We start from the raw sequence: 72,089 nt of genomic DNA, 5'->3' as shown, positions 1-72,089 counted from the left end.
TTCCTGCACCCAGGAGCCTCAGGCTGTCTGTTACACAATAGTACACAGTTAATCCAGGTGATTTGCACTTGGGTCTTCAAGCCTAGTTGTGAGTAATTGTTGCAAAGCTCCACATTACTGTATCCCCATTGCTTCTTGACTAGTCATTTGTGTCTCTATATCTGTTGCCTCTTTCTGCTGTGGTTTTCTGAGATTTTATCCCAAGCAATTTTGAGAGATCTTGTCTATTCTTTGCGGGTAGTTTGGGGGGGAAAGCACTTAAGTAATTTAGGCTGCATCTTCACAGAAAATTGATAGCAGAACTGGGTGCTATCCCACACCAGCCAGGTAAGCAAGGCTGGACTTGAAGCCTACTTCTGTGCCCACCTCAGAAGTCTTTCTATGAGGAGAGTAGGAACAATCTAAGGCTCAAACTCAGGAGGCTGGGGTAACTATGCAGAGTAAATACACCCTCAAGGGCCAACCAAGTCAGGTTGCTTAACTTACATTAAATAAATATGATGGATAAGTATTCCAAAAAAAGTTTGCATAATATTGAATATGAAAGATGGGGAGTGAGAATATGGGACCAAGGAAAATAAATCATGTGGCTCCTTGGAGCTCTGAGAGAGGCTAGCAGGAATCTGCCTGGCAGGGAGGCACATCCAAGAAGGACAAATAACGCAGAGTAACTGTGGAGGGTCAGATGGTCACTCCACCCTGTTTGGAAACCTGCTTTCTGCAGCATTTCATACCCTACATTTGAGAGGATTCCAAGCAGCAAGAATGATGTTTCATACAAACCCATCCTGTCCATCCATATTGTTATTGTTACCTGGTTACAATTTTTGAGAGAGGATCCAAGATGCCTTTTTCTTGTCCTGGCATTCTGCCCCTTATGGCTAGTTGTGTGGCCATTCTTCCACATGCCAGTTGCCTTAGCTCATGCTGCTGATCCCAATCCAAAGGCAGCCTTAGCCAGAAAGACATTTTGAAGCAAAATCCTCTTGGCTACTACTGCTCCTGCCCAGCACACAATTGACTGTACTGTGACATCACTGTAATCCACAGGCTCACAACAGATGCTGCAAATCTCAGAAGCAACTGAAGGGCTGAGGAAAGCTGCACTATACAAGGAGCTGCTGAATTCTGTCTTTTCTCCATCCCTCACCCCACCCCCCCAAAGAACATCAAGTGACAGGACACTGACAGCACCTTCTCCCCCCTGCTTTACCTGTGGCAGGGCTAAAGGGTGTTGTGATGTTTCAGGCATTATGCCTGGTAGTCATGCATTAAGGTTATTCCTAAAGTTTTTAGGAACAGGTTAGACAAACAATTCTCTAGGATGGCTTAGATGAGGATATTCCTGCCCCGAGCAGGGGTTGTACTAGATGACCACTTATAGACCTTCTAGCTCTATTTGTCTATGCTTGTACAATCATTGTGTTAGGAAAGCAAACTTGTGCTAAGTTGTCCTGATATATGAGAAGTCATTTCCAGCAGGAGTGTCCTCACTGAAATGGGATTTAACTGAAATCTGTTTCAATCCTAACTATACTATATTCAGTTCTGGGAATTCCTCTCAGTTATTCCTTTCTTTTCTTACATCTGTATTAGGGATGGGACTCTGCCAACATTGGAAAATCAATATGATATGTCTATAGGACCATATCTTATTCTATCTATCAGTCTTTCTAGTCCCCCATCTGCTTTATACTGCTGCCCCTCACTGTAGTAAGCAAGTACTTCCCACCAGAAATTTATAGCAAAGTTTGAATTTCATGTAGTCTGACATTTTTTTCCTTTCTGAGCTAAAAACCCTGCTTAGGGTGGGATTTGAGGGGGTTGGAGTTAATGTTATTGATTTACTTGTATAGTTTGGGATCAAGATTTACTTGTGGGTTTTTTGGAGCTGGTTGTGGTTTATTGGAGTTTTTTAGCTAGCAGTGTGAGGATGTCATTCTCTAACTTCTATTAGCAATGTAACAAACGGATATAACCCTTACATAGGAAACAAAGCTGCAAGAGTAGATAAGTATATCTGATGCCGGTAGTAGGAATAAGTGTGGCCACTGGGCATCATATGGCAAAGATGGTAATGAGGATAAACAGGGTGCCAGTGACTTAGTTTGGTACTAGTAAGGATGCGGAATGTATTTAGGATGAAGAGGAAACATGAGATGGTGATAATGACAATACTGCTCCTAAGGCAAAGTAATGACGTGACAGAAAAGTTACTGCCAAAGCTGAATGTGATGATGGTAAGTATGAAAGAGTGATAGTAAGGAGAAAGAGGGGGTTGAGGATATACTTGATGGTGGTAAAGGTAACAACAAGGAAGAAGATACAGATATCTGACACATTCGACATGCTTTTCTTGAACCTAGCACCTAACTCCCTTCATGCTGACACATCAGTGAACCAGGTCTTGGCAATGAAGATATACTAGCATTGGGGAGAGGAGGACCTGGTCTTGCATCTTAAATACATCAGCATAAGAGAATGCCAGAACCCAAAAGTTCAGCTCTTACAGTGACCATATACCATGACCTTCTGGTTTATGATAGTGGAAATTGAGCTGAATGTTGGAGAAATGATCCCCCAGCTTTAGATTAATTTAGTTACTGGCTGCAGGTTGTTTGGGTAATTTCCCTCTTTTGGCCTTTCCTATTTTATTTGAATTGCTACATATGCTTCTTGTTTGATAGTCCTTCTTTAAGTCATATGTCTACATAGGCACAAAATAACACATGGATTGGCTACACATATGCACACACTAGCTTACTGTGTATTGGAAGGAAAATCAGTTACATGCACAACTGTTTGGTCTATCTACTGAGCAAAATGAAGGTATGATTGTAGCATATGCCAGTGTACCCATGCCAGATCAATCTGCTATTTCTGTTTCATGAGAACATATGGCATGTATTTTAGGGTGTGCTAGCAATCAGAATTCAAACTCTCTGGCGGCCCTGAGTGTGATAACATGTACTAGTCCTGGATTTGTCATGTTTTGACTGCTATTGTTACCACTGGTAGCTAAATGAAGCGTGCATGGGTATGTTAACATATGCTGCAATCACATCTTCATTTCACTCTGTAGGCATCCCTATTTCAGTATCTTCACATACAGAAGCATACTATATAGATACTTACACTCATTCATAGTGAAACACACTTATGCATGCTCATATGTGCACACACACAAGAAAACTAGTGTTTGATTTACTAGCATGATGCATCTTTGGGTCTCAAGTTTAAGAGACAACACAGGAATACTCTCCTTGGATTACCCAGCTCATCCTAAGTATTGCAAAGCATGTGATATATAGGGTTTCCCAAGAGTCTCAAGGGCATATGAGAGACACAAGAGGTGAGCTAATGATTGTGTTCCATGTTTTCCTTGGGATTGTAAAGCTCTGTAAAATTGTTAGGCACCTTCTAAAATAACCAATCTAGGAATGTTTCCTTCCACATCTTTTCCTTAATTTTTCTCATACATATTATGCTGTCTCATTGCCAGTGTCCAAAATCTCTGAAGTTTTTCATAGATTCATAGATTCTAGGGTCGGAAGGGACCTCAGTGGGCCATCTAGTCTGACCCCCTGCCCCTGGCAGGCAAGAAAAGAGTCACCAAACCTGGGATCATGTGATCCCAGCCAGGTGCTTGTCCAGTCTCCTCTTGAAGACCCCCAAGGATGGGGCAAGCACCACCTCCCTTGGAAGCCCATTCCAGATCCTGGCAACCCTGACCATGAAGAACTTTTTTCTAATGTCCAGCCTAAACCTACTCTCCAATAGCTTGTGGCCATTGTTCCTTGTTGTTCCAGGGGGTGTCCTGGCAAACAGATCATTGCCTACTTCATATTGCTCTCCCCTTATGAATTTGGACGCCACTATAAGGTCCCCTCTCAGCCTTTTCTTGGAGAGGCTGAAGAGGCTAAGATCCCTTAGCTTTTCCTTGTAGGGCCTTCCCTGAAGGCCTCCAATCAGATGAGTAAAATTCCTGGACCCACAGGTCCAGCTGAGAGCCTGGGCACACACCCAGGCTTGAACTTGCAAATCTAAGGCCTTGGAGTCAGCACACCCCCCTCTAGGCCAGACAACTATGCTGAACATTAAAAACAGTGTTCATTAAAGAAATGATAGAATGAGGCATTAAAGAAGGAAAAGCATTTCTCATAAAACGATTTGGGGACTAGTCAGTGTCAAAAGGAGACAAGAGTCTTAAAAAGCATTACAGTTGAATTGGTGTTATTACCAAATGAACCAAATGATTAATTAATTACCAAGTTGCTTGAAGAGAGAGAAGTATTATTTTATGAATAATGATGTCTTCGGTTTACAAACCTTAACAGATCTCCTTTTCAGTAAGCACCTCTTTAATATTATCATTTAATAATAGGAAAACCCCTTAAGTTAAAGTTTGTCTCATACAAATGTCACTTGCTAGCTTTCCTGCTAATCCAGAGGAAATATTATCTTAGTGGTCCCCGTGGTCCAATGTCTAGGTGTTGGATACATGATAAACTTACATGAAACCTTCTTAGTGAGATATAGTCCTCTGGAGACATCTGGGGATTTAATTTTTCAAGGCTTACTACAACCTAACTCTTTAAAAATAAGATTTAAATTTCCCATGTCAGGTCACTTAAGTTCTTCTTCTGTTTTCTTTCTCTCCCCTTTTTTCTTTTTTCTTTTTTTTATTTGTTACTTGCCTAGACTTCTAATCTCCAGCCTCTGGAAGAAAACTTTAACCATCTCAAACTTTTCATGTCTTGATTATTTTATAGTTCCAGAGGACAACTTGAACAGGTTCTGTATTTTAACAGTTTTAGTCTTGGGGCAGGGATGGAATGCATTCACGCAAAACAAATGGTTTCTAGTATTTTACCTGTTATATTCTACTAAAATTTTGAACCAAGGTGTTTTCCAGATACTGTGTCAGTCCTCTGGAACTATATTTCACAAGAAGAGGTATGTGGATTCCTTAGAATACATGTTCCCATGAGTTACACTGTTCATAAACAGGTCTTCTTATCTGGTATTCTTACCCCTGGATAGCCAGTACTTAAATTTCCCAAACACTGATTTAAGGATCCAAGACATGTACAGGATGTAACCACAAAGTTCCTAAGGTAACTAAATCCTCCACAATACATAGGAAAATGTAGCAATGAAGACTGTCCAACCTTGGATACAGTAAAATGTATGCAGTACCAGTTCATCTGTAAAGTGTGTAAGCTATTAGCGTAATAATTTCTGATCCTTTCTCCAGTTGTGACCCCATGCTTCTCATAGTGTCTCCCCACTTCCAGAAAATGGAGGGCATGGGCATATATATTTACACCAGCATAATTTACATGTATCTTGTGCACCATTGTAAATTACTTGAGTGTTTGGAGTGGACAGATGACCAGCTCTTTGAGGACAGCGGCTTGCAGTAGGCACTCTTACTGTGCCCATTGCTAGGTCAGGACAGAATGGTTAATATCCTCTTTGCCTACACCAAATGGCCACCAAGGAATGGAAGTGGGCACAGGACACAATGATGTAATTTATACCAGTGTTATTTTACCATGATTTTCCCTAAATTAACTCTATGCTGCCTTAAAGTAAGTGACATTCTAATAGGGTGTATGTCATATGTCCACTTCTTGTTTAGAAGTTATAAAGGCAAACTACACTGGTATAAATGGGCTGTGTATTGCCAAGCCCTAATTCTTCCTACTTTCATGTAACCATAGCAGTTAAAGACGGGAAAAGCATCTTGGGTTGACTCATTGAGATTTGACCGGAAAAAAGAAGACAACTGCCAGGAACAGTTTTAAATGTCCATAATAAAAAGGCATTCCCTACTGTCCTTAGAGTATACATGGCAGTACTATGCATCCTATAACACCATGGAAACTGCAGCTGTGATGACTACCATCTGATCCAGCACCAAAAGCCACCCCAAAAATTTCTAGGACTGAAAACATGAGTTGATACAGCTTGACCTATTTGATAACCATAACCTCTACCTCCAGTCCATACCAAATGCAGCTGCCCTAAATGATTTTTCCAGCCCACAGACTTGAGCACACTCTCTTTAGATCCACCCACTGCTCCCCCTTCTTTATCTTGTCAGACTTGTTTTTTTTCTCTTTGCCTTCAAACACTACTCAACTCTGTCTCTACCCTACCCTACATACACAAATTAGTTTCCCATTATATCAATGCCCTACATACTTTGTTGTGCCATGGTGTTAGCTGTGATGCCCCATTCATCTGATTCTCTCCCATGTGCTTCTGTAATTTTTCATGCCATTCCCTAACCAAGCAACACCATCTTTACTCTGGCCCCCCAACCCATTACTCAGATAATTTCTGGCAGCTTACTTCATATATATGGCCCTCATAGAATCATAGAAGTAGGGTCGGAAGGGACCTTGTAGATCTTCAAGTCCGACCCCCTGCCTGGGCAGGAGGGAAACTGGGCTCAAGTGACCCCAGCCAGGTAGGCATTGAGCCGCTTCTTAAAGACCCCCAGGGTAGGAGCCAGCACCACTTCCTTTGGAAGTTGGTTCCAGATCCTAGCCGCCCTGACTGTGAAGTAGTTCTTACGGATGTCTAATCTAAACCTACTCTCCAACAACTCGTGGTCGTTATTCCTTGTTGTCCCAGGGGGCGCTAGGGGAAACAAGGTCTCCCCCAAACCCTTCTGGTCCCCCCTAGTGAGTTTATAGATGGTCACAAGGTCCCCCCTCAGCCTTCTTTTGTGAAGGCTGAACAGGTTCAGTCCCGTAGTCTCTCATTGTAGGGTCTGCCCTGCTGTCCCTGGATCATGCGGGTGGCCCTCCTCTGGACCCTCTCAATGTTGTCCACATCCCTCTTGAAGTGGGGTGCCCAGAACTGGACACAGTACTCCAGCTGTGGCCTGACCAGTGTCGTGTAGAGGGGGAGGATCACTTCCTTGGCCCTACTCGAGATGCACCTGTGGATGCACGATAAGGTCCGGTTAGCCCTGCCGACCGTGACCTTGCATTGTCAGCCCATGTTCATCTTGGAGTCAATGATGACTCCAAGATCCCTTTCTGCCTCCATGCTCTCAAGAAGGGAGTTTCCCATCTTATAAGCGTGCTGCTGGTTACTACTGCCCAAGTGCAGCACCCTGCACTTATCCGAATTGAAATGCATCCTGTTTTTGTTAGCCCACCCTTGCAACCTATCCAGGTCTTGCTGCAGTCTTTCCCTCCCTACTAGCGTGCCCACCTCACCCCAAATTTTGGTATCATCAGCAAATTTGAACAGGTTGCTTTTCACCCCGTCGTCCAAATCGCTGATAAAGAAATTGAACAGTGCGGGCCCAAGGACCGAGCCCTGGGGGACTCCGCTGCCCACTTCCCCCCAGGTCGAATATGACCCATCCACCACCACCCTCTGAATACGACCCTTCAGCCAATTAGCAATCCATTTGACCGTGTAGGCATCGATGCCACAGTCACCTAGTTTTTTAATGAGGATGGGGTGGGAGACAGTGTCAAAGGCCTTGCTGAAGTCCAGAAAGACTACATCCATCCTCAATAAGCAAGTCAGTTTAAAAACTTCCTTTCCAATAAAAGACCCATGCTCACACTCTTAAATAGGAAGGTGTAATAAAATATGTACACACACACTTGCAGAGTTGGAGTTGGAATCTTTATCTAGAGATATGGTGCAAGCAGCATATGCCTCTGTGCCACTTGAGCTAAAATAGAATTTCTTTTAAGTATCACCTACAGAAGGACCCTACGATGCTATCAGCTAAGAGAAGGCAACATAAATAGAACAGTTTGGATTATTATGGTGACAGGCACATTTGATATACATAGAAAGACATTATTCACTAGAATTCTTACCTAAGTCCATATTCGGAAATGAAAAATCCACAGTAAAAACTTGGCAGTTATTCTATATGGCTTAGTTCAGCAAAGCATTGGGCAGAATTTTCAAAAGCTTCTGAGGAGTTAGGAACACTAGGCTCAATGACTGAGGAGCTTTGACAACCCCCACATGTTGACCTTAGTGGGACTTAAGTACATGCTTTAAAGTTAAGCAAATCCTTAAGTGTTTTGTCAAAGCAGGGCCTATAGAAAACATACAGTAAGGGCAGATTTTACTCCAAACCCTCTTTTCTGCATATGTGGAACCATATCTGTCAATACGTCTCTGTTTGGGGTAAGGTGTACAAACCATGATAGTTAGACTGCTAGTTGCTAATTTCCCCTTTTTGAAGAGAAGTGCTTCAAAGGCCCAACCTATATTTTATGTGGAGTCATATATCACAGTGAAAAGAGACTTTTCATGCTGGACCTGAAAACCTTCTCAGACTCCATTAATTAAATTGCCACATACAGGGGAGGAAGAGTGGAGGCAGAGTGAGTGAGGGACTCTCACTAGGACTCAATGAAAACCAGATGTTGCTGGCAGAGCCATCATGCTTTTTATCAAGAGCAATACAGTGACTTCAGATGGAACCACCCCCTAAACCACCGAGACCTAAAAATCACCAACCAGACCAAGCAAAATACTTACAGTTAAGGCACAAACATATCTTCCCCAAGTATTGCTATTTATATTATGGTAGCTCCTACCAATATCAAGGCCTCATTGGACAAGCACACTGTAACAGACAGTTTCCACTAGAAGGAACTTACTATCTAGAAGTAGCTTTGCTTATTTCCCTGGCATAAATGTAATTAGTGAGCTTCAACCCCAGACATAGAGCAATCAGAGGAAAAATAGGACCAACAGAGTTCATAAAAAATTAGGATTGGAAGGGACCTCAGGAGGTCATCTAGTCCAACCCCTGCTCAAAGCAGGACCATTCCCAGCTATGTCATCTCAGCCAAGGCTTTGTCTAGACAGGTCTTAAAAATGTCCAAGGACTGAGATTCCACCACCTCTCTGGATAACCTGTTCCAGTGCTTTACTATCCTCCTTGTAAGAAAGTTTTTCCTGCTATCTAACCTAAATTTCCCTTGCTGCAACTTGAGACCGTTGCACCTTGTTCTGTCATCCGCCCCCACTGAGAACAGTCTAGCTCCATCCTCTTTAGGAACACCACTTCAGGTAGTTGAAGCCTGTTATTAAATCCCCTCTCAGTCCTCTCTTCTCCAGACTAAATAAGCCCAGTTTCCTTAGCCTCTCAATTCATGTTTCCCAGCCCACTATCCATAAGTCATGTGTCCCAGCCCCCTAAACTTTTTTGTTTCCCTCCAGTGGACTGTCTCCAATTTGTCCACATCCTTTCTGTAGTAGAGGGCCCAAAACTGGACACAGGACTCCAGATATGGCCTCACCAGGGCTGAATAGAAGGGAAAAATCATTTCCATCAATCTGCTTGCAATACTCCTACTAATGCAGCCCAGTATGCTGTTAGCCTTCTTCACAGCAAGGGCACAAGTCCTTGTGAGGTTCCTCAGTACTTGAGGTACTTTTAAAAATCCTACTCAAGTAATCCCATGACCAAACTCCTATAATAATCCACTTCCCCACAGAAATGCAAGCTGCAAGGGATGTCCAGTCAGTAGAGCTCTGGTGACCAGCAAGAGCAATGACCCTGTCATATAGCCACATTTATTTTTCTTAGCTAAAAAATTAGATGCAAACATATACCAATATTATTCAAAATATACCACTATCTCATGAGTCAAACCATTCCAAAAGGCGACGGCTCCATTTTACCCAGGTTTATGTAAATCTTGTACTCTCTAGAATCAGTACCCCTGTATTGTTGATGAAGGCTGTCTGGAGAATTTTCCAACAATTTTCTTGCAGTGAAAAATCCTGTAAAAAGCCTCAAGCTTATCAAAAACATTCACAGTCATCTTCCAGCTAAAAGCGGTATGCTAAAAAAAGGTAAACAACACAGCACTCAAAAAGACAGGGAACTTCCCCACCTCCCCTTGCTGCTTCCTTGTGCCTATGCAGTCCGGTATCAGGTCAACACCACAGCTCCTCTAATTCAGTGTTGTCCCATGGAAATCACAAAACTAGGATAAAAAATAGAACATTTTCAGAGAAAGTGTCTTCTTCACTCAAAAAAAAAAAGGTATTTTGTCTAAAACCTGAAAAATTTTGGCAGAAAACTAAAATAATTTTGGTTTCTGGTAGTGTTCAGCCAACATTTTTTAGATTGCTAAAACAATTCTTTCCATTTAAAAAAAATAAAAAGTGCAACTTTTCTATAGAAAACTCCCCTTGGGGCTCAACTAGGCCTACCCCTGGTTTTGGGAATGGGGATGGTAGGATAAGAATTCACACAGAGCTTATTTTAAAATAAGGAGACTGCTAAAATAATTCTGATTGCCTCTCCTTCTGGAAATCACATCACCTACCAGGCATGCTGGATACAGAGCACAGTAACATATGGGGAATGGGGGTGGGGAGGAGAGGGTGATATGGAAATTAACTCTTTATGGCCTGAGTGAAAAAAGAGGTTACGCCTCACGCTTTTCATCTTCATTCATTATTTTTACTTACTGTGGGCACATGGGGGCACTATTGTGCTCCAGAAGAAGGAGACCCAGCACTGCAGCCCCATGTAAATAGGTAGGTATTTAATATTGTGAGAGTAACACCAGTTGCTGAGTTGTGTTTAAATTCATTGGTACCCAGCCCAGAGGTACTGCATGAAAAATGTCCATGACACCTCAAGATATATCTAATATCTTCATTTAAACCTGTAATTCTCAGCTGTCAGTAGTTTAGCAAGAGCCTCCTCCAGTTTTTTCACCAGCTTCATCTGTCATACACCTTGTGTTCCGGGACCACGTTGTCTTAAAAAGAAGAGGGAGAAGGAAGATGAAAAGAGCTCCTGCTTTGTTTACCCATTTAAATGCATGCAGAATCTCATATTGGACTGTGTTTTTCATCCTTTGCAAGCAAAGATGACCGCAGCTGGTGGGGGGAGGAGGGGAAGAGAGAAAGGAAGTGGGAAAGAAAAAGGGAGGGAGAAAAGAGAATGGGAGAAAGAGAGGAAAAAGGAGAAAGAAGAGAGAGGAGTGGGGTGGAGGTTAGGTCGCATGGGTACGCAGGTGACTTATAAGCCAAATCTTTGCCCTGAAAAACCTGCTGCAGCAGGGGCAGGAGAGCAACAAGGTCTGGACATGAGAGGTCCTCATTTTCTTGGCCACATGCTTCCTCACTGCCTCTGGCATGTGCTGCTGCTTGAAGGCCAGTGCTCTGCTATGGACCGATGACCTCCAGGATGGAGTCACGAGCGATGGCTCATGATGGTCATGAGCAATGGCTCTTGACTCCATACTGCCAAATGGAGTATTGGACTGTAGGTTGTTTGAAACATTTACTACATGCTTGTACAGTGCCTAGAACATTGGAAACATGTGCCCATTTGAGGCCATTTTAAGCTGCAAGGTGTACTGATAGTAATAATAGTCAAGACAAGGACCCGGGGGGCACCATCAGGCAATGGAAATTTTATATTTTAGTTACATTTTACAGGATATGTTTAGTTTTTGTTTCTGCAAAGAATACAGGGAACATAGCACCTTCTGTCTCTACAAGGAAATAATAGTCACCAGCAGCAGTTCCTTCTCAATTCACATTCACTTCTAATCTTCAGCAGTAATAGTAAGAATAGATTTGAAATCCCTGGTTCTGTTATATCACCCACTTCATATATTATTCAGTGGTTTGATGTATCATCAATGTGAATGGAGCAAAGTGGCAAAACTTAGGTTGTAAGCACTTTGAGGCAGGGAGCAGTTCTTGATGTCTGTAAAATGGGTTTCTGGCCTGTAAGTACTACTATAAAGCAGATAAATGAATAATGATAATAATTACTTACACAACATGAATCCTCAACATTTCTGTGATGGGCAGGGCTGTTTTGAATCACAACAGTAATATGGTAATGACCTCCACGAAAGCCACTGTCTCCCAGAAACATTCATAGCCAACTTTTTGCTCAAAAAGTGTGTTAAAAGAATGTTAAGAATACTGTATAGCATAGCACTCAAAAGACAACAATTGCCTTTATGACCTCTGCTCTCTTTGGCCTGACTATATCCTCAGAGAGTGTAAACTAGATAGAAGGGAAGGTAGAGATGCACCTTAAAGACTAACTGAATTAGAGATGCATAAGCTTTCATGAGCCACAGCTGCTTTCATCAGATGCTGTGAAAGGACATCCATAGAGTAGGCTATCAAAAACAAATAGTGATTTAAATCCAAAAGATAGGGGTGGAAGGGGTGAGACATGACAGTGTGGAGAGAGGCACAGGGGGTTGAAGAGAACAATAAAGTAGCAAACCTACAGCAAAACTATAGAATGTAATCCAGGTAAAGGGATAAGGATCTGTAGTTCCTGTTTAGACCATACTTAAACCAATCCAGTCTATTTATGATTTTGTGTTCTGCAATTTTGCATTCAAGTCAATTTTTAAAATTCCATTGTTTAAGAACAGCTATTCTGAGGTCAGTGATGGAAAGTCCAGGAAGTATAAAGCGTGTTGCCACAGATTTTGTGCATTTTGGACTTGATGTCAGCTTGGTGTCCACTCATTCTGTCATGTAGGGATTGCTTTGTCTGCTGTAGAAAGCAGAGTGGTGCTATGAACATATGATGCCATATATGACATCGGTAGAGGAGCAAATGAATGAACCTCAGGCATTATAATCCATGTTATTTGGTCCACTAATGATGTGGTCTGAGTTGATGAGGGGCTCATCTGGCATCTGGGGGCATTGCAAGGCCTCGTGCCTCAGTGAGAATAGGAGTTAGATAAGCTGGAGAGACATGCTGTTTATTGTTAGGGGCTATGTGTAACCCAGGACATGTTTATCCTTCAAGGCTAGATTGAGTATGTCATTCTTTTCCAGGAGGGTTTGAGGAGGAGTCATTAATAATGACATCCCTTGCAGGTTTCCAGGAGGAGTCATTAATAATGACTCATTAATGATGTGCACAAGGTGTTCAAGCTGGGGGTTTTAGATGACACCAGTATAGTTTCATTGGAGTCACAGACCTTGGACCATATGAAGATGCCTTCATAAGACCAGAAGAGCATATAATAAGAATGCCACAGAAGTGACTGAGATCCACTCCTATACAGAAAATGGGAGCTCAATGCATATTCTTACTTATGAGTTCAACATCATAATATAATATTTAAAGTTTAAAATGTCCAGGAATTCCTAGATTTGGATTCCCACAGAGCTAGTGTTCCACTAAGGATTGTATAGCATTCTGCCCCAGTGCCATCCCAGATATTGACTCAGATGGAAAACCCAACCAGTTGGGTTTCAGTACTAAATATCTGGAAGTACCATTATCTTTAGTAAGAGAGGTCACCTTGCTGCACAGTGTGTATTGCCATGGGGGAGCTTAAACAGAAGTGTCAAGTACATAACAGGTGGGTTCTGAGTTAAGTAACTTCCTTTGTCAGCTGCAAAGTCATCCTATCTAACATCTCTCCAAAGCAGAGGAAATAATGCTGTCTGGGACACTGTCAAGTATATGTCCCAAAATAGACAAAAGAAATATAGAGGGCCAAATTCTCCCTTGGTGTGGGTTCAAGAAAGTGAAATGAGTTATAACAGGGGTGATTCCGGCCCAAGATCTTCAAGGCTAAGTTAGAGAGGGCCCAATTCTGCTTTGAGTAACATCAGTCTGCTTCCCCTAACTGGAGGCAGGATTTGGGTTGGATTATTCCATGCAGTGGTTGACATTAGAAACCTGTGGCCATGTCCAGATGAGCATGGCCATTTGTTTCCTTGGGGACAAGTGTGTGCTGCTGCTATTTGTCCCTGTGGAAAGCCTGTGCCATGCATGCTCGGACATGCAGCAGGTTATCTTGGGTGGGGTAGAGGAAGTTGAGGCCAACAACTGTGCTGGCCCCGGAAGCCTTACCTGGGATCCTGGGGGCCTTGGGGAGTTGCAGCCATGGCATTCCTGCAGCTGTGAACCTGGCTGGCAGCTGGAGCATGGCTCTGGCAGGCCAGACTTTGGTTTTGGGCAGCACATGCTGCCACCACATGTGCCACCCCACTTTTTTAAGGCACAGGTTTTTTTGACCCCGGGATATCCCAGGGTCTACCCTCCTCTCCCCCCCCCCTTCACCCCCACTTGATGCAAGGTAGCTGTATGGGGAACTCCTGCATGTGTGGTGTGTGGCACTGCAGATGGGTCTGTGGTGCCACATACTGCATGTCCACGCTTGTCTGGACGCAGCCTGTGAGATTAACTCAGCTGGAGAAAGCACTCTGTGGGTAAGCTGGAAAGAGGCTTCGTCACAAATGTCTGGCAAGGTGCAGAGAAAGAAATGTGTACTCCTGGTATGTCCAGCCTTAGGCTTTGACTACCCCTTGGGAAATCATTCACATTTGAAAGAATGCTTTTGTCTAACACATTATTAGATATTGCTTATGTAGTGCAGACAAAGACAGTCATGTTCAGAAATAGACTTGCTGTCTATACATACCAAGTGTTAAATATGCTTCACTGTCATCTGAGCACAGCAAACTAATGCAACACATTTGAAGAGATTTTCACTAGTGCAGATACATTTGTGTAATTATTGCAGTCTGAAAATGCAACAATTTTGAAATCATTCAAGTTGCATGTACTTATTTTGGGTATCAATTTGGCCTATTTTGTTAAACTGAAGACACAGTTACATACTTGCTATGATCAATCTCTTTCACCTGCAGATGTTAAAGCACTTTACAGATGTTAAAGAATGAAGCTCAGCAGTGTTCCTGTGAGGTTCATACTGTTGCTCAATGGCAAATGAAGCATGTAGCAAAGCGACTCACCCAAGGTTATGAAATAAGTTAGTGGCAGAATCAGGAATGAAATCCACATCTCCCTTCCATTAACATCTACACAACAGGATCATGTCAATTTTATTGCATAATATCCCCTTCCTTTTTTCTTTAAAACAAGCAACTCACATCATGTGAGTGCGCTAATGACTTAGCAGTGTGATGGATTTTGAGGCATTACCTGTCCCTTTCTGCTATATCCACAATACATAACTTTTAACTTTCATTTCACTGTTGAGCAATGAATTCACAGCAAATCCCCATTCACAGGCCCTGATCCTGCAGTCAATATATGCAATGCTCCCCATTGGTGGGAAGAGTTAATGTTTCCATGTAGGCTCCTACAGGCCAAAGAAACAGACTTGGATACCTCCTTCCATGTTTGCAAGTGTAAATTCTCACCTTTAAATTTGTGTAAACAATCTCCATTCCTTTAAATTAGCTTGGGCCCTTTACCAGGTATCTGAACTTCTTCTCATTTTTCAGGTAAGTTTAATTCCCAGTGGAGTAACTCCTGATTTACACCAGTATAGGTGAAAACACATTATTATTTAGATTACAGTAGACTCCAGAGGCTCCAACGGAAATCAAGGCCACAATGCAGTTGCACACATACATCATGTGAGATGGTCCGTGCACACAGACATCATGTGAGACTGTCCTTAGGATCACAGCACAGGAAGTGTCTAAATCTCTTAGGTCACTGAGTCCAGAATTGCGTTTTTGCAGGCAACCTTGTCATCTAATCTCTTGGATAAGGGATGATCAAGGATCTCCCAAAACTAATTAGTGTTTTGTCCCCACTACTTCTCATTGCTCTGAAGGATAGGGACTTTCCTCTAATATACAGTCTCAATATATCTGTGGACAGATTATACCAGTGGTGCTCAGCCTGTGGCTTGCAGGCTGGATCCAGCCCATGGAACCATGTTAGCCACCCTGTGGGGCTGGAAAGTTGGCAACAGAGGATTAATTAACATTGCCACTGCCCGCCCCACTACCAAATTTCTGGACTTGTGGGGAGTCCAGATGACATGGCTCTTTGTACCAGATTGTGCCAGTTCATAGTCACTCCATGGCTGGATCTAGTAATCAGGGTTGGTTGGTATGTGGGGCTGTGCTGCAGCTAGATCCAGCATGTAGGGTCATGCTGTCATGCTGGATGGCATGCACAGACTGGCTCTGTTTGCCCATCCTGGGGTGGATTAGGCCTGTGATGGACCCTGCATGCAGGGTCCTGCCCAAGGACTGGCTGCAGGGGGCTGTAGAAGTTAAGAACCACTGTTTTATACCATAGTTTCTCAACCTGTGGTACACGTACCCCTGGGGGTACGTGAGACAGGCAGGGGGCACATGGATACTCTAACACTCTCTCTCTCTCGCCCTCTTTGCCTCTCAAAACTATGGCAAAACATTTTGTGCACCACACATTGCACAGTGCTTTAAATTCCCCAGTAATAATTTGGTGTGCCATGTTTTGTGCGGCACTGGGTTCAGCCCTCCTAGCTTTGGGCAACATCACCTCTAGCCCAGGTACATACTTGAGTTGTGCACCCCTGGTGTAAAAGGTGGCAACTCTATCCATACCAGATCAGACATCTGTCATATCACGGCCTTATATATGCAGTCCTTCTTCCAACATATGGCATACATTAGTCTGTAAATATAAAATCCCCTGGAAAATTGAGTGTTGGGGTACTTATTAAAATTTTCAGAACTGAGAAGGTACTTGCTACTTAAAAGGTTGAGAAACACTGGTTTATACTGATTTGTTCTTGAGCTAACCCCCAAATGGATCTATGGACAACAATCCCATTCTCTCTCAGCCTTCATTTTCTAAGTCAAAAAACCCCATTATTTTAGGACACATCTATACCATCTCCAGAAACACTGCTATGAAGCAATACCTGCCTGCTTGCTCTTGCTTAAAGGACAATGTCTGTGGCGCTTTGAAGTAGAAGCTAAATAGATTAAAAAAAACTAATTGGATTAAAGCAACCCTTTTGGAAGCAGATATACTTTTACCCTAGCTAAGCAGTATCCTGCTTTGGGTTTTTATCACTTCCCAGCACCTGCTAGCTAGGAGCATGACACTCCAGAGATTATTCTCAGCAAGTGCCAGAAGAGAGCACTTCTCCCTCCTCCATTCCCCTACACAAACCCCAATATAGAATGACAGAGGGCTGCTGCCGTTTAAATTACACACTCTCAGCCTCTTTTGAAGGACAGTTCCTGCTCAGAGCACCATCCAGCCAACTCCCCTCCTGCAAAACTTATTATCATGGAGTATATGGGAGCACATTTAGCTTTTAAGTCACGCTGGCACAAGACAGATGAAGAACTCTGTCGACACAGCATGTCTTTTATCTTGCACAAGGCTATTCAGATTGACTTCTTCCAGAGTTACCTCTATCTGCTGGAGAAGCTTTCCCTGGGTGAGTAACATGAGTGAGCATGTCCAGTTCTGAAGGCATTGTGCAAGATGCCAGAATACAAACAAATTATAGTAAATAATTGCTTTGTGAAGTCCTATCAGAGATACTGAAGAGCTATATAAATCCCAGAGTCAGTTTTATTCTTCAGCATCCATTGACGTGGCACAGTTTATTATACATCAGTGCCATAATGGCAGCACAGAGTGGTCAGATGGATGGAGGAGATAAATTTAGGTTTCAGGTTCTACCTTTTTTTGCTACCCTTAAAAATGTATTGAGCTGCTTGCTAGGAGTTCAATGGTGAACAGCTGTATTAGGAGCATGAGGCCTTGCTTTCTGGCTCTCTGATGTCCCAATTTGTTGTCTTTCAATAAATCAATAGCTTGTACATAAGTGATTCTTCTGAGGGTGCAAAAGTGCTGAAGAAAGATGCAGGTAATTTTTTCACCTACATTCTGTAATCACAAATCTCTTCAGTAAGTCATGTAGTACAGTTATTGACTTAATCTGAAAATACTTATGAAAGTGTTCATTTGTGGCCAAATTCCAGTGGGGAGCTGCTGGATACTGAGTCATGTAGGCAGAGAAATAGGATTTAAAGGCCTATTGAAAACCTGGTTCTGACTTCTCACAAGCCACAAATCTTCCCAGAACAAAACATCAAAAAGAAACCAGGTATTGTTTTGGACAGTCACTTTCCTGATTGCATTCTGCTGAGTATACTGAATGTTAGAACCATAGGACCTAGAGATGGAAAGAAGCTGTTAGGTCACATCTTGTCTGCCATGCTGGCCAGATTGTTCAATACAGGATAATTTTGAAGGCTTTGTTCACATTCAGAGAAACTTTTAGGGCAGTAGATCACATTAGCAATTGCTATTGGTACCAGTGCAAATTTTGCTGAAGATCCAGGGATTTAAATATCTCTTACAGAATGGAACAAATTTTGTGCTTTGCAGCATTTCAATAAAAATGCAAAGAACATTTGACGCTATCTGAAGGCTACCATGGAAGGTAAATTCTCTCCAACCCAGTTACTGTGAAAAGGGGGTCAAAAGAAGGAAAGAAAGAAAGATTTTCTTAGTTATTGACTTCCATAATCCCCAGAAGTTCATGAAAATGTTAGCACCTTAATTTTAAGGCTCAACAAGGCTTTTAGGATTATCTTGTCTGACCTCTTGCATAACACAGGGCAGAGAATTCCACAACAAGTTGCTGCATCAAGCCTGTAACTTGGGGTCAGACAACAATGTATCTTTGGACAGGCAAAAGTGTATCAAATCCTGATGTAAGAGCTCCAAATGACTATGAATCCACCAGGCTGAGTGTCTCAAACAACAACATGGTAAGTTGTTCCAAGGGTTCACCCACTATCTCTGTTAAAAAAACGGAGATAGTGTTTAAGGGTATTTTTGGTCCAAATCTATCCAAGCTTTAACTTCTAGGCACTGGGTCTTGTTATGTCTTGGTCTGATAGATAGCTTGACCTCGCCTACATACTTAAAGGCTATAAACAAGTTATGTCTTTTTTCTTTTACATCTTATTCTCTCATTCTCAGGCAGATCCTGAATCATTCCTTCTCTACAACCTTTGCACTGCATGAGTGTCTTGTCAGCATGTCCAGTTTAGTAACTGCCCCTTGTTATGGTCTCTTATGTGTGGGGAGAAAGGGCAGTGATGTCAGTAAAATGGGGCAAGTCTAAATGTCCAGACAGCATTATCATTTCAAGTTTGGTTTCACTGGTGACACATAGGGGCACCCCCTGAGATTGGTGGTACACCCCCTGCAAAAACTGCCTCTGGCACTGCTGGCAGCACCTATGGGCAGTCACTGCTTGCCACCCCCCTCTTGCGCTGACACCGCCTTGATCACCACTGGCCGCCACTGCCACTGCTGGCGGCGTCTGTGGGTGGTTTTCGACCTCTGGTCAGTGCTTGCCACCCCTGCCCCTCCCACCCACCACTGACAGTGCTGAGGCTGCCTTTGGGAACTCACCTCTCACTGCTGCCATGCTCCCACTGCCAACAGCATTGCTGCAGCCTGTGAGAGTTTCCCGTACCCCCCCAGCCTCCAGGAGCATGCAGCATTCATGTTTAGTTTAGTGGGGAGCAGAAATGAATGAATTGGCAGGAAAGTAACAGTATCATATGTAGATTTTAGAAGGCTGAGTCACAACACCTGCAAAGGTTCGTTTCTTGGTGTATCCTCTTAATCCGTATAGTCACATAACAGAGCTAGGATCTTGATTCAGCAAGGCCATTATGATTGTATTTAAATCTAATCACAAGAAGATTCCATTAAGATCCAGGCTCAACCCAACATTGTTAAACTCCAAGGCTGTCATCCAGATATACTAGCCCCGCTAGCACTGAGCTATGAGTTCTATGCTAAGCTTCTCAGAAGTTACAGATGAGCTATGCACATCTGGTATCAAGGCCATTGAAATAAACATATCATTTTACAGACAAAGTAACATATTTTTCTTTATAAATACAATATGTGAGTGAATAAAAGCTTCAGTCTAGCAATGCATTTGTAAGTAAATGCTAACTTTAATTCCAAGAACAGTCTCATGGATTTCAGTGTAACTACTCAGATGCTGAAAATTATGCCTGTAGTGTACTTAAGTGTGTACTTCGTAACCGATGATGAAGTGAGATCTTTTGTAAAAAAACCCCCCAAAAAGTCCAGTCAATTTATATGGCTAAATATTTGGCTCCTGAGCTCCAGTATCAAATCCTGGGTTTGAATTATGGGGAAGCTTATGGGGGCTGAGCCCCCCCCATAAGAGACGAGAGCCCCCCTGTAAGATTTGAAAATCATAACCTGAGGGCTCTCTGATTTTATTAGGGCATCATGATGGGCAGCCCAATTTTTTTTTGTAGACCTCCACCAAGTCTCAAAGTGTAATTCAAACCCATGTCCATATCTAAACTCTTGTTCAATAGGGACAAAGTTCACCTTTATGTAAAACATGCCTTAAGTGTGAATTAACTGGTCCGTATGCCTTAGGCTGGCCCTGGATGTGGGATGAATTCTACCTTAGGGCTGCATCTACACAAGGCATTTACTGTGGAGTTGACTAATTAGCTCCATAGTAAATGTCTCTCATCTACATATGCAGTGTTATTAGGCAGTAGTAAACTAATTCACTCTGCAGCAAGATAGTACTTACAAATACAAGTACTATCCTGCTGCAGAGTTTTTTACTCTACAGAAACACATGTGTAGATGCTGGAGGAGCTGGCTGTGGCATGAGGGTGCTTCAGCGGTGGGGCTGCCTGCTGGCTAGCTCTGCACTGACATACTCCTGTGCTCCAGCCAGCCACTCTACAGCATGTTGTGCTGGGATGGAGCAGTGCCAGGCTGGCAGGTTGACTCCCAGAGCCCCCTGCCAGCTAGGGCTACCACAACCTGGTTCAACATGCTGTGTTCCTGGACACCTGTGTAAATGCAGCACCTGGGAATCAATGAACTCTAGTACAATAAGCGTCAGAGTTTATTGTTTCATGTCCTCAGTTGAAAAATGTGGTTTTAAATTGATGCATAAGGAATCAGCCAGAGGCTGCTTTCTATATGGGGTACTCAGCGGTATGGAACCCAATCAGTGCCTTGCAAAGTCACCTGGAGTGACAAAAACAAGTTCAAAATTGAACTCTTAAAATTATTTGCAACTTCCATTCCCACAAGCAATTTTGGATGAGTGAACCCCACAAATAAGAAATATGAGATATTATAACTGAGAACAAGGCTGAATTTGATCACCCTCATCGGGTGTTACCATTTCTCTAGTGGCTTTGATCAGGAGAAGGTTGCTTTGGAAACCTGAGAAACAAAACCCTGAGTTGACACACAAGAAAATCGTAGGGCTGACATTTTGGACTTTGCAGAGGAAAAGGGTTTAGGTAAGTGTTCATTGTCTGGCCCAGGGGACTGGCATTTGCCTCTAGGTCACTGCTTTGCATCCAAACCAAGTTTGTAGTGACTGAAAATTACTACCATCTGATGACTGTTCAGTAACCTTTACAAAATTAATTTCTGGTCTCAGTCTGCTTTCTAGTGGGTCCATCCTAAGTATTGCCTCTTAGAGTTCTTGCCAGCAGGTTCAACTAAAAGACCAAGAATGTACAGAAACATGCTATTTCTTGCTTTATTAAAAACATCTCTTAAAAGCAACTGCATGGCTTCATGGGAAGCCATTTACTTTTGAAAACTCTACGTGTGAGTAACTGCCATTAAAATCTGTCTGCAGCTATGGGGCATTGCATTCTAGCTTGGATACTGCGACCCATTTTATAAATACATTGCGATTAAAATTTGGATCAATAAATACGTTTCTTTTTTTCCTTTCCAGTCGGTAGTGAATAACAATGTGGCCTGATTGGAAACATGAGACTCTGTGTTTTCATATGTGGTTAGAGACTGAGGACTTATGTGAAATCATCCATGATTGAACTGGATGTTTTAACAGGACAGCCTGGTCCTTTAAGAGGTGGCAGAAAGCCTGAGTAGAGGCCCAGCTGTGGGTGAATAGCTACTCAAGGAGTACCTACAGGCAGTTAAAAACCCCAGAGGGAAAGCAGGGAGCTTGAGCTAGGGGAAAGGAACAGTCCACAAGCAGGAGAGGGACTGAAAGATAAGCATCATGCTAAGAAGGACCAGGGAGAGGGCCCTGCTTACTACCTGGAGAAGGGTCATCGGTTTGGTGTGTTAGTTTGTTTGTGTGAGCAAGAACTTTGTCTGCATTTCAAAAGGGCTGGAAGAGGCTTGGGCCGAAGTCAGGCTGCCAGGGGCAGCAGGCTCATTTACAGATGTATAAACCAACCCGCCAAATCCTACCATCTTGTTTATGGTGAGATAAACCAACAGGTGGCATGTAGCTGAGGACTCATGAAAAAACTAGGTCCTGACCACAGATCCCAGATTCCAAGTAGCATTGCTCTCTTGTGATATCTTGACAGGGGTGAAGTTTGAGTAGGGGAAGTTATTGCTGCTCTGAACAACAGTAATTTATACCACCTATGGCCCACAGCTCCCATTACTACAACACAAGCAGTCTGTTCACTTCACTCCCTTCCATCCAGCAGAACAGCATGAAATGCCATCTCTTGACAAGCCCAATAAAGCTCCCTGAGCAGATGTCAATAGAATCTTGTAAGCTGGCATCCAAGAGTCTGGAGGCTAGCCTCATACACGGGCTAGTCTACAGCATACAGAGACAGACAATGAAGCTTCTCAGGGCAAAAGGATATCACTTATAGAAGAAAAGAACAATGACCAATGGGTCCTTTTATTTCTCAGGGCCTGACAGTCACTGAAGTCAGGGTTTAAGACAGGACTGGTTGCTACTTCCTTGTTTTTCTTTCTTCAGTCAAATGTTTCTTTTGAGTATGTGAAAATAATCAGTGGAGTGTGTAAAACCCCTGGGTTTGACCCTTGCTGGGCTTAATGCTTGCTTGTGGTATATATTTCTCAGGCATAACATAAATGTGTAATGGATTAAAGCTTTAATAGTATCCTTTCAGCAGTTGACTTAAGCAGGTGATGACAAGAGGGGCTGGTAATGCTGCTTTTGTTGGATGAAGGAGATCCTTGGCATGTTGCTTATATGTAACCCAATAGCACTATTCTGTTCAGTGTGGTCTTTGGTGGTAATTATTTCCCATCCTACTTCCTCTGTCCCTCTCTCATTTACTGCTGTAATGTCACTCCTACGCTGAGGCTGGGCAGGCACTCATTCTGCATTCCCTGCTGAGCCTGCTGCCCTCAATAAATACATTCCATGTTTATGTTCAGGGCTTGTGGCCTGACTCTGCTCCTGTCTTTGGAGAGCATATGAGAGTGCCTGTTCACTAGCTGGTCAGGGGAAAGTATGGTACCTGGATAAAAATTACAGACAATAATTCCTTAGAAATGTAAAGGTGCAATAGAAGGCAAGGTCATAACAGTTACAAGCTGAACACATCATGTTTCTACCCTGTCATTTTATTTATTTATTCTATGGGGAGGTCTCTGTTTTCATTGTTGCCTATAATCCCTTACTGGAAAGGGATTTGGCACTTGTTCATTTCCACTTCCTCATTTGCACTAGAGATCTGCAGTGGAGCAGGTCACATACTGTAAAACAATGTCTGCAGATATTTCTTCCACAGCTGTTCCAGTGTTAGGTTTAGCTTTCCCTCCTTCTTGCTTGCTATTCATAGTCAGTCTTGTGATTTGGGTTTTTGATTACAGCAACATTCAAGAATGGCTGGTTGTCATTCAAGAACATGAACAAGAGCATGTGAGCATGAACAAGAGCATTTTCCATTGCTGTTTTCCAAACAAGCCTTTTTGGTGAATTTTTAGTAACTACTAAAAATATTCAGAAAGGCCAACAAACAAAGACTCAGGACATTTAATGAAAGAAAAGGGGAAATTAATCAGATACCAAATTGAGAATTCAAATTTCAGAAACAGCTGTGAACACATTATTCCTGTCATCAGCAAACCATGTAGCAACAATATAAAATGCTTCAAAATTGAACAAGGAAATCTAAAGTTCAAACCTGGGTGCATGAGAACTTTTAATTAGTCACTGACACTGATTACACCTTTTTTGATCTATGGCAGATAAAGGTTTACATCCTGATGCCCTCCAGCAGTGGTTCCTAATCATCACTGATCAATGAGTAAGGCTACAATTTTGGTACAGTAAGTTTTAGTGAATTTCATGGCAGAGGTCTGGAAAAAAGGTCACAGAATCATGTTTCCTGCATGCTTACAAGAGCTGGACAGTAGTTTCACTGATTGCATTTCTCTGCTACAATGCATTGCTTTATGGGCATGGTAGTTTGAAGAGCTAATGACTCCATTCTTTCTTATAGGCCAACATCTTTGACTGAACTGCCTCGCCCCTGATCCTATATGTTCTTCCATCTGACTGAGTGGCAAGGTGCATCATGCAAGTCAGAGGGCTTCTTCATTTTCACAGTCCCATTGATCCATGATTGCTTTGACATAATCATAGCCTTACCCATGAACAACAATACTGAGCCAGTTGTACTTTGCTCTCTGTCAACCTGAAGAAGTGTATATCTGTAGAAGCAAAATTTCTTATGTCCATAACCAGTATCAGGGGGTCTCAGGGGCCACTGATTGGGGTCACTGCTTTATTAATCACTTCTCTTGTGTCACACATGCTCACTAGGCATGGGCGACTGGTGCTGCCTTAGTCAGGGGGGGCACATGATGGGGATCTCCCCCTTGGCCAATCTTGCCAACCCCCCTCGGCCAATCTTGCCAACCCTGTGGCCGATTGTAAGATGGCTGATCATTGCAGCCACTTCTGAAAGTGGCTGCAGCCACTTCTGGGAGTGCCACAGTGCTCCACTCCTTGGTTGGCGCTTGCAGGGGGGGCACTGGTGCTCCTGCCTGCCCTGCCTACCTATCGCCTAAGTGGCAAGTGCGGCCAGTCAGGGGCTACACCGGCGCTCTCAGGGGTGCACGTGCACCCCCATGCATCCCCTACATGTTGCCACCACCACTAGGACCTAATCTTACAATTCACTCTGCAATTAACCTTTGCACCTATGCCAAACAGAAATACAATATTACAGAACAGTCATAGAATTCTTTACTTCAGGGGTGCTCAGCCTTCAGCCAAAGTGATTGTATCTGGCCCACAGGGCTCTCCCCAGGGCCAGGAATTTGGTGGTGGGGGAGTGTGGCCATTAATACAGCCACCCTGCCCCCTGCCAAATTCCTGAACCCCAGGCCCCATGCACTCTTTCCCCCCTGTGGGGTCAGGCCATGCTCCATCTCCTCCTCCTGCTCTGAGGCTGGGCCATGCCCCCTTTCCCCTGTGGGGCCAGGTTGGAGCCTGACCATGGCCCCTTTCCCCCAGGGGGCTGTGTTGGGGCTAGGTCATGCCCCTTTCCCCTCCCCCTGCGGCCAGGTTACAACCTGCCCCTAGATAGAGCTGCAGAGCTGGGCTCAGGCTGGACTGCTCCCTGCCAGGCTCCTTGTGGCTGGATGGTGGCCACTATGCTGGCCCTGGACACAGGATCAGAATTACTATCTGGCCCGCAGTTGGACCAGGCCAAGACTGCCAGAGAAAAAGGGCGAGCACAGTTGCTTTACTTAAATGTATCGATGGGACCATTTTACTCCTCTTCAGCTCACTCTTCACACATCTTTAAATGTTACATAACATCCAAGGCAGGAAGGAATGAAGCCCCCAGACTCTAAGACCTGAGCCTCATTATAGTTTAAAAAGTTACACGGCACACCCTTTAATACTACCCACAGCTTTACTGTGTAGCAGAGACTTCAGTGCTCAAATCTGCATAAATGCTTGCTCTAAAATATGAAACATGCATCTATAATGAAACCATCTGGGAATGTATTTCTGCAATTACCCAAACAAGGCCTACATCTGGACAGCATGAACATTCCCAAGAGATGCTGAGTTCCCTCAGCTTGAAATAACTGAAATATAGGTTAAGAGCTCTCATACCTTGCAGGAGTGAACCCCCAAGAAATATTCTCCTTTTTGTGAATCAGGATTTTACTAATTTCAGTATTACTGTAAATTCAAAGATCTTACAATCTTCCTTCCCCCCAGATAAAATAATCTAGTCATACAATGATGTGTATAATAATAATAATACTCATATTTTTTTCTATATGCAGTGAAACTTTATGCTTTAACCAGTAAAGTGATCAATGGGGAGATGCAGTTCTATGCCAGAGCCAAACATTTCTACCGAGATGTGCCAGCAACAGAAGAGGGCATGATGGGAGATTACATCGAGCTGTCCAATATAGACATTGAATCCTCCAGGGAATTTCTTAGAAAGTTTGTTGGGGTGAGTCATCCAATCCTATCTTTTGCAAGAAGCAATCCATGTCACAATTTACATGGATTGCCCCATGTCTTTCTTAGGACTTGATCCTGCCAAGATGACCACGTGGTTTCCTGCCCTTGCACAGAGCCCCAGACTTCCATATGGAGGTGCAGGCTTACTTCTCCTTGTAGGATTAGCTTGTGGTATACAGAAAATACCACTGGCTTTGGTGGGAGTTTTGCTTCCGTACATACTATGGTATCAGGCCCATTCTGATTGGGAAAGCAGAAAATGATAGGCCTGATCAAGCTAATGGTCCTTCTAGACTCATGTCATGCCTGCTTTTTGCGATCCCATTTCTAAACATTTCTGAGGAAGGTGTAAGAAACCCTAAGTTAGGCAAATACAGAGTAACCTGCTCAGAATTAAACTTTCCTAACCTTAATCATTTAGAACCCATTTGTACTGGTATTTAGACAATGTGGATAAGTACCTAGTATGGTTTTAAACAGAAGTCAATTTAGTACTTTTAAATCATTATAGTTTTGGTGAGAAGCTGTATGATCTATATGATTGCTCATAACCTTGTAAGACAGAAACTCCTATGCTGTAATTCCTGCTTTACCAAGGATTTGCTGAATGGATTCGGAGGAATCACACGATCTCAATGGGCCAAATGCTAGATTTTACTTCACCCTATGCAAACTTGTTGAAATCAGGCATTATTGAGAGCACTGTCTCTTTGTTCCTGCATCTGTAATAAAAAGGTAACATCATATTCATTCTTATCTCCAAGGATGTCATGGAAAAAATTAGTCAATGTCTGTACAATGCTTGAAAAAAGTGCCAACATGATTGCTTTTTCTTCAAAGAGACTAGAAGCGCTGCCAAGAAGGGGATGTTCACAAGAGCTTAAATTTATTCATGTGCCTAGAGCCAGCCGAAAGCTTGCCCATCACTGAAATCCCAATTAAGCCCTGCTATAAGGATGTAAGTGAGACTCAAGTAGTACATAATCCTATGCTGGTCCTTTCTGGACACAGTACAGATTCACAGGTTTCTGAGCAGCAAGCTGATATCACACTGTTAATTGCTGTTCTCTCTGAAACTTGAAACAGAAAGTAAGGTCTGTGTCAGTGCTTCTACATGGCAAAGAGAAATCATATCCAATGCATGAGACAAATTGACAGCTACAAAATATTGAAGATCAGAGTTCTTATTTCTATTTTTAACCCAGTCTCTTTGACACACTTTTCCCACAGAACATTATGTGATTATCAGAACATTGATTATCATCAGTGACATCCTGATAGAACCAAGACAAAAAGAAATGGGAACATTCAGGGTTTGTTAATTCTGATCAGGTCTGGATGAACCTATTCTCTGTTCATGTGCGGTTCACTAATTATGTTGGTTATTGCATGCAGGTTTATACTTTTTTTCTAATTACTGCAAAGTGAATTGAACCCACACAGATACAAAATCATTTATTTGGTATGTATATGCCTTTAATGCAGAGTTTCGGGGGGTTTTTCAACAGAATTTGAAGTTGAAAAGTTTTGTTTTGGGTCAACCTCAAATATTTTCTTTAATCTAAGATAAAGTATCTTAAGGATGTCCCATTTCCTCCACCCACCCCCCATTTAAATGAAGAGTTAAAAAGTTAAGTTGAAAGAGTTAAAAATGAAATATCTGGCAGCAGGGCAGGGTGGCAGTGTTAACTGTCACTGCTCCCCCACCTACCATTTGGGCATTTGGCATTTGGGCATTTAAACATTTTTTTCCTACTTTTTAGTCAACATTTTTCACCAAATTCAACCTGATTTGACACACAGGTTTGATCTCCAGCAAACTCAATTTTTTGGCAAAATTTGCAATCACAAAAATAATCTAACCTTGGCTCTACTGAAGTTATTCTTCTGAACTTAGCCTATATCAACTGAGGGCTGCCACACTTGGAAATAAACCTCAAGCGATTGTGTCCACAGCAACATTGCATTCCCCTGAATGTGGCACTGAGACTTATGGGGGAACATTCCATGATTTCTAATGCAATAAGAACCATGATTCTTTCCCAGTGAACTATAGCAGAACATGTCCTGTCCAGGCACATGGAGGAAATTATGGGGAAGTGCTGGAAGACAACCAACTCATTTATGTTTTAGCCTATAACTTCCTTGTCAGACCAGCCCACTCAAATTAAAAGCATTTCTATGCTTGAATTAAGGAGTTTTGTATGTGAACTGTGCTCAAATTAGGGGAAACGCTTGAGTTAAGATATCAGTTAACTTTGAAGTGAGGACAAGCTCCAAGTTGTCCTTGGTTTGACTTGCTCTTAAAAGTATTATTGGCATAACCATATCAGGAAGGGGTATTTTTGGCTATATCAGTAAAAACCATAATGTAGTTGCAATTATATTGGGGGTAACACTTTTGTCAGAATTTGTTGGCAGTAAAAAAAATTATTTCATTTCAGTGTCCTTGATGAGCAACATTTCCTCACCCACAAATACTGAGACCAAGGATTTAAAAGGGTGGTCACCAACCAGTGGATCTTGATCCACCGATAGATCTTGGAACCTCTTGCGGTAGAACTCAGAGCCTCTTGGAGTCAATCCTAGGCTGGGGTGGGGGGGTTGAGTGCCTGCATGCATGCATGCATGCGCCCCAGCCCAGGAGGTCAGTCTGTTGGGGAGGGAGGGGGTGGGGCTAGATTGAGGCCCCTGTGATGAGGGACAGTGCTGCAGAGGCAGGGGTAACTTGAGTGGGGCCTTTGCTGGGTGGAACTTACCTGCTGGGGAGGTGAACCCCAAATAATGTTTTCTCCCTCCATCCCTCGATCTGCCCCTGCCTTCCTTCCCCACAGACTTACCTGCGGCCGGGGGGGGGGGGGGGGAGGGGTTGACGGGGGTGGCAGCAGCAGCACACGGTAGATCTTAGGTTGCTTTTAAATGCCAAAGGTGATCTCTCACTTAAAAAGGGTGGAGACCACTGATTTAAAACAATGGGAACATTATTTGGAAAAAAGAAAGAGAGAGAGAGAGAAAGGACATGCATAATTAGCTAAGGAAAACCAACACTCTATAAGTTAACTATATTAGGTGACACTTCTTCCCTGCCCCAGGGTATCTTGGCAAAACTCCTAACCTAAGTCCTCCCCTTACAGTTGTGAGTGACAGATGAGTCAGTGAGCCAACCCTCCCTTCCTCTCCTTGCTTAAGTCCTACTCACAGTTCATTGTCCACAGTTGGCAGAGTCCAGCATTTTGGCAGGTCCATTTCTCACCTGCCAGGGCTGTGTGCTCCAGTGCTTCTACCACTTACTCTTACTGAAGTGACTGCATCGCTGGAGCGGGTAGAGAGGTCCTTAGTTTCCCTCAATTAGGCTGCTGCACTTTGCAGCTTCAGCCCAAGAAATCTCAATTTTGTTTGCCACTTCAACACTGCCTTCATGCCATTTCACCTCTGAAGCTGCCTCTGTACTATCTCAGTCTTCAAAGATTGAGAAAAACCTCACAGTCCTTGCCAGACAGAATAAGGTTCAGGAGGTATGCACTGCCCCCCCTCCCCCACGGCTCTTCTGCCCCACTATTCTGCAGTGCAGCCACATTCATCCAATTGCAGACATAGCATTTTACTATTCCTGGATTCAAAACAATGGTATTTTAACAGAAACACTCCAAACTACCATGTAACAGAAGTGCAAATGGGACCTGGCCCACAGCCCTTTTTCCTCCTTCGCATGTGGCTATAAAAAAGAGGCCCTCAGCTGTGTCCATTTAGACTTCTCAGGTAGCTCTGAGCCTTGTTTTCTCATGTTCAATGGTATCATCAGTGAGCTTCCTTCTTTTTTATGGCTTCAGGCCCTACAGCCTGTACTGACCTAATTGGTATATGATTTATCCTTGTCTTGCTTATTTTACTACCTTGGCCTGGGACAAACTATCCTGGTAAAAGTTCTTTTATGTCAGGATAACTGGATAAATTGTGCCTCTTCAATTATTCCTGCATAGTTAAACCAGCAAAACTTTAAAGTGTAGATAGGTCTTAACTGCAGGGCAGGATGGCTGTATACATGGGATATATTAATCCTCAATGTTAGAAAGTTCAGAGCATCTTGAATTGGAGCAGTGAAAAACAATGTAGTGAAAGACCTACTAGGTCACCTAGCACATTCTCCAAGGATGAATGAAAGAAGCTCAAATCCAGAAGAGACAACAGGTCTTGAACAGTTTTGCAATAGATTTTGCTTGGCCAGCCTGAACATCTTGAAGCCACAGTATGTACGCCCCTCCAGGCTTTCTGCATCTGGAATGTCTGAATACACTGTTAATGTGCATTCATAGGCTCATTTGTAAGGTATCTGTGATGCCTAATTTGTGGGCTCAGGTGTGCATGAGATGTGAATAGGAGGAGCTAATTTCTTGGCAGTAGGCCCGAGCTTGTCTCAGAGACCATATGAACATAGTCATAGCTGTTATATTGGTTATAATTGCAGCATAGCTTAGGAAACACTTCAAATAGGGCTAGCTAAACCAGCCATTACAAATATTGGTAATAACATTCTTCCTTTTACGTTACAGGTAAGATTATCTCTTACCAGACACCTGTAGCCTCTAGTGTTTGCATTTTTGTGTTGATTTGCTCTTATGTATAACACAGCCTTCTTTTAATACCCTAAGAGGGCAAGGGGGAAGGATACTTTGTGTCCAAAAGCTTGTCTAATACTTCTCCAAACTATACAAATAAAACCCGTGGGTGACTGTAGATGTGCAGGAACACTGCTCCAAAGTGCTGTAATTACAGCGTGTCAGAGCAGCCTCCATGTTTCATGTATTCAGCATCCCTGCACTTCAAAACAGTGGCAGGGGCACTTTAACTAAAGTTTGTCAAATGAGCTTTAGTTAAAGTGCCTCTGCTGCCATTTTGAAGCGTGGGACCCTGAATACACAAGACACTGTGGGTGCTTTAATTAGAGCAGATCTAAGAGATGCTTTAATTAAAACACCCCACCCCCAGAGCGTGTGTAAAGATGCCCCTTGTTTGAGGCTAAGATGTGAGATCTGTTGGGTGGGGGGTTGTAGCATTTGACTGCTGTGCTGCTGTGCCCTACACAAGGGCATACGGCACCTGAAGTCTCATGAGGTACTAGGGTGCTATTTTGATTTGATTGAAATGTTTTCCTTTAAAAATATGCTATTTTCCAACCAGCTCTACCTCCAGCTTTTCACTGTTGCCCCCAAGGCAGTTCTAACCTCTTCCTTCTGCTGAATTGCCATGGAAATTCATCTCAGAGTGGACTGAGTCAGCTCCTTGCCTGGGTTGGCAAGGATGATTCCGCCTCACAAATGATTCCTTATAAAAGCACAAACTTGTCCTGAGTCGATACTACGAGCTCCTAGTAGATAGCATATGAATGAATAATAATGGTTAATGTTCTTGGCTAATTAGGACTGTTTTTGAACAGGCACTCTCCAGAGGCAGCTGGAGATGGGGACTCATGCACTTTTGGAAACAAGGAGAGATTAATCTCCCTAGTTGTACAGACTGAAACCAGTAGAGTGGCTAGTGGCAAGTGAGATCTTTCTGTGCCCTTGTATACATTCAGCAGTTACTACACATAACTAGAAGCATGCCAGGATATTTATAGCAATGATCTATCATTTGACTATCATTTGACCTTAATAATTTGCTGAATTAATCATCGAAGAAGTGCCAAGGAAGCAATGATATACAGACCTCTGACATGATCTATTTTCAGCTATGTTGGAGTGGGTTATCTAATAAGTAGAAAAAGCCAAATTCTTCCTGAATGTATCTCCTCCACAAGCAGTGATTTTGCAGCAAAGAAGGTAGCCCATAGCTTTCATATCAACCCTCAGTTAAATGGAACAGAGAAGGTGTTTATATTTGCCCTTAATGTGTTTTCTTTAACAGATAAATTAGGCTGGGGAAGCTCCAAACACACAGTTGATGCCTGTACAATGTTAAAATTCCTGTTTTACAACTGAGCAGCAGGCTCCTAAGAGCCTTTTTATAGCTAGATTAGAAGTTCCTGCTAAAGTTAAGGGTGAGATATAACTTCCATTATAAAGATCCTTTTTCAGTGGCTCATTATTTTCTCATAAAATTTCCTTAGGGGCTGCAATTTTTCATGCCTGATCTCTGTACTGAGAATTATTTTTTTAATGCCTGGAAAAATAATCCATTTGGCTTCGATCTAAATTTTAGTTCTGTTGAGCTCAAGCATGCCTATATTGACTTCATTCAGACACAGCTCCTTTGGAACATCTCACTGAGATCTAAAGAGCATGGTCTTTTGGAATACCAGCTCTTCAAAGACAGTTCTCAGGTTGGGGACTCAGTGCATGCTGTTTTCTTCGTTAAGACTTAGTTGTATTTAGTCAGTGGGGCATTAGTCTAGCTTTGTGACTAGTTGGTTTGGGTTGATGTGCAGAGGTGAACAGCTGGCAACTGAATTTACAAGGATTCTACAAGATAGGTGAACTTTCTAGGAAGACGAGGAACTTGGAAGAAGATTATGCTGATCTTTGTGTTGGGCAAAAGGCTGCTATTAAGAGTGTTTTGGGCATACATTTTTAAATTGTCATGTTTATATGGGTATATTCTAGAAATTTGGAGGGAAATCCAGTAGAAATCATATAAAGGACTTTTCTAGTTTAAAATGTATTTCATAGATAATAGTAAACATTTATAGAGCACCTTTCAATCCAAAACACTGTAAACTACATACAGTGCTAGCTCTGGACTTTACAGGGACCTTGTCGGAGGCTAAGGCCAGGGTCTTTCCTCTTGTCCATTCACGTGCTGAATGACTTTCACTGGTATTCTGTAGATATGACCCAATTTAATGCAGTGGGGCCCTGTATAGGCCCCAGAAAACTGCCCTGGTTGCTTTCTCCGGTATCTTCTCTGCATGTATATTGGAGTTACTTTCCTCACTATTGACATGGGTCCACTCTGGAATGGAATTTGGCAGCTGCTAAGAGATGAGCACAGGTCTATGACTCAGGAGGTTCTGAGCTCCATACATTTCTTAGTAACTGTTGTAATATTTTTCACTTTTCACATATTAATGTCTCACTGTATTTCTATGATAAGCCAGGGGTGCTCAATCTCTGGTCCACAGGCCAGATGCAGTCCTCAGGGCCATTGCTGTGGGGCTCCTCACAGGCTGTGAAATTTGGTGGTGTGGGAGCAGTGACAGTTAACACTGCCACCCTGCTCTGCTGCCAAATCTCCAAACCCCAAGCCCCATGGGGCCAACTGGAGTCAAGCAGCTCTCCCTTCCCCCTGCGTCTGGATCTGGGATGGGCCATATCCCTTTACCCTCTCCTTCCCTATGACCCCTAGCTAGATTGGGGGTGAGCCATGCCCCCTTCCCTCCCCTTCTCCTGCCAGGCCAGATTGGGGTGGGGCCATGGCCTCTACCCCAGCATGGTGCTGGGCTGGGGCTGGGTCATGCCCTCCCCCTCATGCAGCTAAATGGTGCCTACTGCACCCATCCTGTGGTGCCAGATCAGGACCATGGGATCTGACCCATGTATGCACTAGGCATTGTCCATCTGGACCAGTGGGGAAAAAGGCTGAAAGGTTCAGCCAAACTGGAGAATGTGGGAGACAATAGGTACCCCACCCTGAATATTTTACTATCCTGTCAATGGTCTTTGCAGTCAGAATTGTGTTAGCTAACTCAGTTCTTCACAATCATGCCTGGATTAAATAAAATGTTGTTAGCCAAAGCTTTATTGTTAGTTCAGGGCCTCTTCCCCCAAAATGCTTTGAACTCACAGTAAATTCTATCCAGGAAATTTAACAGTAGTTGAACTATTGAGACCCTTGTATTAATTGCTGTGTCATGACCTCAGCACTAAGGGCAAGTCATAGCAAAAAGACTGAAGGATGATATACAAGCATTACTGAAGCTTGTTCAGAATAAGATAAGAAAGATGTGTGGATGGCTCCAGAGTTTGCCCACCATTTGGGATGCTCGATAAGATAAGGAGAGAAATGCATAGAATACAAGAAGGTTCCAGACTCAGTAAACAAATGAAGTGTAAATATGGGTATGTTAGAGCACACACTGAGCTTGCCCCCCTCCACCATTTTGCTGCAGCTGTACAGCACACCATTCCTTGGACAGATAATGTATAACTCCATGCCTTGCTGATTGGCTGTGGTCCTTACATGGTCCTAACTAATGAACTAATTGAGCTGGGTTGGCTGGTCTCCAGAGCTTGTCTTAAAAGCATCAAAGAGTCAGCAATGCTATAATGGAAACAAGTACCTTAAAGAGCCATTCCAAATTAAGAAAATTGAGTTTAGTACAAATTGAATAAGTCCTTTCTTTTTACCCTTTAACCTTTCTATAATATCTTACATGCCAAATCATCTAAATTTGGACAATCTATGAAGCTCACTGCTTTTGGAGATCAGAGTTAAAAATGTGGATGGATGATCTGATGGTTGGTAATACTGTTTTTAGTTTTACACATGAAATGTAATCCAATCTTGCGCATCAGACTCCAATCTTGTGTATCCTGTCATAGGATTTCAGAAAGAGATAGGAGAGACTGCCTATCACTGCTGATGCTGACTATGTTGATCCCATAGGGCATTGCCAAACTGACAACGTGCATAAGGAGGAGTTTCCTTGTCAGAATAAAATGTTTGCTAATCATGGGACACATCTACATGTGTGGTGAACTGTGCAGTTGTTACTGCACAGTCATTTAGTACTTGCATAAGTACTAAATGACTGTGCAGTAACGGATGTTACTACGTAGTAACATCGCTGCAGTTTTTTCCCAACACTATGGCACAGTGGCAATGAGCTACTGAAAAGTAGCTCATTGCTACTGTGCGATAGCATTGCATCACAGTTAGTGCCTGGCAACACTTCTGCATGATAGCAATGAGCTCGTTGGTACTATGCCATTGTGTCTCATGTAAATGGGCTCCTGGAGGCCAAGTACTAGACTTCAAGGATGAAAAGCCTAAACTGCTTAGTAATTCCTTAGGTCATTCAGGTGGTGTTAGACCTACCTTTCAATTAGTTTTTTTTATGCTTTACAGGGACCTGGGAAAGCTGGCACTGACTGTGCCTTAGACTGCGGGTCTGGGATTGGCCGGGTCAGTAAGCATGTCCTTTTGCCAGTTTTCAAGAGTGTGGATCTGGTAGATATGATGGAGAATTTCTTGGATGCAGCCCAGAACTATCTGCAGAGAGAAGGAGACAAAGTAGAGATGTACTATTGCTACAGTCTCCAGGAATTCACACCAGCCCCCCAAAGATACGATGTCATCTGGATTCAGTGGGTTTCAGGTTAGTTCAACATTAGCCATATATCTGTGAATACATATCCATAATTCACAGCTATATTGCATTAAAATGCATCTTCTAAGAATGTTGTGGTTGCAAATTATGCAAAATGTGGAAATTCTAGATTTAAAAGTGCCTCTTCTTGGGTTTCCAAAGAAGGTGACATTTAGAGCACAGGAAAGAGATTTTTCCTTTTGGGACTATGCCCTGGCATGCCAGAAGCTCTCAGTTGCCAAGAGAGGTAATTGCTGGGAAAGGACTCTTTAGTTCTGCAGCCCTGGACTGAGGCATGCGTGCTCAGTAAATTTGGGGATGGCACCTGCTTGGTTGGCCATCATATGGAAGCTCTTTGAGGATGGAGTATGCTCCATGCAAATGAACTCTTTAGAGAATTTAGTTGCTAAACAAATTTCTGCTGAGGATGTTAAAAATGAGATCTTTCAAAAACTTTTCCCTTATATACATCATCCAGTTACCCCTGTACTGTGTCCCATAACTTGTACTTGTCTAAACCATATCTTCTAGTCTTGATTGAATTACACCATGAAATGGAGAATCTGCCATTTCCTTTGGGCAGCTGTTTCAATGGTTTATTACTCTTATTGCTAAAAATTTGTAGCTTATTTCCAGTTTGAATTTATCCCACTTCTATTTCTAGCCACTGATTCTTGTTTTGCCTTTTGCTGCTAGAAGAAAAATCCCTTTAATATGCAGTACTTTTGCATTGTGGAGGCAGTTGTAATTAGTAGAAATGGGAATCCATTACTTCTGTTGACTTGAATCCATGTTTATTACTATGTAGAGGTCTAAATACGGACTTAAGTCTGAAGGCATGTACTTGAGCGATTTTAACAGTGTTTTACAGCAAGGGGTGTGGCAGCAACAGGAATAGACTACAGTAAACTATAAATAATTCCAGTCCTCTGTTCTAATGATTAGAATCACTTACCTCAATGAATAGATTATGAAAAAGCAGATAATCAAGACCTAGCTCAGCTAGGATCAGCCAGGTCCTGTCTAAATAGTTAACCGTGACATTTTCTGTCTCTTTGCTTCTAGGAAATCTGACAGATAGAGATCTTCTGGAGTTTCTTATCCGGTGCCAAAATGGCTTGAAGGATAATGGTGTTATCATACTCAAGGACAATGTGGCCCGAGAGGGCTGTATCCTGGACCCTCTGGACAGCAGTTTGATCCGAAACCTAAACATCCTCCGGAGCCTCATTGAAAAGAGTGGACTCATCATCTTGCAGGAGGAGAAGCAAGAGGGCTTCCCTGAGCAGTGTGTCCCTGTCTGGATGATGGCCATGCAAAAAGACCTCAGCCATTCCTGGGGTGGGCTCAGGGAAGCCTGAAATATGACCAAAACTTGGGACTTACAATGAGAAAGGAAGAAGAGGAAGTATCTACTAACACTTTGTTAACAGTGCACCACTAACTGGAGTAGTTTGTCTCAGTGTGATCAGTAGAGTAACTGCACCTGAGTCAGGACATCAAGGCATTATATTATATCCTCTCTCAAAAGCCCTCCTCTCTGCAAAATGACTACCTTAGTTAACCGGATAGGCATGAGAAAAAACTCATCTATTAGCAAATAAGTAATCCAGGAGTTTTCAAAGAAATTAAGTAATTTTCAGGATCCTAATTTGAGATAGTGCAAAGAACCCTCAGGGTGGATGCTCAGCACTTCATGAAAATTAGTGACCTTTAAGATTAAGATGCCTGAATTTGGAATACAAACTATTTTATCCCTGAAAATTTGGGTCTAAATTTTGGCTTGTGTTCCTAATGATATCTTAAAATGATTTAAATTGAAAAATTAAGGCAAGTCTCATGTTTGTTTTCAGTTACACTGCTTGTTTGTATATTTTTTTGTGCATTTAAATCAGTTAATACAGCACATCTTGTTAGTTTCACTTATTCCATTAATGAGTTTCACTTCCTGGATCCCCTGCTCTAGAATGATACTGCTATATTATGATTCTTAATGTTCCATGGGGAAATTTAAATAAAAAAATATACATGTTCACACTGAAATGTTGTGAAAATCTTTCTGTGCATATTAAGTTGCAGAAAATAGTCTTCTAAAAACAAAAATCTAATGTTCACAGCAGAAACCACTTGAAAGAGCCTCTTTACCATTCATACCGCCATAAATGTATTTCTTTCCCACATTCAAAACAAGTCTGCCACCATATGCAGAGCTAATGGGATTTCATGGAGTGTTAACAGTGAGACTATGAGATGAACTAATACAATATTGCATTAATTAACAGTCATAAAACTGTGGCGAGTGTTAGTGTAAACCAAAGCATCTATGATTTATGTGTAAATGGCAGATGGCTTAGCTTGGGTTTGATGTTATTAGCACTCACACATGCCCTCACCATAAGGCTATGCAATCTTGCTCCATTCACACACACTCAAATAGAGCTGTGTGAGGAATGATCTATTTCATGAAGGATTCCAAGGGTTCAAAACGTTGCTTTATTCAGAATGAGAACAAAAAATATTGTAGATATTCTCTAGGAAGCAAAACTTCAAAATCAGCTTGATTAAAATGTTTTGTTTTGACAAGAATCAAAGCTAAAAACAAAAAAAATCATTTCAAAATAAAAAATTAAACAAAACCAAACATATCATGAATACGCAAGTCAAAACACTTTTACCTTGGCAAAACTTTTTTCTTAGTTTTTTTTTGTGAAATGAAATTCTGATAAAAGTCAACCACATTTTGTGAAATGTTTCACTTTTTACAAAACATATTCAGGTGGGATATGGTTCTATCACAGTTTCTCCAGGTAGCCCAATATGCAGTTATGTCTGTTAAATATTAATGTGAGACAGATTAACCTATGTAATACCTTGATGCCAGTACACTCATCTGTATTCCTTTGAGTGTGTGCTCATTCAGATGTATTTTTTACTGTATGTAATTCTTCCATAATTTTTAACTTGCCAGTTGTAGAACTTTTATTATCTTTGTTGAGTACTCAAAGTCTGTACAAAATGGTTTTTACCAATCAGTTCTTAACAATAATTATGCTCTTAGTGAGCAGTTCCTGCTAATTCTGGCTTTAAGGGAAACAGCCCTGGTGCTTGGGTGACCATTCTTGAATATTATGTGACTTCCAGAATCTTACATGACATAGATTCTTGTAGATCACGTGGCAAAAGAACCAGGTTCTAGAGCCAAAGAGCCAGATGACACGGATGCTTCTGGAAAGTATTGGCAAAGTCTTCCCTTTTAGTCAACCGGTGACAGAAGATTAACCTAGAGACTCATAGAATGTTCTAAAAAAGCCTAACTGAATAGTCATGTTTGGAGGAATCGCCTCCAGAGCTGAAAGGATACAAAAATCCTGGAGGCCAAATACTAGACTTCAAGGATGAAAAGCCTAAATTGCTTAGTAATTCCTTAGGTCATTCAGGTGGTGTTAGACATACCTTTCAATTAGTTTTTCTATGCTTTACAGGGACCTGGGAAAGCTGGCACTGACTGTGCCTTAGACTGCGGGTCTGGGATTGGCCAGGTCAGTAAGCATGTCTTCTTGCCAGTTTTCAAGAGTGTGGATCTGGTAGATATGATGGAGAACTTCTTGGATGCAGCCCAGAACTATCTGCAGAGAGAAGGAGATGAAGTAGAGATGTACTATTGCTAGTTTCCAGGAATTCACACCAGCACCTTAAAGATATGATATCATCTGGATTCAGTGGTTTCAGGTTAGTTCAACATTAGCCATATATCTGTGAATACATATCCATAATTCACAGCTATATTGCATTAAAATGCATCTTCTAAGAATGTTGAGGTTGCAAGTTATGCAAAATGTGGAAATTCTAGATTTAAAAGTGCCTCTTCTTGGGTTTCCAAAGAAGGTGACATTAAGAGCACAGGAAAGAGATTTTTCCATGAAACTTTAATTCTGTCAAGGCTGCTCATAAGGGTACCAGCTCTAGTGACTGGTTATGTATTTAGGTATGTAGACACCTGTAAGAAGCCCATCAACTTATGTTACATGAGCCCTGAAGGAGGCATTGGTCATGTGCTACCATCTTCTGTTGCCAATAAAAGGGGAATATTTAAAGAATCTAATGTGCAAACCAATGTTATTTTCCCTGTTTTCTCCAAGTAATAGTAATCCTCCTCTTGAGCAGAATGTTTGGTCAGTGCTGGAATTTCCAGTGGGGGTTATGTCTGTGGGATACATGGCTGAGAGGTATGAGATTCCTGGACCTCTGAGAGAAGCATTATGTGGAAGAAAGAAAACAATTAAAAATATAAATCAGAACAGTTGTGAGGTACCAATGAATAGTAGCTGCCAAATTCCATACCAGAGTGGACACATGTCAATAGTGAGGAAAGTAACTCCAATATACATACAGAGATGATACCGGAGAAAGCAACTAGGGCAGTTTTCTGGGGCCTGTACAGGGCCCCACTGCATTAAATTGGGTCATATCTACAGAATATCAGTGCAAGCCATCCAGCATGTGAATGGACAAGAGGAAAGACCCTGGCCTTAGCCTCCGACAAGGTCCCTGTAACGTCCAGTGCTGGCACTGTATGTAGTTTACAGTGTTTTGGATTGAAAGGTGCTCTATACATGTTTACTATTATCTATGAAATACATTTTAAAGTAGAAAAGTCCTTTATATGATTTCTACTGGATTTCCCTCCAAATTTCTAGAATACACCCATATAAACATGACAATTTAAAAATGTATGGCCTTAGAGTTGTATGTACTTCCTTCAATAAGATGAGGACAGTCTTAATTTAGGAGAAAACACTATATTTTCTGGTTTTCATCCTCCTGGAAAATGCCATTTTACTTTCACAGTAAAAATATTCAAGCTCTTTCTGGAGACATAATGAACCAGGAGAGGAAAAATACACAAGTTCCAGAAGGTTTTAGATGCACAAGATGGGAGCGTCCACACATGTAGGCACGTGCACTTGCAGCAGCTCAAGTAGAAGCGGTGCAAATTTGAGCCAGGGCTTTTTGCCTCAGCACATGTACCTGGACATTGCATTTTGTTGTATGGCAAATTGTACCACTTAGGGCAAAATAACCCTGCCTGACTCCTTCCAGATCTGCAGCCAGGGGTAGCTAGAGGCTGGGGCCAGCACTTGTGCTGGCCCCAGCAGTACAAAAAGCTGCCCTGGCGAGTTGCTCAGGGCCATTCACTCTCAGGAGCTTCTGGGGTGTCCCAAGAATTTAGTTGTTCCATTCATCCATTAGCCCCCATAAAAAGGGGATACTAGTTAGCTAGGTGGGTTTTGCCCATGGTAATCGGATGTACAAATAGACAGGAGCTTCTGGAGCCTGGCCAGTTGGTACCTGGGAACACTATTCCTTGTGCCAGCTGGACTGCTGAAGCAGCCGTGACAGTTCCCTGTACCCTCTACCCACTGCAGCAGTCTAGCAGTGGGAGCTGCTGCTTGGCTGTGACCTGCTGCCACCTGTGATAACATGTGGCCCCAAGGCTGCATGCCTGCCAGACATGGATGGGGACTGCATGGCCATTAGAGGTATTTGGCCCTCTGGGCCAGCTGCCAGTGGGCTGTGGCTACAGAGTTGGCCTTTGTGTGGCACTACAGCCATGTGTGCCCCTGCCTAGCCATCTGGGCAGCTATCGCCTAGAAGATGTTCTCAGTGTGATGGCCTGCTTTGAACTGTCAAAGCATGTCCTCCTGACCCCAAGTGGCCAGGAGGTCAGTCACCTCCAGTTGGGTCCCAGGTGCCAGCTCTGAGCAAGCTCCTCTGCCTGGGTACTGCCGCCTCACTAGCAGGAATTCTGGTGCTCCCTATTTAAAAACTTAAAATCCTGGATAAAAAAATCCCAAAGTCACTCTGTAGAAGTGTGGGTGGCTGTGGAGGGATGTGGGGGGCCGTGGGGTGTGTGGATAGGTGTTAGTAGATCATGCAGGGGCTGTGGAGGGCAGCTGCTCAGAAGAGGTGGGTCCCCTGCCCCTGCAGGGTGCAGTCCCCCCCAGCTCATGGACTGCCCCCACACAGGGCCACAGGCCCCCCACCAGGGGCTACAGCCCCTCAACAGGGGCTATATCCCCCACAGGGCCACATCCCCTCCAGCAGGGCTACAGTGCCCCAACAGGGGCTACAGCCCCCCACACAGGGGCTACCACCCACCACAGGGGTCACATGCCCCCCACAGGGGCTACAGCTCCCCCGCAGGGCCCACATGCCCACATGGCCCCTGCCCACTCCCCCAGTCCTTATGATGGCTGCCCCACCCAGCCCTAGTGTCCTGGCCCTTTAAAAAAAAGAAGCCCTCCACTCACGGTCTGTAGCAGCAGCTATGGAAGCTCTGGGGTGATCAGAGAGCAGGGGTTGGGCATGGGGGTGAGTGGGGGTTGGGGCCGGGTGCCCCCCCATAGTGTCCTCCCCTCTCCTCCAGCCCCTCCCTGCCTTTTACTTACCTGGCACAAAGCTGGGTCCAGCTCCCTGAAGCCTGCACCACTGTTTGCCCCACCCGGGCAGGCAGTATACTTCAGCAGCGAGGCAAGGGTCAGCCATAGAGACACTCTGGATGGCTGCCAGAGTGTTTCTGTGGAGGACCTGAGCCTCCGGTTGCCTGAGTCCTGGACTCAGGCCCCGCTTTTTTTGCCTGGGATATTTTTTGACCCCTGGATATCTAGGGGTCTAATTTTGTCCCCCTGTTGCAAATTTGCAGCGCGAGGAACATTTTATTTGTTCCTGAATGTGTCTCTTGCAGCATCTCAAAAGGCTTTGAGATGCTGCAAGAGGCACGTGTGTGGTTGTCTGGACACACCCAATGAGTGTAGGCTAAATGCGCACTGACAGAAGTGGCATTTGTCATGTGATTGGCCCCTTGAAAGTGCTCGACAGCTGTGCTCTGTGGTATGCTTGAAAAGGGTGCTTGTATGTGATGAAAATTGCCTTTTTTTGCAGTTTAATTGCACCACTCTTTACACGTAAGGGTATTTTTTAATGATGTAAATGAGTTTGTTACATTGCAGACTAAACCACATCCCCATATAGTTTAGTTTGCAATGTAGCTACTTGTAATGTTACAGCCTTTAATCTGACATCTTGACCCTGGTTATGGGGAGGTGGGCTGAAGACAGAAATGGGGAGAAGCCCAATCCTTTTTTTGGTGTGTGGAGCCTGCCTGTCTCTCCAACACCTGGGGAGTGAGTTGCTGGCAAGTTGAGGCGCCCTTGACCTGTAGGGGCCCAGTACTTCCCTCCATGGTGATGGGGGCTCTCAAGACCTCCCAAGCAGGCAGCTAGTGGGCCAGGGGAGAGGGAGCCCAGCTTGGAGGCAGCACCTGCCAGATCCAACTCTATCCTGAGCCCACTGAGGCTTCTAGCACACAGTACACCATCTCTGCCATCTTTCCACCACCTGGGACCTCCTGGGAATGGGCTGGCTTGCCTCTGGGGCAACAAGGGGAAGTAGCAGGAGGATGGCTGGGTGTGCTGGTGGCCAGAGAAGGTGATAAGGATAGTGCATCATGTGCTAAAAACTGGGGTGGGCTCAGGGAAGAGTCTGTGAACATCTGTTGGGTCAGGGGTGTTGCTGTAACTTATAGTGCTTTCTGTTAAGCACCATGAGTTACAGCAGAGAGCTGCATGTCTGTTTTTGCACAATAACAGTTTAGTTTCCTTTTCTTCTAAGGTCTATTGTAATTGGACTAGTCTTTGGCAGCCAAACTGTGCTGCCTTCTGAAACTATCGCAGATTACTTGCAGTTTTGAGACCAGGGCTATTCTTTGTCAAATGTTTGCACAGTATTAGCACAAAGAGGTGGTGGTCCCTAGGTGTTATCATGATACATAAATATAATAATTTCATAGATATCATAGACATTTGGGCTGTAAGAGACCCCAGAGGATCATCGAGTCCAGCCCCCCGCCCTAGAGGCAGGAAGTAAGCAGGGATCATAGGATCCCAGCAAGATAAGCATCCAAATGTGTTACGAAGGCGTTCAAAGTGGGTGCTTGAACCACCTCCAGCAGCAGTCTATCCCGGACCTTGAGGGCTTGGACAGTGAAGAAGTTCTTTCTTATGTCCAGCCTGAATCAGTCGCAGTGGAGTTTGTGACCATTCGATCTTGTCATCCCTTGGGGTGCTCTGGTAAACAGACGTTCCCCCAGATCCTGAGGAGCACCCCTGATAAACTTATAGGTGGCCACCAGATCACCCCTGATCCTACACTTTTCTAGGCTGAAGAGCCCCATGGCTCTCAGCCTCTCATCATAAGGTCTGTTTTCCTGACCTCTGATCATGTGCGTGGCTCTCCTCTGCACCCTCTCAAGCTTTTGTTGTGGAGCCCAAAACTGGACACAGTACTCCAGCTGCAGCCTCACCAAGGCCGAGTACAATGGGAGAATGACGTCCTGGGACTTACTTGAGAAGCATCTATGGATGCAAACCAGCATTTTGCTCACTTTACTAGCCGCAGCATTACACTGAAGGCTCATGTTCATCTTGTGGTCAATCATGACCCCCAAGTCCCTTTCATCTGTAATGCTAACTAGCGTAGCACTGCCAAGCCTATAAGCATGCTGCAGGTTTTTCCTCCCAAGGTGGAGAACCTTGCATTTTTTGGTGTTGAACACCATCAGGTTCTCGTCCACCCATTTCATGAGCCTGTCAAGATCTGCCTGGATCACCCTGCTGTCCTGAGGTGTGGATGCTTTACCCCAGAGTTTGGTGTCATCGGCAAACTTGGCCAGTCCACTTTTGACACCAATGTCCACATCATTGATGAAGATGTTAAATAGTATAGGCCCTAGGACAGAGCCTTGAGGGACCCCACTGGTCACAGTGTACCAAGACGATTTGCTCCCATTGACCACCACCCTCTGGGTCCTACCGCAGAGCCAATTCCCGAGCCAGAGGATCATGGTGAGGTCGAGGCTGCAGTTAGTCAGTTTAGCCAAGAGGTGATCGTGGGATACCAGATTGAAGGCTTTTTTAAAGTCACGATATACAATGTCGATCTCTTCCCCCTTGTCCAGGTGATAAGTCACCTGGTCATAAAAGGAAATGAGATTGGTTAAGCAAGACCTACCCACAACAAACCCATGCTGGGTATCCCTCAGGATATTGCCTTCAGCTAGTTTGTTAAGGATGGCCTCTTTGATAATTTTTTCCAAGACCTTCCCCAGGATAAAGGTCAGGCTGATGGGCCTGTAGTTTGCCGGATCTACTTTCCTCCCTTTCTTGAAGATAGGCACAAGATTGGACCTCTTCCAATCATCAGGGACTTCACCAGAGCACCAATATCTCTCAAGGATCTGTGCCAGGGGCTGAGCTATGATGCTTGCCAGCTCCCTGAGTATCCTTGGGTGTAACCCATCAGGGCCGGCTGACTTGAAGGTATCCAGTCTGTCAAAGTGTTCCTTCATGAGGTGAGCTTTGATGGAGGACAAGGAATCTCCCTCACCTGGGACTCCCTGACCCATAGTGGGCAGGGTCGTCCCATGGGACTGGTGAAAAACTGACGCAAAGTACCCATTTAGCAAGTTCGCTTTTTCCTGGGTGTCAGTTGTCAATTACTTCTTCATTATTGACTTCTAACAATACTATCTTGATTCAGTGGTGGAGATCCAGTTTTGATAGCCATCTGTGCACTTATTGCACAGATAGTGATCAAAGGCTGGTTCACAAACTCCAGGATCAAGCTCATGGGTCCATTTCAGGAAGGGTGTGGGGTCAGAGTGCTTAGCCCCTTGCAAGATCACTTCCCTCCCCATTCATTAGCTCAAAGAAACCAGATCAGTCAAGAAACCAGATCAGTTTTACAAGCCAATGACCTGAGGGCTGGTTAATCACAGTGACATGAAACTCACTTTGGCCATGACACCTCCAAAGCAATCAGCAAACACTAGATAAGGCTGTCTCATGATTGCTGTTTGATATATCAAAGAGGATGTTCTCCCTTTGTACATTTGTTTGCCTCCACTTGTGTTATCTTATTATATATTTAGACTTCAGTCCCCTTGAGACAGGAACTGCCTTTCTGTCATATACAAGTAGAGTGTCCAGTACAGGAGATCCAGCTATCTAACAGAGGCCTCAGTGTGCTAACACAAATGATAACAAATAAAACATTTGTTACAGTAATTCCAATAATAACCTTGGCTCCACAGCACCAGGAAATATTAACAACTAAAGCTCTTTCTGTTCAGAAGCAAATCCTGACATTTTACAATTTCCTTTAACCAGAGAGAAAAGTCAACATTTGAAATTTATCCCAAAATGAGGATTCTAAAATATTTCCTTACAAAAAAAGAAATGTTTAGTTTTGATTGTACTGTTTTGACTTGTATATACAGTGATAAGACAAGACAATCTTTGAACTGCTATGACTGTGATGACATAAACAGTGAAATAATACAGATGAAATGACACGTTACGTTAACCCCTCATAAAAGGATTTGGCAAAATTGGTACACACCTGTGAAAAATGTCACAGTTGAATCATCTTTTTCCAGTAGAGAAAAGCTTTGTCAGAAAAATCGTAACGAGCTCTTTATTACAATCAGTTTAGCAATATCCCTTGTTAATGTCACTCAGAAATACAATATTATTATACAGACTGAGACTGTCAAAGCCAGTTATGAGATTTAGATGCCAAATTCCCATTAGAAATTAAAGTTTTGGTACCTTGATATTTCTTTAATGGGTGTAATGTAATGTAATGTAATATACATTCCCAACTGACAGAAGCCTTGTACTTTATCCTGTAAAAAACCCTGAATGCTTTTTTCTGACCATTTCAGCTTTTCCATTTCCTTAATCCAGCATTCTTCGAGCATTTACTGTGGCACATCAGACAGTAGGCCTGTCCAGATGAACTTGACAGTTATGTGTGATTAAAAACAGTTGTGTGACTTCCCATTTCTGCTCTTTCCCTTTGATGCTTCTGTGACCATGCCAAGAAAATACCTCCTACATTTGCCAGAAATGATTTGTTCTTTTTGGATGTCACCACATCCCAGTGAAGGAAAGCAGATTACCTTTGATTTTAAGAGGAGGTAATTCTGTTTATCTGAGAGCAATAACAACACACTATATTTCAACTTGTAGGTTAATGTCTGTCTCTTTAAATTGATGTCAAGTGGACACTTTAAGACCTTTGCACCAAAATGCTTATACTCCCTTAATAATAATAAATAACATTAGTGTATGGTACTTTTGTCAACTTTGAGCCATGTCACAAAAGGTATTACCACCACTTTGTGAATGAGGAAACTGAGGCTCAGAGGTTACTGGCATTAAAACAAAGATTTTTAAACCTGGACTACATTATATTAGATTTCACTAGAAACTGCAGGTGCTTGGCATCTCTGAAAATCGGATCAGATGAGCTAGTTGAAAAAATGCATTAAAAACAATTTGGAGGAAAATATAGATTTGAAACTATTCGTGCTTCAGATTTCTGAAATTAGAATGTTCTAGTTCAATAGGTAAGTCTGATTTAAGACCATATTTTTGAAGGCATTTAAAGATGATGAAAAGATTGGAAATTTAAGACCAGCCTTGTCCCTGCAATGCGTTCCTTAATGCAGGGCTCTGTTGGTAACATATATACCTACACACCCGAGACCAGATGAAGTAGAAAGAAAAGCTATTTAGTTCATTGCTCCCCACAGATAGAAAGGAGTAGGATCCTGATGGATCATTTCACTTCTTGAGCTAAATGATTTATGGGCAAGGCAATTTTGACACAACCTCATCCTCCCTTGAACCACCTCAGGACCAGAAGACACATGCCAGGTTTACTGGCAGATTGAAAAGTGTGCTGTACTAAATAAACTCAAGGTTCCTCCTGGGATCAGGGCACCCTGGGCAAGCTCCTAAAAATGCAACTCATAAAATAAACAGACTCCAGCAATTACCTATCGCTAACACCACCCCAGCAGCAACATCAAGGTAACAAAGAGTTAATAAACCCGGCCAACAAAATCCCCACCAGAGTCCCTGCAGTGGAGTATCTGAAGCAGCAGGGAGAGTTGTCAATGGAAGGCTAAGTGATTTAGTAAAACATTAATGTTCCCAGAGAGGTCATACTGAGGTTGCCTTGGTTTGGCGAGGGAGGCAACACTGACCAGCTGCCCTGATTCCAGCTGCCAGAAGAAAAACGCAGGTCACTGAAGAGGCCTATGTTTTGATAGTGACTGTTGACTTACCCTCTGCCACTTTACTTGCTCCCTACCCAGTAATTAGAGGCCTGATTGGTTGCCTCTTCCCACAGAAATCCACAGGATGAGGGACCCTGTGGGGTTTACTCTAAATTACATGAGCACTGCTTGGGTAGTTCCACAACCCAGAGCCACTCTGGCAACATAGCCTTGGAGAACAAAGACTTCACAATGGATGGATTTTCAATCTTTGGGCCATACGCTGGCCTCATTTGCAACCTGGGGTAATTCTACTGACCTCATTGGATGGCAGAATCCTAAATTTGCATGGCTGGAGTTACTATCCTGTCTTTCTTTGGGCGTTCCTAGGGAAGTGGATTTTTGTTCCATCTCTGAAAAAAAAAAGGCATCACCCATTCCAAGGAGGTAAATCCTAGCTGAGAAGAGGCAAGTCAATACCATCACTGCCTAGAAACAAACCCTGCAGAATTGGAATTATGACACTAAGTGCCTTAGGAATCTACTGAACTTCTTCCCGTTTTGCTTTTGCATTTCACTCATCTCAGAGAAACCAAAACAAAGTTATCACTGAAGGACTCTTGTTAGGGAAAAGCGATTTTAGCCATCACTTCAGAGCTCAGATATACAAAGTGACTTGCTTTTGGTCATGCAATAATTCAGAGACAGAGCAGGAAACTGAACCCATGCTTAAGTCTTTGGCTTAACCCCTAGAGCTAGGGACAGACATTACACATAAACTGGTTCAAGTGATCAGAAACTGGTTTAAACCTGTAATAGAACAGATGTTCAGCACACATAAACCAATTTGAAAATAGCTGAAACCAGTTAGAGATAAACCTGGTTGAATATATTATCAGACTTAATTGATTTGGGTCAAACTGGTTTTTGCAATGTCTGTGTCAGACCCCTTGCTGGTTTAAGTTAAATCAGACTCCCCCAGCATCCTGGCATGCTCTCTGGGCTGGGCAGGGCTCTCTGCCACAGCAGGGCTGGCTCCTCCTTTCTGATGCCTGGCTGCAGCTCTGGAAGAGACTGCAGGTGTCTGCCTGGCTTCTCCTCCCCACCTTGCCTCTAAGCAGGGATTCTTCTGTCCCCTCTGCCTTACACAGATGCACAGCATTAGTTAGCAGACCACATGATGGCTACAGTTCATGCTGTGGCAGACAGGACTAAGGCAAAATCAATAAGTAGCTGGTAATGTCCCTCTGTTGCTTTCTTAATGGGGTGCTGTGGTGGGAGAAAACTCCCTGGGGTTCATTGTCTAGCTGCATAGGAACCAGACAACCACGGGTAAAGTTATACTGTAGTATATTTGCTCGAGCAATGACCATTAAGCCAGCAAAGAGGCAAAATGGCCCTCCCTAAAGGGTGGGGCGATCTTTTATACTTTTTACAACAAGGCAAGACTACAGGGTTAACAAAAGCAATACTTGGGCGGTGCTTCACAGGTCTTTATAACAGCATATTTCTATTAAGCTGAAGTAGCACTTTTTAAAAGCTAAAAGTTAAGTAACAGTAACATTATGATATGTTAGCAAGAACTTGCAGTGGTAGATATTTCTTAAGGACACGATCACTGTACTTAGAACAATGGCTTCTTTGTCTTATCTTGTTCCTTGCTGTAGCTGATTTTACAGCACACAGACACAGATCCACTTGCTGCATTTTACTCAGAAAATGCTTAACACAGTTAAAATGATTACTTGACACAAGCAAAGGCTTAGCTATCATTCTGCCTTGAGGTCAGCAGCATTGCTAGGCCACAGGTCATGCCTTGTATTCAGCTGTAAAGCTAATACTTCTTAATAATCCAAATTATTGTTAACAGTATGCTATCAGAAAACTATTCTATTTTAGGGTAATAACAAACATGCTCACTACAGTGCTAAACACTGAGTTAGGGGTGATAAACACCGTGTTTTCAATTCCTTGCTGGGCTGGTCAAAAAGGTTGGTGGGGGGGGCTCCCTAATCACAGTGTCCTGCCAGGGCTTGGCCACACCCCCCTCAGCTCAGCATCCCCCCCCCGGGGCTCTAGCCTGAGCCACTGCAGGCCTGTGCCTGCATTTTTTTCAGTCCAGAGGGGATGTCTGTTTGGTTACAAACTGGTTTAGCCTAGCCAGGTTAGACTAACCTGTAAAGATTGAATCAATTCAGGCTCAGGCGTTTTGAATGTCTCTCTGTGAATGATGTGTGCCCCTGGCCATGTTCAAATTTTTGGGTACTCAATAAATTTTTACTGTGGCTTGTGCCCCTACCCAGAGTCTATGATCGCTGAATTTGGCTGGGGTGTCCTGCAGAAACAAAACCCCATCCTTGCAAGCAGTGTAAACACAAAGGACAGATTTATTACAGAAAATAAAGAGGAAAACAATCAAAGAAAACACCAAATGCAATTTAAAACACTACCAACTACAAGGCATAGTCTATAGGTTGCACCCGCTTGGGGAGGCTTCACCCATGCCCAGGCAGTCTGGGTCTTGGGGGCTCCCCAAAGGGTAGTGCCGGGGGCCTGCACCCCTATACCTACCCTTCAGCAATAGGCTGGACAGGAGGACCACCACCAGAGAGTCTTATGAGTTCTTCCTTGGGGTTTAATGCATCTCAGGGAGTGGCTAGGGAGCACTGGTCCTTCTGCATTGTAAAGGGCCTCTTGGTGCTCCCTGGGAAGCTGTAGGGCACCAATTTCCACTTCTACATGGTGGCTTTGAGGGAGTGACTTGCAGGTTCAGTCAGCATACCACACCCCAAAAATTCCTAGTACCAGTCCCAGCCCTGCTACAGCAGAAAACTGCAAGAGAAATTGAAGAAGGGCCAGGCCATGCCTGCACTGAGGCCTGGATCAAACAACAATAGGGAACCAGGCTGAGCCTGCAATGAGGCCTGAACATACAGTGGGGCTCAGCTACTCAGCTAGACTGAGACATAACAGTTGTAAAACAATAAAAGGGAGGGCCCAGGCCTGTTTTGCATCAAGGCCTGCACCAACAACAAAGCGTGCCAGGCTTCTCACCCTGGCCCAAAATGTGTGAGGTCTCATCCTGACCCAAACCATGCCAGGCTCTTAATCCTGGCACAAATTTGCCAGGTCTTTAAACCTGGCCAAAATTTCCAGCAAAACATATAGCTGAGGTTCAGCCTAGGGTCACCACATTTTCCAAATTGGAAGGCGGGACACATGGCTGCCTTCCACCCCTTCCCCCCACCCCAGTGGAATGGCAGGACCAGATGTGGGATGCTTGTTGTGTCCTCAGGGCTCCCTGCCCTACTGCCTTTCCCCCTGGAGCCCCATGCTGGCCGTGTACCCCCTGCCCACTTGATAGCAGTGGGTTGCACAATTCCATACCACCACCACCCTGACTGCTGCTGGGCAGCCAGGGGTTCCATGGCTGGTGTGGGGCCACCAGGGGCAGAGCAGCAGTGTGGGAAGCCCCAAGGCTGCAATGAGCAGTCCACATTTGCCCCTCCTCTGCGCACAAATCTAGGGGGTACGTGCCCCCCCCATGCCCCTCTCCCTGGGGGATTGCACACAAGGGGGTGGAGCTGCTCTCCCTCATGCCCCCTGGATGAGCCACCTGTGCCTGTCCCAGTCCCTGCCCTGGCTCCAGAGCCCTATACACTTCCCTTGCTGAGTAGCACTCCCAGCCCTAGTCCCTGCCCCACTCCCTCCCTCACCATGGGGACCTCAATCTGCACCCCCACTTCTCCTTTGCCACCCATAGACTTACCTGCAGGGAACTGCTTTCCAGGCTGCCCAGCTCTTTCCCAGTCATGCGCATGTGTGTGGGCACACACATGTACACAGCCTCCCTGTATCCTGCTCCTGGTCACCCCTTGCAGGCTGGAATGCTGCCAGCCCGCAAGGGGAAAACCAGATCCCTGCATGATGCTGTAAATCTGGGACAAAGGCTATCCCAGAGTTGTGAAGCCTGGGACCAGGACTTGACAATCACATTCCAGGGCTGTCCCACCCAATTAGGGATGGGTGGTCACCCTACTTCAGGGGTGGGCAATTATTTTGGCTGGAGGGCCACTTTCCATGTTTTGGCATGCTGTTGAGGAGTGCATGGGTAGCCCAACCCCTTGGCAGGTGCCCCACCCCCTGGTTGCCATCTTGTGACTGGAATTCCCTATCCCTAACCTTTGCCACTAGAAGCCCCTTCCCTTGCCCCCAGAAGTACTCCTCTCAGCAAGGGGCTTTTGCCATCTCAGAACCAAAAAAAATACCAAATTGTATTCTAAAAAGCGAACATTAAAATTAATCTAAAAGATTAATTTGATGTTAAAAATATTTTGGCCTCATTTATATGCATTTGTGTAGTATATATAGAGGTGATTGTATACAATAGGTTAAAATGAATTCTTACTCTTGTATATTGTGGAAAGGGGAAGGTGGGTATAGGTTTGTAGGGGGCTGTGGTTGTGTGGGTATAGATTCATAGATTCATAGATGTTAGGGTCGGAAGGGACCTCAATAGATCATCGAGTCCGACCCCCTGCATAAGCAGGAAAGAGTGCTGGGTCTAGATGACCCCAGCTAGATACTCGTCTAACCTCCTCTTGAAGACCCCCAGGATAGGGGAGAGCACCACCTCCCTTGGGAGCCCGTTCCAGACCTTGGCCACTCGAACTGTGAAGAAGTTCCTCCTAATGTCCAATCTAAATCTGCTCTCTGCTAGCTTGTGGCCATTGTTTCTTGTAACCCCCGGGGGCGCCTTGGTGAATAAATACTCACCAATTCCCTTCTGTGCCCCCGTGATGAACTTATAGGCAGCCACAAGGTCGCCTCTCAACCTTCTCTTGCGGAGGCTGAAAAGGTCCAGTTTCTCTAGTCTCTCCTCGTAGGGCTTGGTCTGCAGGCCCTTGACCATACGAGTTGCCCTTCTCTGGACCCTCTCCAGGTTATCTGCATCCTTCTTGAAGTGTGACGCCCAGAATTGCATGCAGTACTCCAACTGCGGTCTGACCAGCGCCCTATAGAGGGGAAGTATCACCTCCCTGGACCTATTTGTCATGCATCTGCTGATGCACGATAAAGTGCCATTGGCTTTTCTGATGGCTTCGTCACACTGCCGGCTCATGTTCATCTTGGAGTCCACTAGGACTCCAAGATCCCTTTCCACCTCTGTGCCACCCAGCAGGTCATTCCCTGGGCTGTAGGTGTGCTGGACATTTTTCCTCCCTAGGTGCAGCACTTTGCATTTCTCCTTGTTGAACTGCATTGTTGTTTTCTGCCCACTTGTCCAACCTATCCAGGTCTGCCTGCAGCTGTTCCCTGCCCTCCGGCGTGTCCACTTCTCCTCATAGCTTTGTGTCGTCTGCAAACTTGGACAGAGTACATTTGACTCCCTTGTCCAAGTCACTGATGAAGACATTAAAGAGTATCGGTCCAAGGACCGAGCCCTGCGGGACCCCACTGCCCACACCCTTCCAGGTCGAGACCAACCCATCCACCACGACTCTCTGGGTGCGACCCTCTAGCCAATTCGCCACCCACCGGACTGTGTAGTCATCCACATCACAGCCTCTTAACTTGTTCACCAGTATGGGGTGGAATACCGTATCGAAGGCCTTCCTGAAGTCTAAGTATATGACATCCACCCCTCCTCCTGTGTCCAGGCGTTCCGTAACCTGGTCATAAAAAGAGACTAGATTAGTCAGACATGATCTACCTGCTACGAACCCGTGCTGGTTTCCCCTCAGCATAATTTGCCCTGCCGGGCTCTCACAAATGTGAGCCTTGATAATTTTTTCAAAGACTTTACCAAGGATGGAGGTGAGACTGACTGGCCTATAGTTGCCCGGGTCCTCCTTCCTCCCCTTTTTGAAAATCGGGACCATGTTAGCCCTTTTCCAGTCCTCCGGGACTTGGCCCGTGCGCCACGAGTGTTCGAATATTCCCGCCAGTGGCTCTGCAATGATGTCGGCCAGTGCCTTCAGCATCTTCGGATGGAGCTCATCCGGGCCTGCCGACTTAAAGGCATCCAGTTCTTCCAAGTGACTCTGCACCACCTCAGGATCTACGTATGGAAGTCTGGTGCCTTGCTGCTGCCTCTCTACAACCCCAGTGAGAGACTTGTCGTGCCCCTCACTTAGGAACACTGAGGCAAAGAACTCGTTGAGGAGTTCAGCCTTGTCCCCCCTGTCTGTCACCAATTGTTTCTGCCCATTTAGCAGGGGTCCTATTCCTCCCTGGGCCTTCCTTTTACTCCCTATATATCTAAAAAACAATTTCTTGTTGTCTTTTACTTGGGTTGCCATCCTCAGCTCCATGGTAGCTTTGGGCCGTCTAACTGCCTCCCTACAATCACGAGCAGAGGAGGTATATTCATCTTTAGTGATCTCACCTTGTTTCCACTTTTTATGTGCTCCCCTTTTGGCCCTTAGGCTGCCCTGGATTTCTCTGGTCAGCCATGGAAGCCTCCTGGCCCCTTTCCCTTTTTTGCCTCGCTTGGGGATCGTCTTGCTTTGTGCCCGAAGGATCGTTTCCTTAAGGCACAGCCACCCTTCTTGGGCTCCCATCCCTTCAAAACTCCTACTCTGCAGTGCATCCGTGACTAATCGCCTGAGTGCATTGAGATCAGCTTTCCTAAAATCTAGCACTTTCACCCTACTAGTTACCTTACCTACTCAACGTCTTATGTTGAATTCTATTATTAGGTGATCACTGTCTCCCAAATGGCTACCGATCTGGAGGTCCCCTATCATGTCATCCCCTGTTGCCAATACCAGATCCATTATGGCATTCCCCCTAGTGGGACCATGCACCTCCTGTGTCAGGTGGAGGTCCTGTACACAGGTTAGAAACCTGCGTGAGCGATGGGACCTTGCTGTCTGCGTCTCCCAGCAGATGTCCGGGTAGTTTAGGTCCCCCATGACTACCGCCTCTTTAGCTTTTATGGTCTCCGAGAGTTGCCTCAGGAGCCCTGCATCTATTTCTTCCCCTTGGTGTGGGGGTCTGTAGCAGACCCCTACCACCAAATCCCTTTCTCCTTGCCCCCCATGTAGCCTAACCCACAATCCTTCTACTTCCTCAACCTTGGATTCTGTCTTGATGAGGGTTGATGTATATTGCTCACTGACATAAAGTGCAACCCCCCCCCCCCTTTCTTCCCCAACCTGTCCTTTCTGTACAATCTATAGCCCTCAATATGTACCGCCCAGTCATGGGATGAATCCCACCAGGTTTCTGTTAGCCCCACTATGTCATAGGTGTTTAGTGCAAGCAGGAGCGCTAGTTCATCCTGCTTGTTCCCCATGCTCCTAGCATTAGTATATAGGCACTTGAGGTACTCAAGTACACTTGAGGTACTCATACTATAGGTATATGAGGTGTGGGGGAGTGTGTGGGTGTCTGTGGGGGTGGATAGGTGTGGGGGTGTGACTGTGGGGTGAGGGAGCATGTGGGCATGTGTGTGGATATGTGGGGTGTGGGTGGGCATGGGATTTGTGAGGGGCTGTGTGTGGGGGGAGGGTGTCTGGTGTGTGTGAGGGGGTGGGTGTGGGGGTGAGCATGTATGGCAGTGCGAGGGGTATCTGTGTGCATGTATGTGTATGGTGGGCTGTGCATGTGGGATTCACCCTATGAACACACGCATACACGCACACACCCAGGGTAGTGGCATGGGCCCGTGCTCCCCAGTCCAGTGATACAGCCAGGACATGTGGTGCTGAAGAAGCGCAGGGGCAGGAAGGCAGGGAAATGGGTGGGGCTGGGCTGCTGCGTCCTGCTGCCAGCTCCCCCTGGGTCCTATTGTCCCTGGCTCCTGTCATCTCTGAAAGGCAGCCAGGAGCAGATAAATATTTTCTAAATGTTTTAGGGGCCCCAAGGCCCAGATAGAATGGTCTGGCGGGATGTATTTTGCCCATCCCTGCCCTAGTTCAGCCATGTAGCTAGGCTGACACAAAAAGAAGCTGCAATAGCAACAAATGTTCTAAGACTTCAGCTCTAGACCAAATTGTGCCAGGATTTGAAACCTGGCCCAAATCTGCTAGCAAAACTGCCAGGCTCCAACCCTGGACAGTGTGCACTAGGGATTAGTACCCCCATGGTATTATCCTACTCAAAACCCAGGAAAACAAAAGGGGAAAGAAGCAGGAGAGAATAGGGGTCTCAAACCCTGAGACTAACTTTCTCTTCCTGTAACTAAGGCTTTCCCTTCGCACAGCTTCAGCAATCTTGCCCAGTGAAGCAGGAGGGAAATGGGAGTGGGGTGGGGGGAAGGAGACCTCCCACTATGGGGAGCAATTGCTCCAGCTCCCAATGCAGCTTTCAGCTCTAGCAGCCCCAGGTGAAAGAGACCTGAGCTCCAGCTGAGTGGTCTTTATGGGTGTCAATACACAAGTGCCAAAGCACTGGAATTCCAGCATGTCAAAGCAAACTTGATTAATCAAGTCTGCTGAAGCATAGCAATTGCCGTGCTCCAGCAGCCTCCTGCGTGTCGTGTATCAGTGTCCCCATGCTTAAAATTGGCAGTGAGGGTGCCTGAACTATAGCTTATCCAATGAGCTTTAGCTCAAGTGCACCTGCTGCCATTTTGAAGTGCAGGGACACTGATGCGGCAGCACTTTAATTACAGCATCTCTCGAAGCTGCTCTAATTAAAGTGCATTCCTCCCTGCCCTGCTCCAGACACATGTAAAAGTGCTCAAAATACTTGCCATGACATCACCCAAGCTTTTCCAATCTGGGATTGCCCTGCTTTTAGTTTTTTCCTCTTAACCTATTAAGTTAAAAAAAAAAGAGCACTGCACAGTTAGCCGGTTAGGCTAGTAGTCTAATCCCCCCTGTTTACCTGAGTTAACTACATGCTCTTTTATTCACAGTAAACAGCAGAGTGTTCTAAGTAAAGGGCCTAAACAAGAGGGGTTTTTTGACTTTGGGCAGCACATGGCTTCTCAGATTATCCAAGCAGGGGAGAGCAGACAAGATACTCAAATATAGAAAATGTGGGTACATACAGCACAGCAGAAAAAAAAAATATATACAATCATATTTAACTAAAACCATATACACAATAACACACTTTTCAATACAAAATAGCTTGTACATTTTGTGTGGGTTACACACCCAAAGGTGCTTGGCAGTACCTCTTATTTATGATGGTACAGCCAGTATTGCCAACCCAAGCATTCAAAGATCAGGAGACAGGTCTCTTAAAAAACATGTGATGCTGGCTTTAAAAGTATGATATTTTAGAAAATAACAACGTTGGATACTGTTTAATTGACTTACAACTTTCAAGCCTTTAGAATACATGGTTTCAGATGTCACTCTGCAACCACAAATGGGACTAGAAATGTTTTTTCTTCTTTTTTTTTTTTGAAAAAAAGCCAGTCATTTGATTCCTGGAGCTGGGACTTGAAGAGGAAGTGCCAAATATTACGGATTCAAAATAAAATCTGGAGAATTAGTGTGTATGTGACTGGGCCTAGCCTGCTTGGGCAGAGGGTAACAGAAGGGAAAGAAAGGATTTCTTGCCTTTCCTTACACATACACACACTTGCATAGAACTGGGATGATGTTACCTGTACTTATGCTTCCGCAACTGGGGAAAGCACAGTGCCAGATGTTTCCTCAGGAATCAGGGGAGAAGGGAGAAATGTGGAAGAGGCAGAGCCATGGATGGATACAGTGAAGGTATACATTACACCAGGGGTTTTCAGCAATTTTGGGTCAGTGTACCCCTGGTGGCTGAACACGGGGGTGGGGGTGGAATTGGCACATGGCCCAACATGGAGGAGGGGAGCATACGGCTGGTTGCGTATGGCTGAATGTGGAACAGTGGCAGCCACTGTGTGCAAGCTTCCCCTGTCCGTGGCATCTGGCCGGGAGCAGAGGTAGTGTGGGATTGTGCGTGACGCTATGTCCCTGCCCGCATATACCCCCTAAGGCATGGGTGGGCAAAATGCGGCCCGGGGGCTGGATGTGGCCTGCCGGGCCATTCTACCTGGCCTGCGGGGCCCCTAAAAATTTAGAAAAATAATATTTATCTGCTCTGGGCTGTCTGTCATGCGGCCCTCGATGGCTTGCCAAAACTCAGTAAGTGGCCTTCTTCCCAAAATAATTGCCCGCCCCTGCCCTAAGGGCTTTCTTGAGTACCCCCAGTTCACAACCCCTGCACTAGACCAATGATTCTTAACCAGGTGCTGGTGTTAGGAGATAAGTTCAGGCTCAGGCCGTTCCCTGTCTGGCCACTGTCTCATCTCCATTGCCGAGCTCCTCTGCAAGGAAGTTAGCACTTTAATAAATGAATTTGTTTTTGAAATGCAGCTCAATTCACAATATGGAGGAGTGCCTCAAGTCTAAAAAGGTTTAGAATCACTGCACTAGACTTTCACAATGGAATATATGGCACACTATTTGTCCCCAGTCAAAACAGGGTTGATGTCCTGGGGTAGAAATAGTACTTGTAGGGTTCCTGCTCTTTAAGGGCAGATCTTTACTTTAGGCTCTGCCTAAAGACATAAACTAGTCCAACCTGCTTTCATCTGTAAATCTCAAAGGGATTTGCAGAATTAAGAAGTATTTGTATATTTTATACCCATATTATAGATGGTAAAACAGAGGCATGGAGAGGTGGCACAACCTGCCCAAAGCCACTCAGCAAGTCAGTGACAGGGGGTCTGATCTCAGTTTTCCTGTCCCCTACAGGCTGTGCTGCTGATTCTCCCATGATAGTATTTTAACATCCTGTCTTATTTTTACACACTCTCCCAAATAAATAGGCTCTGTCTCTTGGGGAGTATACTTTATCCTTCATTCATGGGGGAGCTGTACTAGTACACAGAGAAAGACAAATACTAACAGGTCCTCTGAATTCCACTTAGCAAGGGGTCACCTCCACTGGAAGCTTGGCAGGACCTGTAATGAAAATGTCTTGATACGGTAGGTCTGGATTTGTAGCCAGGATTGCAGAGGTGACAATCCAGCACAAATCCATGAGAGAGACCCATTCAGCCAGAGGCATCCATCACCTAATCCTCTCTTTGGCAAGCACCCCTACACCCACACTTCCCCATCAAAAGAGCTTGGATTACAGCAGCTGCTCACTTAATGAGAGATACTTCTCTAGTATGAGAATAAAATACTTTGCACTCTACAGATCATTTTGCTTCTTAGGATCTCAGAGCACTTAACAAAGTGAAGGGCTTTGTCTAACATTGTACCATGAGTCAGCGTAAGAAAAGGTGCAGAACTGGGATCTTCTCATTCCCAGTCATGCAGTTGGGTTGTAAAACAAAGATCTTGACTGTTTGTAATTACGAGGGATCTTGTGATGTGCTTTGGCACAGTAAAGTTGTCCATTTATATTCCTGTCTTCTTAATTTATGCCCACCTCCCCTATCCTTCCTGTTTCTACTGCATGCCCCATTCATGGTTTCCTGTCATAAACTGCAGAGTAATATTGCTGTTAGTTGTTGGACAGTTGCTATGTTTCAGCCCTGATACAGTTGCATTTCTATGGTAGGTAAGAGAATCCTATGTAGCCAGTCTGAAAAATGCTTAGGATCCTTCTTAATGATGAAAGGTACCTTTTGAAATGCAAGTTTACGATGACTGCCTTTATATTAGATACAGACTGTTCCCCATGGAGGGCAGTCATCCATTTCCTAAATAGGCAGCAGACAAGCTATGCATGCTATGCTAATGATAAAGGTAATCAAATAAAGGGGCCCCAGGATGTAAGGTGATCTGCTATGGGATTCATCACTATGGAGAATTGGCAAGATGCATTATGGGGTCTCTCCCTTCCTCTCCAGTCTCTGATAGAATCCACTGCCAGATATGGAGTATGACAGTCTCATCCACTGTTGCAGAATCAATGGTCCTAGAACAGGTTTTCAAGTTCTCTAAGTCTTGGCTGTCACAAATATTTCTGTTGTCACCACTGGAACAAATGCCCACGTCCCTCTAATCAAAGAAACGTGAAGCTAGCAAGAGGCCCTGAATAAATTTCCTGGCATCAAGACAAAAGCGAGTCTACAGAGAAGCTTTTGCAGAGGGAATATTTTCAGTGTATACAGCTATGTCTTGTTCTCAGATGCCCCATACCAAAGCAATTACAGTAAAGGAGCTCCTGAGTTGCTGGAAGAACCTGCTCATTTTGGATCTGCAATGAAGTCTATTAGGAACTTGGGTTCCTGGTATGGAAGAGAGTATGTGTGGTTTATAATTTATTTGGTGGCCCAGTTAAAGTTGTCGCAGTCACATTCTCCATCTCTGATGTCCACATTAGCTATTACATCATTCCAAAATCCTGGCTAGGGAATGGAGGGCCCTTGGGGAGACAGCTGTGCAGTGTGCTTATTTACTGGCTACTTCATCATTGCTGAGGGGTGGGGGGGTGGGGAGGGAGAAGAGCAATGTGCATAGATCAAGCAGAGTTGTTTGAGAGAGGAGGAGGGAAGCCTGTACAAGAAGGCTAGGTCCAGCTGCCCTCTCCCAGAAACACTGGGTAACTGTGGATCCAAACTCAGGTTTAAATTTTGTGTCAGCCCATGTCCAGTTTCAACATGGCTGTATAAGGCACTTCTTACACTACCCTTGAATTCCCCATGCTGGGTCCAGAAACTAAAGTTATCCCTGTGTCCCTCTGGAACCACAAGGGATTATTTCTCCTCACTGGTGGAGGAGCTGCACCTTTCTAAGGGGTCATGGTGCACATATTTACCTAAGAGGTGGTCTAATTGCCCCCCTGAGTCACAGAGCAGCTGCTGAGGTGAGGCAGCCCATAATTTGCCTTGGCTATGAGGACATGAACAACACTACCTATCTGCTTTGTGACTCCTTCCCTTCCTTATACTGGGCTAAGACAGAATCTCAAACCCAAGTGTGAGCAAGAACACAGGTCTAAATGGTCACGGCTTTCCCTCAGCCACACAAGTGTATGATCTCTCACCCCATCTAGCTGCAGCTCACACTGTGACTCCAGGGCACGGAGGCAAGGAAGAGCGCAGGGACAACTGGAAGGATGCATCCTGCCATCAGCACCGGTAAGGGCAGGACTGAGGGGGCAGGGGGTAGAAACAGCTCAGATCCCACCCTTACTTGCCAGCCATATTCCATGTGGGAATTTACCTCTCCAGTGACAGGGGCCACATGAGGGACTCCCCCATGCCCTGGAAGAAGGAAAAACAGGGAGGGAACTGTGACTTGTAGAGCTACAGTTTGTTCTCTGCTCTGCTCCTGTTACCTGTTGCTCCTGGCTGTGATAGCATCTTTTAGAGCTTTTCATACTCAAAATGCTGTTTAAGTATTTACTAAAAATCAACAAATCCCCATTATACCCTGTGATGTGGGTAAGTGTCTCAGGGTTACTGATAGGGGAAGCCAAAGCAGGGAGGTGAAGTAACTGCCTCCAGGCCATAGAATGAGTCAGATTCAAAGTCAGAATGAAAACTCTGGGCTGGCTGGCTCCTCACTTCCTCTCGCTCCCCCACACCCTGCTGATTTCCACACTGAGACCCATATCTTTTCCAAATCCCTGCTTCATGACTGGCTGATTGTAACAGGATCCTGCCATGCCTTGATATAATTAGTTTAGAAAAAAGTGAGGTTGCCCCAGGGCTCCCCAAGTGAGATCTCATACTCATGAACATAGGTGTCACTGCTCATCACCTTCAAAGCTAATTACAGGGCCTCCTCATTGCCCCTTTTAGCCACACCCAAGCCTCGCAGTTGTTATACTTCATCACTCCAGTGGGACTCTTGTTCTCAAAGTCACCAGGCCACCTCAGGGCTTTACTCCTTTGATGGAACTTTGGCTTTCCCAGCTTCTGCTCCTCTGCTCTAGCTGGACCCTTAGCTAAGGCCCCCTGTTCCAAACCTGGTTTCTGGGCTCCAGCCCTTCTGCTCAGCAGCTCCTCTCTCAAGGGCTTCCAGGTCAGACTGCTTACCCAGCTCAGGTCTTGGGCTTATATCCTGCTGTCACAACCCAGTGATTTTGGTGCCCCGGCACGGTGGAATTTTCCTGCCACATGAGAGCCTCTTGCAAAGTAAAGGTTTTCTGTTGCTGCAGAAAACCCCCGGTGCAAGAGAGTTCCCGCCATTCGAATGCAAATTTATGTCCCGCTATTGGCCAGTTCTAAATTATTCCTACGTGGCGGCTAGTAATTGGCTTGCTAGCCGTTTAAAAATTAGCGCGACTTCCACCCAAGTCGGAGAACTTTGAGCACGTTGCAGAGTGCCTCTGAAGAGATCTGACTCGTGGCTGAGCTGATCGATAGACTGATCACCTATCGATTCTTCTCCCCATCGCCGAGCGCAATCCCAGACGTATCCTTTTCCCTGCCGGCCTGATTTGTAGATGGACGTGCTGGCCTGAGCCCTGCCAGCTGGAACAACTAATGTAGTTGTTCAGATGACCGGACCGTTTTTGTCGCAACCGCAAGCGACGTAAGTAAAGTTTTACAACCATAAAGCTTTCTCGGCCTCTCTATTCACCAGCCCGCCCCGACGAACGAGTAGTTATTAAATCACCTCGAGTTGGCTTTGGCCGTCCGAGACATGGCGACGAGGATGGGATCTAAGGGCACGGTGATAGAGAAGAACCTAATCAGGTGCTGCCCCTGGCGCACCGGGACCCGCCACGTAGAGAATGCCAACGATCTATGGGTGCATATCGCTTACCACCAGGCGGTAGAAGGGGATGAAAGAAATATTGATGGTTACTTCTCCGTAAAGAGAGAAGAAGCCATAGTGAAGGAATGGAGAACTAAGCTATCCCTTGGGGAGTTCGGATGCATAATGGGGAGTGACCGGGTCTATTATCGACCCCCGGAGGAAACTTCAACCATATCCTTAGCCGGGGTGAAAGCGCGGAAGGCAGAAAAGCTGACCCCCGCTCAAGAGTTCGCTCAATGCATTCGATACTTAAGGGAAGGAGGGGAATCCACCCCCACGGACTGGTTTAACTGTCCGGATTTGGTGCCGGAGTCGCGGGGTCATGAGCTCCTCATTCAGCTCCGGGAGGATTTGGAAACTAAGGGCCGTCATGTGCCGAGATGGGGTCTAACCAAATGGAAGAAGGCAAAAACGATGAATGTGCTGTTCCGTACAGTAGCAGGTCTACTAAGGGAATATGCAAATTTAGAAGCACAGATGCATATGGCGGGTAAGGAGTCACTGGAGCGGGCAGCAAAAGGCTCCGGAGCGGCGCTTATCAATAGCGCCGGCCGCATGATGTCGCTGGCAGAAAATGGCGCTGAAAGAAGCGCGAGCCATCCGGGAAACCCGGAAAGGAGGGGCGGAGCTTTAGAAGACCTGGCGGGGATCCGCCTAGCGCCTCCACCCCCTGAGGTGACGTCGTTCCCAGCGGCCCCACCTCCTTGCCAAGGGGAGGGGGCAATGGGAGGAGAGATGTACCCAACGCTCCCAGATGAAGAATTTAACTCTTTCTCTACCACAGCTCACCCGATAGCTGTGACGAAGCATGTTGCAGATGACAATGGTGCTACACGTACCACTGTTATCTCACACACACGCACTCGACCAGAAATTCAAGAGCTTTGCAAGGAATCTAAAATAAGATCAGGAGAGACCTTGGCAATGTGGTTAGGACGGTTAATAGTGGAATTCGGATCTGACACCTTGGACAAAGAAGAAGCAAGTGCCTTGACCCGACAGGCGGCATGGAGTGGTGGGCGTGCTACCGACTTGAATGTGGTCACAGACAGTGCCCACTGGCCCATCCCGATCCCGGCGCTCGTAGTGGGACAGGTAACCCACAAATTTCACATCTGGCACGAAGTTCGTCCACAGAAGGCCACTGCGGAGCAACTCCTCCTGGCTATAGTTGGGGTGTCATATCTCTCATGGAGCCCAAGAACAAATCCAATGGGACTAACCGCCGTACAATGCAAAGAGAGATGGGCTCATCGCCACCTATCGGACCCTGGGGCAATCCCAATGCCCTTGGAAGCTATAGATGCCTGCGTGGAGGTATATGGAGGAACAAATGCCGTTACACTCCGACTCTTCTTGAACCCAATGGCAGGTCAACTGGTGGGGAATCTCTTAGGCCACCTCCCACGTCTACAAGCACTTATGCAACAAGGTGAAGAAGTTTCTGATACTATAAGGGACTGATCTTCGGCATACCCAGCCAGAACACTGAGACCCAGACGGCAAGAATTTATCCCTCGACGAGAGCAAGGGTGGTCACCTCCAGGAACCCCGAAGGAAAGAACCCTGAAGGAAAGAACCATGTTTGGTTTTCTTCTCTCCCGCACTGGACTTACAAAGGCGCAGCTGCGAGTTTTGGGAGAACGAACCCAGTCTCGTCTGGCCGAAGCATTAGGATTTAAATTCGAGGACCCATCTTAAAATGAGTAATGGCCGGCGGTTCTGCCGGCGGCCTTCTCCAGTTCAGACCTGACCCTACTGATTCTCGACCATACGCCAAACTCACCGTTTGCAACCCTGCCGATCCGGATGACCAACAACAAGCATTCTTCCTTCTCGATACTGGAGCTCAAACCAATGTGATTACCTCAACAATACCTCACCAAAAGACCCCCAAGACGATCAAGGTACAAGGGCTTAACGCTATTGTCGTCACAACGAAGGTCAAGTTTTGGGTCCAAGGCCACCGATACCCCCTAGAGGCTGTCCTAGGGGGCATCAATATTTTAGGGATCCTGGGGATAAAAGCGCTTGACCTTAAAGAACAAGTGCTACCGGCATTACCCGTTATTATCCCAGAACAGGATTGGCATCGACCAACGCTTCGTAACAACTCCGCCTGGTGATATCGACCAATCCCGACTAAGGGTCCTCTAACACAGTCCCTTACTGACCTCCTGAGGCGACTCGAGCGATGAGGCTGTATTAAGACTGTAACAGCCAGCACCTACCTGTCATCAGGATGGGGGGTAGCGAAACCTGGAAAGCCTAATGAAGCCCGGTTGGTTGTAGACTATCGAGAAGTCAACAAAAGGTGTCAGGTACTTCAACAACCTAATCCATCTACTCTGCCACAATGTATGTTTGAGATGGCACAGTTCCAACAGAATAAGTGGGTTGGAGTCACATTGGATCTTAAAAATATGTTCTTTTCCATCCCGATAAACGACCCGGAAGGAATACTAAACATGTATATTGATGGCATCATGTATAGGTGGACAGTCTGTCACAAGGATATCGTAACGCTCCATCACTAGCCACTGGTGCCATGAATAACACCCTAAAGAATTTTCAGGCTTCATATTCTCTTCGCCCAGAGAAGGAACTAAAGATTTGGAGTTACGTCGATGATATCGCCATCATGGGTCGCGATAGTTCTGTAGTTACTAGTATAGTCAATCAACTAGTCACTCACCTTCAGAGCGCGGGATGGACAATCAACGAAAAAAAGTCGTGTTTGCATCCTGTAGATGACATTACTTTCCTTGGTACTCGATACATCGGTTCCATCCGCCACGGAATTTCTCATGAGGGTCCTAACATCGATCCATTGAAAACATTCTTCCCTACAACTAAGAGGCACTTTCAACAGCTGTTGGGTCATTTGAATTGGTATCGACATTATGTTGGACCTAGTGATTTGGCACTCCTCACCAAATTGCAGCGACAGATTCGTAACAAATCCTGAAAGTCCACGCCCTGGACAAAAGGAGACCAGCAGAACCTGCTTCGCCTGCTAGCTACAGTTAAAGATACACAACTCCATGCCATTGATCTGGGTGAGTCACTAACCGTAACCCTCGGGTTCACCACCAACCATGTATGGGCTGTCGCACATAATCGTCACGATGAGCTAGTATATACAGCCCATAAAATGCTTCAAGCGGCACAACATCGATATGGAGCTGTGGGAAAAATCCTCCTAGCCGAACAATTGGTGGAGCCTTTAGCAAGGGGGCATGGGACGTTACGCGCTCCCGGTGCCACATTGTTACCCTTGCTGGATGCCGACAGAGTTGACCCACATTTTCAGGGAGAATCCAAGACCTGGAATACGCTAGTACTTAGTCACCATTACAACTGGCATTGTTGGAGGTTGGAAGACACGGTACCTGATCCAAGCCCAGAAGATGAGGAGAAGGTCCCTACATTGTATGGAACTTCAGCCCCGGCCTGGATGGCCTCAGATGGAACCTCCTGACGTGGCGGAGGCTATGGGTATTATTGCAAAGCCTGCAATGATAGGGAAATATTTCAAGCCGACCCGGATGATAATTCGGCCCCAAAATGTGAATTATTAGGATTCCTCAAGGTACTAGAACATTGTTTAACACATCATAATGATATACTCCCATTTCCGATCATTGCATTTGATTCACAATACATTTATAAAATTCTTACAGGCACAGCTTATCCTTCTGAACATTTGAATGATTGGCAAGATATTTGGGAAACGTTAACTAAATTTGTGCGCCTTCTGTTGATTAGGCACACTAAGTCCCATCGTCCAGATACCGATCCAGTGCATGAGGTAATCGATAAGTTCTTAGAAGATCCACTCCGGACTGACATAGTCTTGTCTATCACATCTACCTCCGGTCCTGAAGTAAACCCATTCCTCGCGTGGCTTCATGAGAATTGGGGTCACCCGGGACCATGAGCTTGCCATCAACGTTGGTGCCGAACCCTTACGGAGCCGGCCTCATATGGAGCTCGGCGCGATTGGGAAAAGGTAGCTCAGGCCTGTGAGATATGTGCTAAAGAAAAAAGCCATAGAACCAAGCACCAACTAGGAGCTTTCGATTCTTCACAGTTTCAAGCAGGAAAAGTTTGGCAGGTAGATTTACTGGGACCCCTCCCAGGGTCTAAGCCGCCAAATAAAGGACTAGTTGTTGTCGATTTGGGAACAAGACAGTTACAGGTTGTGCCCCTATGGAAAAGTAATGCCACTGCTGTCATTTCTGCTTTGACTGCTGTATTTGCTACCTGGCAACCTCCTCACGAGATTCAGTCTGATGGAGGACCCCCGTTTAACTCAAACGCTCTGGACAATTCGCTCGTCTTCATAATGTAGCCTGGCATCTTCATTTGCCGTACCACTCGCAGTCCAACGGTGTTGTGGAAAGACACATAGGCCTGTACAAAGAACAACTTCGCCTCTGGGGAGGAGGGACGTTTGAAAACTGGACTAAATTTAATCACGATGTCCTTATTTCACTAAACACTGTTTTTTCATTTTATTGAGTATTTTATTGACATTGTCTATTAGTAGGAGAGGACGGACTGACTACCAGACGAGGAGGGTCCCAAGCAGATGTCCTCCAATCAGACGATGATCAACAGTTGTTGTTATATGTTTAAAGTTATTGTATTTTGTAATTTGTTAAAAAGTCCAGTCTATCAAGTTGTTTGTTTATATATATTTTACTGGTTGTTAAAGCTTTACCAGGTCAGTGAATCCCGAAACAAAGATGCCGTATGATGTGCTCATGTGTCTAAAATTCCAGTTGTGCCGTCGGCAAGGGGGCATGTCACAACCCAGTGATTTTGGTGCCTCGGCACGGTGGAATTTTCCCGACACATGAGAGCCTCTTGCAAAGTAAAGGTTTTCTGTTGCTGCAGAAAACCCCCGGTGCAAGAGAGTTCCCGCCATTCGAATGGAAATTTATGTCCTGCTATTGGCCAGTTCTAAATTATTCCTACGTGGCGGCTAGTAATTGGCTTGCTAGCCGTTTAAAAATTAGCGCGACTTCCGCCCAAGTTGGAGAACTTTGAGCACGCTGCAGAGTGCCTCTGAAGAGATCTGACTCGTGGCTGAGCTGATCGATAGACTGATCACCTATCAATTCTTCTCCCCGTCGCCGAGCGCAATCCCAGACGTATCCTTTTCCCTGCCAGCCTGATTTGTAGACGGACGTGCTGGCCTGAGCCCTGCCAGCTGGAACAACTAACGTAGTTGTTCAGACAACCGGACCGTTTTCGTCGCAACCGCAAGCAATGTAAGTAAAGTTTTACAACCATAAAGCTTTCTCGGCCTCTCTATTCACCAGCCCGCCCCGACGAACGAGTAGTTATTAAATCACCTCGAGTCGGCTTTGGCCATCCGAGACACCTGCAAGCCCAGCCCCTTTTGGGTCATGTGGCTTCCTTGATTGGCCTGTGCCTCACCTACAGCCCACCTTCTCTTAAAGTAATAGGAGCACCAAGTTCCTTGTTACATCAGTGCATAAGTAGAAGCCATTACAGCAGCATAAAATGTGGGATAACCAACTTGCTTGGATAAATAAGACTTTAGCTTCTTTAAACCTGGGATCCTGTCTTCATTTGTGTTTGTGCAGCACTAAGCAGAATGATGCAGCATAATGATCCAATTACAATGTAATAATAATAATAATAACACAAAAAACAAGAGTGTCTCTTAAAATAAGAAACTACTTCTTTCTACATTTGGGGACAAAAACACTTTCATGCAGCTTCTTTAGCAATGGGGTGAAAGAAACTCCTTGGGACTGTAAACTGAGGATAATGGAGTCTGCCTTTAATCTCCCACCGCCAGGGATTAAGTTACTTCTTAGAAATTACTTATTCTGGCCAAGCAAATGAATTGGACTTGATGTTCTTAATTGTTTTCTGAATTGCTATGCCCCATCCTCCCACAGCTGTTTTGTATCAGAGCCTAGTCTAATGGGTAGTGTCAGGAACACAAGGGGGTGAAGTCATGTGGCAATAAAAGAGATGAGGTTGAGGGAGAGAGGGAAATGCTACTCAGTGTATTATCTAGATGTAGCATACACAAGATGAATAGAAATATTTCCTCCCTTGGGGGTTATCCCCAACAATAGACCAAAATTCTGCCCTGGGATAGAAAATATGGAATTTCTTCCTTTCTCCATTACACACAGAAGAAGGAAGATTGAAGCCCTGGACTGGGATGCAGGAGACCTAAGCTAAATTGTTGACTCTGCTGCAGGTTTCCCTATCCCACTTTAAACAAATCTTATAACCCGTGCCTCAATTACTTCAGGAGTAACATGAAAATAACAGCCCTCCTACCCTCTGTCTTGTCTATCTAAACTGGAAACTCTTGGGAAAGGAATTGCTTCCCAGTGTGTTCAAACAGTACTTAGTACAATAGGTCTCTGATCAAGGCTGATGCCCATGACAGTAAAATACTAATAATTAATTTCATTACTCCAAGCGCTACAAGATAATATACATCTAAAAGAAAACCAAACCTCCCCGATCAAAACAAAACACTAAGGTGCAAATACAATTCTCTCCCTGTAGAGAGGATGAGAAACAGAACATACAGAATATGCTGGATGTGAAAATGTTAGTTACATCACTTAATGCACCTCTGGAAGGAACCTAGTGAGAATACAAATTGGGGAACCTCAGGAGAATGGAATTTGCTCTGGCTGTGTGAAAGCAGTTATTATTGGGATGAGAAATGGCAGGAGTTGGGTACATTAACAACACTGGGGACCCATGCTCCTAAATCACTCGGCTGTTTTTGAAAATTCTGCTCTTATAATTTAATATTTGGGCACTACTTAACAATGGAGTCACAGTGACCAGGCCTATTCTTCCCTGACTGTTTTTACAAATCCAAGGATGATTTTCCTAGCTGCCAGAGCTAGAAACTCAGGTCCTGTCCCTTCTGCTTCTCCCCCATCAATCTTAAAAATATTTTGCAACCAAACTTTGGCTGAAGGAGAAGTGCTGGGAAGACTGGAATTCAACTTGTTTTCCTGTAGCTGGACATGTTAATAGCAGAAAAAAATGTTTGTATCAATGCAGCAAACAGATCTAACTGACAGACATGCGGGCCAGGTTGTGCCACACCTGCTAACGCTAAATAGTGCCTTACTAGCTGAATAGCCCTGTTCAAATCAATGTGACTGCTCTTGGAGCAAGGTGCTGCTTGATGTTACTTAGGAAGTCAAAATCTAGTCCTTGGGGAATAAATACATTGAGCAAGATGAGGTTATTTTACATAGTCTCTCTTTCTAGGACATGTTTAGAGGCTTAAATTTGCAGCTGGTTCTTATCTCAACATTGGGCCAGGCCTATTCATCTCCCCCCTAAAGACATATAGACATGCTTAGATTATGGAAAGTTCAGAACTAGATACAAACTTTAGGTCTGTTCCAAAGCCTGTTCATCTAAGTAGAGTTTTGGAGCCAGCCTTCATGACTTGGGTGCATTGTTATCTAAAACAATGGCTCTCACAGCAGTGTTACTGAAATATTTGGCCCTTCCTGTAGAATATTGTCACTTTCTTTTAAAATAAGGATTGGTCTCAAGGAGGCAAAAACTCTTTTCTTTTCCATCTGATGATTGAGTATCAGACTCCTCCGCTGAGATTTCTCCATGGAGACATTGGGTTTTCCTGGCAAGCAGGGCTGCAAACTACTCAGCGGAATGTCTACAGCTTTGCAGTTCAAGAGGAGCCAGGAGGCTGGGCATCCCAGCCAAGGGAAACACTGCTCTAGTCCCAAGAACACTTTCATGGAGACTGAGGTGCATGCTGGATTTGGAGACGGCTGAGCTGGGCTGTTACTATTTTCTTCTTTCTCTCTCTCTCTTTAGAAGTTAAAGTACAGGGAAGACAAATCCATAGACAAGAAATCTGGGATCCTGATAAATATGAGGGATTGTGGTTTGATGCTAGAGTCTTTGATTCCTGGTACTTCTGGTTGTTCAAGACACACGCACACGCACACGCACACACACGCAGAGCAACTTGGCAAGTGTTCGCATGGCAAGGTACCAGGAAATGGGAGTTCCCTCCCAACCAAGAGGAGCAGGGCTATGAGGCAAAGGTGGGAATCAGACCCAGCCTGATCCTCAGTGGAACACTGGCCAGGGCAGCTATTATACAAATAATCACTGGGAGCTCTGAGCCCTTGCTCATTGTGGAAACAGACAGTGCTATAGAAAAGCAGACTTAAATTGCTTCTCCTTCATGGCATCTGTAGTGTAAAAATGGTTTTAGTCCAAGCCATTTGTGGTTGGAAAATCCTGACACCTCATAAATTATCTGAAAGGTACAACAACGCTTCAAAAGGATGAAACTCAGTGCTGAGGTCAGCATGAAATTTTCTTGCATCTTCTCCAGTGGAGGAGCCTTTTCATTCTTGGGGGAAAACCACTACAGAGAAGCAGCAGTAGAAGAGAGAATGTGTTTTGGAATTAGAACCCCTGTGTTCAGGGGAATGTGTCTTCTGTTATTTATTTCTGGCTACTGCTATGCTCACACATCATCAAAGTGATGCTGACCATGATAGCAAGGTGATGGTGGAGCCAGGGGACACTTAATGCTGGTTCCAAACAATCTCTTTAGGTAACTATTGCTGTTAAGTACCTTGCTATCTTTTGACTTTTGATGGGAGCTGCTGAGTACCTTTTAAGGCTCAATTCAATAATGTTTTTCAGGCGAAGGAGAGCAGAAGATGTGATGAAGTGCTGGAAAATCTACGCTGGGCTTATGTGCTGACTAGCAATTTCCAGATAGCAGGGCATTATGTTCCAGGAAATAGTTTACGATTACTATCAGATAATATCCCCTAGCTCTCCTATTGCCTTTATAAAGCTGGTGTTCCATTCTCAGTGACAGGGAATGGATCTGGAACAATGGAGTCCATGCATACAGAAGAGGGCAATAACAGGTAAAGGGAAGACTTAATGGCATGAGCTACTGTTGATAGACATGTGAGGAAGTGGAGAAAAGTAAAGCTGTAAGCCAGGATTGAGCAGACCTGAGTCCCAGCTTTGGTGCTCTTACTGTAGCACTGTGGGAAATAAGCAAGTCATGTTAACCCTCTGTTCTTCTACAAAAAACCCTCTAGAAGATTAAAAAAAAATGTTTAACCTAGGACGAATGGGGACTAGTGTCATTTTCATCCTGGCAGCTTTGTTTACTCTCTTCTTGGGAATTTTTTCTTTTTAAGGCAGGGAAATAAATGTGGAGAGGGGGCCTCATGCCAGACATGAAGGTAGCTCAGAGCTTTCTTTACTACTGGAAATGTTTTCAGTGCTGTTTAATCTTGGTGAGGAATGGATGCAATACTGAAGTCCTAATGGAGACTGGCTGCTGGCTGCCACCAACAGCTTAAGACCTGTGTTTATCTAACTCATCAGTGGGAAGGATGTAGCATAAGTCAATTCATTCAGTACTAAATGGTTTTGTGCTATGAAAAGCTAAAGTGAGTTACTAAAAAGCTAAAAGGCTAAAACATGTCAAAAGTAGATGCAACATATCAAGCATCTGTCTTAAATTGAACTTCTTGATGCTCATCCTCTTTTATCATTAGGTTTTTTCATATGACACCATGCCAAGAATGGCAAGAAGGATGGTTATCTCTGGGATGGGCTGTGGGACCCGGAATTTATAGTCAACTGCATGATCCAGTGCTAGCAACAGCAGCTTAATTTTAGTCTGTAACATCATCTGCTGCTTTACTCTATTTTTTTTTGTCCAAAAAATGTTACATGATAAATGATAAACTGACTTCCATTTATGCTGGGGGACAAGTCTTTTGCATTTAAAAAATCTTCCCATGTTTGTCCCTTTGTGTCCCTGGACAGGATCTGACCTCAATGGCTATTTAGTAAATCAGTCATTT

The 72,089-nt window shown here is 44.6% G+C and overlaps 1 protein-coding gene across 1 annotated transcript; it reads left to right on the top strand.

Moving 5' to 3' along the window:
• Window positions 1-17,026: 17,026 nt before the first annotated feature.
• NTMT2 (N-terminal Xaa-Pro-Lys N-methyltransferase 2) lies at window positions 17,027-37,548 on the top strand. Its single transcript, XM_006276128.2, has 4 exons — window positions 17,027-17,225; window positions 25,901-26,076; window positions 35,151-35,400; window positions 36,457-37,548. Exons 1-4 carry the CDS (start codon window positions 17,072-17,074, stop codon window positions 36,750-36,752), a joined length of 876 nt encoding a protein of 291 aa, XP_006276190.1. The 5' UTR covers window positions 17,027-17,071; the 3' UTR covers window positions 36,753-37,548.
• The last annotated feature ends 34,541 nt before the right edge of the window (window positions 37,549-72,089 follow it).

This window comes from Alligator mississippiensis, chromosome 5, assembly GCF_030867095.1.
Source record: "Alligator mississippiensis isolate rAllMis1 chromosome 5, rAllMis1, whole genome shotgun sequence".
Taxonomy (NCBI): domain Eukaryota; kingdom Metazoa; phylum Chordata; order Crocodylia; family Alligatoridae; genus Alligator; species Alligator mississippiensis.
This window is presented reverse-complemented; position numbering and strand designations above follow the sequence as displayed.

Coding starts and splice junctions, on each gene's coding strand:
- NTMT2 (XM_006276128.2), top strand. CDS start 17,072: ATGGAGTATATGGGAGCACATTTAGCTTTTAAGTCACGCTGGCACAAG. Junction 17,226..25,900: donor GCTGGAGAAGCTTTCCCTGG/GTGAGTAACATG, acceptor TTCTATATGCAG/TGAAACTTTATGCTTTAACC. Junction 35,401..36,456: donor CTGGATTCAGTGGGTTTCAG/GTTAGTTCAACA, acceptor CTTTGCTTCTAG/GAAATCTGACAGATAGAGAT.